Source organism: Peromyscus eremicus, chromosome 1 (genome assembly GCF_949786415.1).
Source record: "Peromyscus eremicus chromosome 1, PerEre_H2_v1, whole genome shotgun sequence".
Classification (NCBI taxonomy): Eukaryota; Metazoa; Chordata; class Mammalia; order Rodentia; family Cricetidae; genus Peromyscus; species Peromyscus eremicus.
Window position 1 is genome coordinate 62,643,132 of NC_081416.1, and position 68,647 is coordinate 62,711,778.

A 68,647-nucleotide genomic window follows, 5' to 3' on the forward strand; every position below is an offset into this window, starting at 1 on the left:
CGCTCCTGGTGGGCGGGGTCCCGCACCTTGAGATCGTTGGAATCCAAGAGGTATCAACTGTGCACCACCCCACCCAAGCCTTCACTGAAATGCCCACAATCCTGGGGAGTGGGGCTGCTTCGCCTTCCCTTCCCTTCGTAGTACCCCCTTATCCGCAGGGGTCCATTCTTACTTAGACGTGGAAGTGGAATCCGAATTCATTCACAGGCTCAAGTAGAAAACACAATCTTTATTTTAAGAACCTAGGTTTGGGGTTGGGGTGGGGACACTAACTGGGGTCGAGGTAGACTGGGGGAGGTGTCAGCTCTGGAGGGGAGAACTGACGACAAATAAGGCTTTATTGGCGCAGGTCCCCAAGGATGCCCCGCTCGGAGGCTGCATTGCCCAGAATGAAGCCCACAGCCAGGGAAACTGTTTGGTCGAAGGAACCTCGCAGCTGCTCCACGTGCTGGTTCAGGGTCGCCAGCTGGTCGCGCAGTGGGCCCAGAACTGTCGAGATGTCGCCCAAGTGCGTCAAGGCCTGCAGCAGAGCGGTGTTCAGAGACTGGGGCGCAGCCTGCGGGGAAGCACGGTCCTGGGGAAGGCCAGGAGGCTCATTCGGGCCCTCCATGTCGTAGTCGTGGGTTGGTGGCGGGGAGGATCCGAGGGCATGGCCAGGCTCAGGAGTCAGAGGGCCGAGGGCCGTAGGGGTAGGGGAACTGGTATTGCGGCGGGCATCTGCGGACCTCTTAGTGGAAGAGCTGAATCTGAGCGCAGAAGCGGGGTCGGCATCTCCCGTAGCCCCTAGGAGAGAAGCGCATGGTCCCGCTAGTGGTCGGTGCGGAATCCTACCTCCGGGTTCCGCCCCTCCCCCATTCCTGCCCGCACCGCAGCGCCTACCTGGCTCGACTGATGTGGGTGCAGAAGTTAACACCGCGAGGGTCCCGCGGCCGCGGCGATGGGGACGTCCAGGTCCCGTAGGGCGACGGCGGACCCGCCGGTGCCCATCGTCACCCAGCAGCCCCATGAGCTCGCGGATCTGGTCGTCGTAGGGCCCGGACGGCTGGCCCTGGGAGTCTCGAAGTTTGTCCTTGAGGAACTTGTAGCGGCGGCGGCACTGAGCCGGCGTACGCCGAACTTGCTGACGGGCCAGCGCGGCCGACACGCGGCGGTAGGTGGGTAGAGCCTGCCGGCGATCCAGCAGGAGTGAGCGCCACATGGCCGGCTGCAGCAGCGTGCCCAGAAGTAGCTCCGTCTCTCGGGCACTCCAGGGAGTGCGCTGCGCCGAGCCCGGGGACACGGGAGCCTTGGGCGAACCAGGCTCCGCCATCGCGCCCGGAGTGGGGGCGAAGGCATCAGACGTGGTCTCCCGGACGTCCCCCGCCGGCCGCAGCTCGGCGTCGAGGCTAGCTGGCGACGGTGGCGAGAATGGGGTCGGCCGCCGGGGACGAAGCAGCATCCCGGAGGAAAGTGGAGGTGCGTGTGTTCTGAGGCTATAGCCTCACCGGGAAAGAGGGCTCCTGCAGAGCCGCCCACACACGCTGTAAGGACCCCACGCCGCCGTCCTCTACGTCTGAGCTGGGTCGAGGAGACCCTCCCATCGTCCCGCCGCCCCGCCCCTCCTCGGCCCGCCCCTCTTGCCCACCTAGTTCCTCTTTGCAGGTGCTTGTATCTTGCATTTTCTCCCCCATCCCTTTTCTAGCCCTTTCTTTAGGGGCCCTAGCCCAGAGAACAGAGTTTTGCCCCATTACACAAATCAGAACGTGTAAAAAAAAAACCTTTTTTTTTAAATTAAAAAAACAACAACAAAAAACATTTAATCAGCCAGGTGTAGTGGCCCACGCCTTTAATCTCAGCATTGGGGAGGCAGAGGCAGGAGAATCTCTGTGAGTTCGAGGCTAGCCTGGTCTACAAAGCAAGTTCTAGGACAGCTAGGGCTACATAGAGAAACCCTGTCTCGAAAAACAAAATAAAACAAAACAAAAAAAGAATGGAGAAACCAAAAAATAGTAATAATTAAGGTACAGTAAGACTGAGTGAGGACAGCTTGTTTTTATATTTGTGTTATGCCCATTAATCACTACCCACAAATAGCCCATGAATACCTCCAAACACAAAACTCTGACACCCTTTCTGTCTAGTGCACCAGAATGTATTTTTGTTTTGTTTTGTTTTGTTTTTCCATGTAATTAGCATGGCTGTATTACTTCCCCTGCTTGCATCTGGCTGTGGGCTTTGGGAGGTGGACATGTTTCCTATCTAATTTACTGATCTAGCTAACAGTGGCGGGTTCCTGTAAGGAGGCCACTTGGATGCTAGATTCGATAGAAATCAATGGCGGGCTGTTGGGATTGGAGTCTTAGTTCATATACACTACAAGGAATCTCTTTAGTATAGTAAAATGTATCTGCTAATAAAGGTGACAATATCACCTCTTCCCCCAAAGTTAAGACCAAGAAAAGGGAGCTGGGCAGTGGTGGAGCATGGTTTTAATACCAGCACTCCCAGCACTCAGGAGCAGGAGTAAGACGATCCCTGAGTCTTCAGAGTGGTTGAGTTCCAGGACAGCTGGGGCTACACAGAGAAACCTTGTATCAAAAAAACCAAACCAAAACAAACAAGAAAAGGATGCTCAAAGTTAGTCTTAGTGTAGAATTCTTGGCCAGTGTAGTAAGACAAGAAAAAGAAACATTATATAAAGATGGAAATGAATTCCTAGTGACCTGTGTGCTAGCTTAGCTATACAAGCCCTAGTTTTACAGAGATCAGTGGAATCTTGTATCCTACCTACTACCTCTGGGATTTTAGTAGTCTACTGTGGGACGCACTGCTACAATGCATCAGCAAAGACTAGCTACTGTTTCATTATTTAGTGATTTGCAGCCAGGGGCTTGAGCAAAGACCAAGGCATGACTGGGACAGGCCAGAGTGGCTTCTAACTAGCCATACCAAGCCTAGCTGCCTGGGACAGTATTATGAGTTACAGCCAGTTGTCCTCAGGGTCTTCATCACCTGGCTCAAGCCCCACAGTGATGGTACCTAGTGGCTGTAGGGCAAGGCAGCTGGTAGGGGGATCATCTTTGCTCTTTAAACACACCGTATGTCAATTTGAGCTTGCTCTCAGTATTGTGGTTTTAGGGTAAACTCCCATCCGTGTTGGAGACTTCCCTCAACTTCCCTCAGTACTCAGGGGACCTGACTCCAGGCTCAGCACAGGGTAGGGACCAGAGAGGTGAGAATCCCTGAGCCTTGAAGGCCAATGGCTGTCATTTTTTTCCTCTGCATAACCACCAGGCAGATAGCTCTATGGTTGTTAAGCCCCTAAGGACCTGCTAGCTTTCATTAACAACAACAACAACAACAATCCAGTAAACACACTTAAGAGCCCCTGGCCCTAAGCCTGTCTCTCCACTGTGTCCTGAATGAGTACATTGAGATGCAAGTCACTCCCCACCCCCTTCATGTCTCAGACACCTTGGAAGCTCAGGAGAGGTCCCAATGGGTGGTCAAGTGAACCAGCCAGCTCTGTCCTGTCCATAGGCTGATCAGTAGAAACTGGTTGAGGTGGACAAGTTACAGCAGGGAACCCCTCCCCCACATTGGTGCTGTGGGCAAACAAGCTGTGGTCATCAGAAGTCTTGGCCTTGGAGAGGACAGCTGAATTAGAGGTGAGTCTCCCTGACCTGGTCACTCTGATAGTGAGGGTGTGAATGTCACCAAGAATGTGGTGTGATCTAGAAGTATGGCTTTCAGTTCTGGGCTGGGTATATTTCCTACTGAAGTCCTTTAGACCCTAGGTGAGGTGCCCCTGCTGAGCCAAGGACTTACTTTAGCCTCGAAGTGGGTGTTGCTTTTGAAACCTCAGAAAACGGACCATATGGCAGTAGCTTGGTAGAAATGACTTTATTTAGAAATCTGTACCTTGTGACATCAGGGCGCCATGCAAACAGCGCTGAAGCCAAAAGCCTGTTCACTTCCCCACGCAACAAGTCAGCACCATTGGAATGCTGGTCTGCGCTGGATAGCTCCTGCACTAGATACAAAATCTGAAAATGTAGGCGCTGATCAACAGAACGTAATCCTTATAGAAAAGTCCCGAAACAGTTAGTTGCGTGTGCATGGCCAGGACTCCCAGTCTCACTTACATCCAGTGTAAGCAGGGCCTGGTGTCTCCAGCAAATTCATGTGAGGAAACACATCTCAGCATTAAAAATCCCAGCATTTGGTCACAAGTTACAGCTTCCTAGAAATACCACTAGCTGCTTCACTACAAAATCCCTACTTCTAATATACAGAACAGTCTTGGTCTTGTGGCAGGCAGGGCTCCGTTGGTGACAGCTGCTTAAGTGTCTGAACAACAAGAGTTTTTCCCACCCGCTGCACTCCATCATATTCTCAGCCCTCCTGGCCAGCGGACCCCTTTCCACTGAGCCAAAAGCCCAGCACCAGCTGTTGAGGATCTAGAAATCCAGGTGTCTGATGCCACTGAGGCAGCAAGCTTGGCTCACACCTTTGTCTGTCTAACAAAGCGCAGAGCCGAGGGAACACAGTGGATGGGTGTGCGCATGCACAGCTGCTGAAGGCTGGTAGGCAGCCGTTCTCAGGGTCCACATGGCAGTAAAGGGACTTTGCTCCCAGAGGCCCCAGGAAGGTGAACCTGCGTTGTTGGTGCTGCTGTCGGTGTGCAGGGCCAAGAGCCTCGGCCCAGCATCCCTGTCAACTGCCACTGTTGTAAGCTGGGGGCAGGAGGCAACAGGCCGTGGGGAGGGTCAACTGCTGAGGCAGAAGGCCCAGCTGGGACAGAGAAGCAGCTTCTCCCACTCTCTGGAGGCTGAGAGGACCAGGGGGACTTGGCAGGATTGGCTGTAGATGGGGTGGAAGTATAAACCTGGCCAAGACTGATTGCTAGAAACCTTGGGCTCCAGTGGAAGGTTCCAGACCCTTTGGAGCTGCCGAGTGCAAAAGATAGTTTTGGTCCTTCTTGCTGAGTGGAAACAAAAACACCGGTCAGCAAGCAGCTATGTTTGGGCTCTTTTGGAGTCAGATGTGGGTGGGTGTTGGGTTTTGGAGAGGTCATTGAAAAATAGGTGGGAACCCCAGGTATAGGAGAAATCTGATGCTCTGGGAATGTTTTTAATCTATTCCCTTTTCATTTGTAAATTTGATTTTTTTTTTTGTTTCGAGACAGGGTTTCTCTGTGTAGCTTTGCGCCTTTCCTGGAACTTGCTTTGGAGACCAGGCTGGCCTCGAACTCACAGAGATCCACCTGCCTCTGCTTCCCGAGTGCTGGATTAAAAGCGTGTGCCGCCACCGCCCAGCGTAAATTTGATTTTTTAAATTCTAGCAGGAATAGGCCCACCAAACTGTGTCCACCCTGCCTTGGAGATAAGGCTAGGTTGGAGTTAGTTAGCTCAGTCCTCCCGGTGGATGGCCTCAGGCTAGTCCCTTGCCACTTCCAATTCTATTCTGAGAAGTAAAAACAGTTCTCCAGGGCATTCAGTGGGCCTGAGCCTCTATAAACAGCCCTGGGGGTTCCTTCCACCTGACCCATCTTCCCTGGTCTGGTCCCACTCGGAGGAGTCTACACCCAGATGGAGGCCTTGGCTACTGGAATGTGGCTTTCATTCTCCTCAGTTTGTCTTGGATCTTCCGGGAGTGCTTTTCGCCTGGGATCTGGTGGAAGTTGGCCCTGTTATCTGCTGCTAAGATGGACACATCCGCCCCGCTAAAACGGGCAATTCTTTGCTTGAGGTGCGCCTGTAGCTTGGGGTCAGGGCTGAATGTGTAGGGGTTCTCCTGGAATGCGTGCACCTGGCTTGCCACCTTGGCGATGTTTCTTTTGTGGGGAAAGAGAAGATTCGTTAGTTTGCACCTTGGCCAACCAATCCTAAGGTCTTCTCAGGATTGGCTCAAACCAAACCTTTCCCAAAGTGCAGCAGCAAAGGGTCCGTTTTCTGTACTTATTCACAAGGACACTCCTTATGGCTGTGCACCCCACCTCCACCCTCCCCATTCCCCACCCCCACTCCTGCTCACCCTTCATAAATATGCATTGAAAACCTCTGTGTCAGGTTGCTCCAGTTGAAGTCTTCAACACGAAAAAAACAAACAAAACCTCCCAAGCCTATGCTGATCGTTCTAGTTCTTTTTGGGCCTTCTGGCTCTGTGTACTGGTGGTGACCGGAACTCAGAAGCCCTTACTCCGGCTGGGGACTACAGACCTGCGGACATGCCTGTCCACCTCAGCTCATGAACAGTGTGTTCATTGCTTCTGTTCTTTAAAGGACAGTCATGTCTGCAGTATACCAAGTTGTGAGGAGCAGATAAGGGCTCTTCACCACTTTTGTGGCATTACCTCCAGCCTTTAATTTCCTTTTTGCTGACGTAGCTTTCTTTTCTGTTGCAATAAGCGGTACTTCTAGTGAGTTTTCATTTTGCTTTTTAAAAACTTGGTGACTCTCTAAAAAGGGGATCTTAGGGCTGGCTAGACAGCTCAGTTGGTAAAGTGCCTGCTGTACAAGCATGAGATCCTGAGTTGATCCCTAGTACTCATGTGAATAAAAAGGTCAGACGCAATGACAGGCACTTGTGATCTTAGTACTGGGAAGGTGGAACTCTTCTAAACCCTGGCTCTTGCTGGCCGGCCAGCCTAGTCTACAGCAAGCCTCAGGTCCCAATTAGAAACCCTGTCTCAAAAAACAAGGTGAACGGCTCCTAAGGAATCACACCTAAGGTTGACCTTGGGCCTCTACGTGCATACACACACACACACACACACACACACACACACACACACACACACGTACATATGCATACACATACACACACACACAAAGGGGATCTTGCACTAGGAAGGTTGTAGTCACTGTTCACCAGATCCCCTGGGCCTCATCTACCTAGCAAGGCCATTCTCTGAGAAGATACAAAACATTATTTACAGGCTGCAGCCATGTGGATGGCTCTGGGCAGAGGGGACCAAAAAAGATGTAAGGAGCAGACATCAGAGGCGCCTTGCACGCGAATGTGCTCACTGGTGGGACGCATTAGACTGGGTGCAGCCCCCTTACCTCTGCTGACTTTGTCTGTGTACCCCTTTGGTCACAACCCTCTCACCTCAGCTTGCTCCACCTGTGGGCTCCATTCGTCATGGTGAAGCCCCCTGTCTCTAGCTGCTGGATGTGCATGGCCAGCAGATGGGCAGAGGGCAGGGTAGGCTGGGCCCGGAAGCGCCGCCCTTCCATCAGACACAGGCTGTCGCTCTTCAGGAATACCTGGGGGGACCAGCCAGGGAAGTGAGCAGGGAAAATGGATAGTTATCATCTAGGAGGGCCAGTCCACCTGTCCCTGTTAATACCTGTCCTCCTGGGGCTAGAGAGCCCCCTAATACCTCACTGAACATTCAGTCCAGAATGAACCTGAGGTTTCTGGCTTGTACGTTGAAAGTTCAGATGTGGTAAGCTGGCTGCCATGGAAATGCTGACAGCCACTGAAAGCTTTTGCTACTCCAACAACCAATTCCTTACTTCTGATTCCAGAAAAGAGTCAGGTGACCACCCTTCCCAAACGGAGCTCCTGCAGGCCCTGAGCATATGTACATAGTGAGTATACATCCATTCTCTCCTGATCCCTTGGAGTTGAGGCTCGGCTTTGAGTTCAGGGACAATACAGGCTGGGGCTACTCTGGGGTGTCTGCCTCAGGCTAATGTCTATGAGGCTTCTGCTGCCTCTGTGGAAAATACACAGTCATTTAATTTGTGTTTCCTGCCTGTCAGTTCATGAGGCCACCTCTCTGCCACTGGAGCAGGCCTACTTGTCCTGGTCCAAGATCTGTTTGTAGACCTGCACTCTTGCACCTGTAGCCAGGGCTGGGACGTCAGACCGGTCAAGTAAATCAGCAGGCAGGCATCTTTGCTCTGCAGGCCTGAGACAAGGTCTTACTAGGTATCTCTGGCTGGCCTAGAACTTGCTATGTAGAGCAGGCTGGCCTTGAATTCACTGAGATCTGTTTGTCTCTGTTTTCTGAGTTCTGGAATTGTAGGTATGTGTCACCACACCCAGCCTGTGTGTTTGGGATTCTCTGATATGATCCTGCTATGAGATCCCTGAAATGTGTGGAGCAAGTCATTCCAGGGGAGCTCTGTAAAGAACTTGTACAAACCTCCACGGCTTTCAGCTCTTCCATGACCTCAGCAATCTTCGCAGGCAGGATTTTCCAGGCCTGAGATGGAAGCACAGATGAGACCCTTGTGGCCTTGTGTACGTGCCCATCCCCTCAGCCCCCTGAGTCCCATGTGACGCACAGGGGACTGCCTTACAGCCAGGTGCTCCAAACCTCCCAGGATCTGCATGGCTGTTGCAAAGTTCCTCTGTTCATAGCAAGATTTTGCAATCAGCAGGAATTTGGACAGCAAGTTCACTTGCAGCTGAAATGAGAAAAGGACGCTGAGCGTCTTTAAAGATGTGCAGCTCAGCAGTGGAGTGCTGGACAAGCATGCACAAGGCGGTAAACTTGGGCCCCAGCACCAACATAACAACACTAAACCAAACAGAGAAACAAAAAGAACAACAGACCTGTTGAAATAGCCCATCCTCCAGGCACAGAGCCTCATGACTGAGTTAGTTGTTCAAAAAGAAAGTGGGGCATGGATGTAGAGCTCTGAGTGTTGCCTGTGAGTAGCTTGGGGGTATCATGTGTAATAGCTTTGAGACAGCCCCCATGGGCTCCCAGGACATCTTCTGAATAGGTCAGACTATTTCTCCCCAATGCCTTTGGTTGTCTCCACTGTACTGTCTGGCCAAACTCCATGTTTCCACAATGTTCTGGGACCGAATGTTTATAGGTGTAAGACTCAGTCTTCGGAGTGTTTCGGCACCACAGTAAGTAAAACGTAAAACATCCATACAGCATGTATTTTAAAATGTGATAAGCTCACTGGCTGAAAGGATATGGTGCAGCCTTATTTCATTATGTCTCCCAGTGAGAGTTCCTGATCCACAGCTGAACCCTGCTCCTTCTACATGGTGGAAGGGACAGCAGTGGCAAAACTGTCATGTGGTCCTTTGTGTCCTTCTCATCTTTCTAAGTGATGCTCACAGCCCAGGATGTATGTCTTCATGTCCCGCCCTGCAGCCCCAGGAGGACTGTTCGTGCACCAGGATGTGTCGCTCAGGCTTTTACCCTTGGGTTGGGTGACTTCAGCCTGGGAGGGGCCCTGGGTACCTGGGGTTGGAACATGCCCAGGGACAATGAGGTCTGTGAAGTGAATCTCATCATCTTTCTTTGTACATCACAGTCACATGGACCTTGTTTAAGACTTGATACTTTTTTTTTTTTTTTAAGACATGGTCTTTCTATGTAGCCCTGGCTGTACTGGAACTTGCTATGTAGATCAGGCTAGCCTCAAGCTCATAGAGATCCACTTGCCTCTGCCTCCTGAGTGCTAGGATTAAAGGCATATGCCACCATACCCAGCCCCCATTTTAATGCCATACATGAAACTCATAGCATCATAGATTACAGCAAACTGAGAAGCCCAAGTCCTCTGTTCCTATGTTCTAGCAGAAGTGTGGATGGAGCACTGTGTAGCTAGTGTGGGTTTCATGCTGGGGGAGCCTTGATCACTGCAGTTGAGCTATCTTTTAGGGGAGCTGTGGTCCTGATGATGATGGGTGCCCACCATGGTCTGAGGTCTCCATCCTTTCTGCTGCAGAGGGAAAAAGCTTCATTGCACAGACAGCCTTTGCATCCTGGTGCTCAATCAGTCCTTCTGTCTGTCTGTGTGGGATGGAACCTACTTGGTCCCACCTTGTACTGACTAGGGGAAGAAATTAGAGCCGTGTGTAATAGAGTGTTCACTGGATGAAGGTACAGACCTTTAGGATTGGGAGGACTCTCTTTTGAGAAGCTGTGGACAATGGATCTTCCTGGGAAGGAACCTGGAAGGAGGTCCTGACCTGAGGCAGGTGATGGTCCCTGTGCTGGCTAGATTTATGTCAACTTGACACAAACTGTAGTCATCTGAGAGGAGAAAACCTTGATTGAGAAAATGGCTCCATAAGATTAGGCTGTGGGCCTGCCAGTAGAGCATTTTCTTAATTAGTGATTGATGAGGGGTGGGGTTCAGCCCATTGTGAGCAGTGCCACCCCTGAGCTGATTGTCCTCAGTTCTATAAGAAAGCAGGCTGAGCAAGCCATAGGGAGCAAACCAGTAAGCACCATCCCCTCCATGGCCTCTGCATCAGCTCCTGCCTCCAGGTTCGTGTTCTGTTTGAGTTCCTGTCCTGACTTCCTTCAATGATGAACAGTGATATGGAAGTGTAAGCCAAATAAACTCTTTCCTCCCCAACTTGCCTTTTGGTAAACTAAGGCAGTCCCTTTTAGGCTGCCAGGACATGCCTGTGAGCAGTCTAAATCATCCCCAGTCTAGCTCAAGGCCCATAGGACTTAAGGGTCCATAAGACTTAAGGGGGAACCCGAGTTTGGGCCCACAAAAGCTGGACCTTGACCTTGACCAGATACTGAGCAAAGTATTAGAATGCCACAAGCCTGGTGAGGTCCTGCAGTGTGGGGGTCTGTCAACGAGGAACAGTGGCCAGCAATTTAGCCAGGAAGATCACTGCCTTAGGGTGACAAGTCATCCGTGAATAGACTCAGGCAGAGATGGGACAAGATACCGTGGTGATAGCAGTGTGTTGTAACTGGGCTGGGGGCGAGAGAGCGTGAGAGAAACTGAGTGGAGGAATGGATGCACGTGGGGAACTGTGTGTCAGAAGAACTTTGTGTTTGGGAGTCTGTGGGTATGAAGGAGTATTATGAAGACTGATTGAGTGTAAGGGACTGTGGTGGACTACGATGGACTGTGTGTGAAGAACTAAGTGAGGAAATGAGTGTGAGGAGCTGTGTATGTGAACAACTGTGCATGAGGAAGTGTGAGGACTTTTTGTTCGAGATAAATTAAGGACTTTTTGTGCGAGACAGTATTAAGCTGGCTGTGACTACCATGCACTCAGGAGCTGATGGTGTTGGGTGTTTCTGCTGACATTAGTAAGCACTTCACTCTTTCTGTTTGCCTTGAGTAGACTATGGCACTGAGTCATGAAGTGTGGATGCTCTGCACCCGGAGAAGGGATTGATGGTCTCACAGGAGCACTGTGTGCTGAACCCCATAGGCCCTTCCGACCCCAGAGCCATGGAGGTGTCTACCTTGGAGGTATGACTGGTCACAATTTCAGCAGCCACCCAGGTGCTGACATCGTCTGCATTTCTTAAAAGCTGTAGCAGATACTTGTCCTGGACATAATTGGGGAGGAACAGACTGCAGGTTTTGGCAGAGAGAGACTCAGAAGAGCTGGCTCTGGAAGAAAAATATGGTGTATGTCACCTGGGGGTGTGAGAATGCGTCCTGCCAAGCCTTGGGGGTGTGGGGCCTCTGTGCGGAGTGGGAGGAGGTCAAGGCTTAGGATGAGAACCAAGTGTTCTTCAGCCAGGACCATCCAAGGAGACCTTAGGGGAATGCCCCTCCCCCCAGGCCCTCCCACCAAACTTCCAAATCAAGGATTCCCAGGGCCACCCTCAGGCGTGAATACTCACTTGGGAATGGCTGCACTTTTGTCCATGACACCCAGGGCCCGTGAATTTAGGAAGTGGACAGGGTGGCACTTTTGAAATAATTCCTGTCAGAGGCACGGAAGCAAATGGTTGGCCTACCACTCCACAAGGTCTGACGGCCAAGGCAGTATCCCAAAGAGGGCTTAGTACTTTGAAGCCATTTGTGCAGCCCTAGATTAACCTGCCAAGTGTCGGTTGGCTGGAAGAGTTTCCTGTGTGCAGCTCACCTCGGGGCTTGTGACATTGGCTAGGTCTGATGATAGTGACAAGGATCACTCAGCACTGTCACCTGCCTCAGGACATTGGGTTACAGGGTGGTGAAAACCTGGGTATGGCCTGCCTAGGCCTGGGCTCTGGGCTGAGTGCAGGAATACAGGGAGTAGCTGATCAGTGCCTGGGGCTGGACAAGGACATAAGGAACTATATTGGCAGAGAGATGCCCAGTGCACGGTGTTCTGTGTACCCTGTAAGCTGGAGAGGAGAATCCTGCTGGGCTGGGTCTTCCTGCTTTAAAGACAAAACGTGTGCATCCAGCAACCAGACCCCTCTACTGACCATCCAGCTGTCCCTCTACAAAGTGTCTGTTGAGGCTTCATAAACGCCAAGCTTATCCCCGAGCCTACCCCACGACACCAGCAAGCAGCTGGCCCAAATGTAGAGGTCTGTGTCCCCTTCTTGGTGGTGCCAGTTCCCACACACCTGCTGCAGGAGTGTCAGCTGAGTGAAGAGCTGGTTGGTGCTGTACTCCGTCAAGAAGTAAGGGCCCTTCTCACTGGCTTTGGCATAGGGGCCATAGAAGTCTTCGAAGAAGCAGGGCTTAGGCAGGGCCGATGCAATGGTGTACTGGCGTTCCTTATGGTGTGGCAGCGCTAGCCCGTTGGCCCGGGGAAGCCTCCAGGAGAAGCTCTGCAAATAAGACAGGTGTCGGGGGTGGGGATTTAGCTCAGTGGTAGAGCGCTTGCCTAGCAAGCACAAGGCCCTGGGTTCGATCCTCAGCTCCAAAACAAAACAAAAAGACAGGTGCTCCCCTCCAGGCTGAGTGGGTCAGGCCAGGATGGGGCAGAGTGAGGGTAGGCTGGTCCAATCTAGGACTCTTCGGACTGGCTCAAGTAAAGCCAGAGAGTAAATCCCTTCCGTGTAGGCTTGTTGGCAGGATTCCCATCCTGGTCACTTGGACAGACCACTCATGAACATTACTCAGATTTGGGCGCTGTCTCCATGTACTGGTGGGAAGACCATTCATTGGGCCCAGTCGATTCTTCCCCTCTCAGGCCTTTGCCCTGGGGATGGGGAAGGTGAGTTCAGGGAGTCACAGTAGGACCCTGGATAAGATAGAGTCAACCCTGCTAGTTCATGGCTTTTGCTCCACAGGGCAGGACTTGCCAGCCCAGCAGGGAAGAACCTGGGTAAGGAATAAGCAACACTTGTGTGTGTGTGTGTGTGTGTGTGTGTGTGTGTGTGTGTATACATATCTATATGTGTACTTGCCTGTGGGCATGTGTACATGCATGTCTTGTTTCTGCATGTGTATACATGCACATGCCATGTCTTCCAGGATGCATTCTTTTCTAGAGAAGCCCTCCCCAGGAAAGGTCCCCACCTTCCGGGAGATGCCATCCTCCGAGAACCTCTTGCAGAGGGCATTAAAGGGTCTGCTGTCCTCCTCTGCCTCCTTAGGATCCTCTAGGTCTGCACCTCGAGAGGTGCTGTCAGCCCGCCGCTCAGTGCCCACCTCCAGGAGGCCCAGCAGGTGCTTGGCAGTGCCATCTAGGGGCAGGATCTAGGCAGAGGCACGGGGTGTCAGTGTTGTTCCTGGGGCGTGGCAATGCTTTGCTCTGCCAGGTCCCGGAAGGCTGACCAGGCTGGCCAGCGCAGCAGTCACCTTGGAAGAGATGAAGTCCTCAAGCTGTTCCAGGAGTCCTGCATTCCTTATGAAGTCCACGGTGTAGCAGTCTTCCACCCAGGCCTGTAGGACACAGAGGCTCCGCCTGTAGATCTTGGTGAAGGTCGAGGTAGGATCCTGGTGAGCCCTGGAGGCAGATGGTAAAGCCTCAGCATAGGCCCCAGCTGGGCATGCGCAGGGTGAGGAATTCAGGGAGAGTCTAAGCGATGACAGTCCAGGTGAGGGTTAAGGACAGCCATATCCACTGCCCTTCTGGTCACCAATCTGGTGCCCCTCCCCCAGTCTGGTGGCCTGGGTACCCTGTGGCAGGAAGCTACTATTCACAGTTCTCTCCACTTGAACTATCCTTGTCAGGCTGGTGAGATTGGCTCTCTCTTGTCTTCCTGCTTGGGCCTCGGCTACCCGCCCCCGCCTCCCCTCATTCTTTTGGAAGCAGTAAGGCCCCTGCCAGTGTTCTTTCCCATCCTAGCACATAGACTCCAGCTGCCATCCCCAGCTGGGTTCCTTTACCCGTGATCCCTCCCTCCTGCCCTAATGTTTCCCAGGAACACTTCATCTATACCCTCATCCCTGTCAGGGTCCTTCACAGGCTAAACAAGGTGGCCCAGGATCCCACCCCATCAGCCAGGAGCCCATGCAGTGGTACCTGGATAGGGTGCTGCTGATGCGGTCGAGGAGGAAGTGCAGGAAGTCGTGCGGTGTGCAGAAGTACCGAAAAGTGTAGAGAAACTGCTGGACGTAGCCCTCAAGGAAGGCATCACTGAGGGTAGAATGTGGTATTGGGCCTTGGGCCTAGGCCAGCTGGGACCCTCCCTGCAACCCTGCCCTGCAGTAAGTGGGTGTGCCCATATGTTCTAAGTGCATATGTGAATATATGTGCAGCCTCTCAGGGTGTGTGTGTGTGTGTGTGTGTGTGTGTGTGTGTATGTGTATGTGTGTATGTATGTATGTATGTGTGTGTGTGTTGGGGGTTGTCACATCTCATTGACCATCCCTACTCAGAGCAGGTGCTTCCCAGAAAGCCTCATGCAAGGGCCACTAACAGGAGCCCTAAATGTGATTCTTTGACAATCTGGGCAGTCTGATGGCTAGTGACCATAAGAGTGAGGGGTCCTAGCAAGAGACTTCTTGCGCAGAGGAGTTTCAGGGTGGAAGACATCATATCCAAGATCAAGAAAGCTTGGTTACTGGTCTACCTCTCTGAGTTTCTTAAACTCAGACACTGATAGCCATATTTCAAGCCAGGGACTAAGCAGTCCCCTACCCAGCCTGTCTTGTAGAGACAGTGGCCACAGAGTATTTAGAGCTGAGAAAACCCCTCTTGTGAATGTTTATTTCAACAAGGAGGCTCTGCCTTCCACTGCTCTCTGCTCAAACATGCATCACAGACCATAAGCATACACGTACCAAACTGCACAGTATTGCCACCCACCATATACTCCCACACATGTGTTCACATCCACCAGAAAACACCTCCACCCACTCTAAAGGGAGGCTCTTTAAACTGAGGATGTTCTAAAGAGAGGCTCACTGTGAGCAAGTAAACAACTCAGAAGTCTCAGGAAGTCCCTGAAATTTACCAGATACACAAAAGCTTCTCCTTTCCTAAGTTATATAAGCAGTAAGGACTGCTGAGGAGACCCAGATCAACTGAGCTGCCTGGGGCTAAGACCCCCTGTATGGAAGAGACAGTCTCTGACCAACTGTGCTGCATGAGAAGAGGAGACCAACACATTGATTTGCCTGTAAGTTGTGCAGTGAGCTCAGGGGTTCTAGCTTTCATGACTCATGCTGGGGTGGGCTTTCAGTGATAGAGCGGCCCTTGAGTCATCCATGCTCTTGTAATCCCTCACCCACATCCCTGTATATAACCCCAATAAACTCTTTGGTTTACCAAAAAAGACTTTGATGATATTGTTACTTTTGTCTGTCATTGGTTCCCTATCTGGGGTGAGTAAATATTTATGTCTCCCTAAGAATAGTGTCACACACCACTAGCACACACACATCTACCCATGTATCAGATATACCATATTACACAGTACCCCCAGTACCTACCAGGCCTCATTTTTACATGTTCATCATGCATACATACTCACATATTATATACACCATATAATAATGACAACATACTCCATATATGTATATATAAACACATGACATGCATACAATATGCATTAAACTCACACTACACACACACAGTTATGCACACCATATATTCCACAGCATGTTACGTGCATGTACATCATATATGTAGTACATGTCATACTACATAATACCTCAAAACACCATGCATATGCATGTCTACTACACATGCACACATCAAGTGTATCTCAGGAGGCCTGGACTTCTATAAAGGGAGGTTTATTTCCTAATTGTTCTCCCAAGGCTACCTGCCAATCATATCTGAAGTTGATAGCCTCTTGCTCAAAGAGAACTCTAAAAGTTATGTCAGGACTATGGAGGTGTCAATGGCCTTTCTGGCTCCAGGCCTTGGCATAAGGCCAGCCATCAAGGTGAGGAGAACTGCAGGGAGCTTGAATTATCTAGACACAAGGCAAGGCTGGAGCTCAAGGCTGGGGCAGAGGGAAGCAGGTGAATGGTGCTGGAGGGGAAGGGGAAGGAAGGGATGAGATTCCAGTTCCAAGTCCCATGAACAGCCCTGTGACCCTGGACACAGGTGAGTAGATTTGAGGACTCTTCCTGACACAGGGGCAAGCATTCAGCATTTAGTTCTCAGGCTGTCACTGAAGCGATGCTCACACTCAGAGAGACAGAGGCCACAGCAATACCACAGATAGCACTCTGTGCCCGTTATGGTGCATTTGGATTAGTGATTTGGATCCAGATGGTGCCTTGGAGGCCCCCGGAGATGATCATGTTTGAGTTGTTTTGTTTTTAACCCTTCAGCCTGCCCCAGGCTCTCCCACAGTGCTGTCTGGCCACAACCCGTGACCCAGCACCAGGGCCAGAGGGGGTCTCATGGGGACTGGGACAGACTCCTCTGGCTAGCAGCTTGGCCTTGCCGTAGATGGAAGCTAACACATGCCAGACTAAATTCTGACAAGTCTAAATAATTGCACAACCCATGTCAGACAGAGCTTGTCTTGCTTTTCTCCTCTTTGTTCTCAAAATCTTGTGCCCCAGGGTGAGAAAGAAGATCCTTCTGGGGCACTTGACACACCTGGAGTAGAGGTAGGCCATGAGTCCCAGTGGTGTGCCAGCCTGCAGGATGCGGGCCTTCTTCTGCCGTCCGCTGCATGGGTGCTTGTTGACGTTGTAGAAGATGAGAGAAGAAGACTCGTCCAGGGGGCTGAAATCCAGCGTGTCACAGGGGGCCGCCGCTATGTTCACAATCACTGGCAGAGCACAGGGCTCCAGCCCCCAGCGCTCTGCATACATGACCTGTAGGGAAAGAAAATGAATTATGGCTGACCACTAGATGTTTGTCTATGGGTCACTTTGCTACTGACTCAGGGGTGGCAGGGCTTCTCAGTGCTTTGAGCCCTTGCACAGGGCCTGTGTGTGTGACCTAATGTGTCTTGATCCATAGAACAACTTAAGGAAACCTATTTGAGGGCCCAGGCTCATCCAAGAGGGGGTGGGCAGGATGAAAGGCTACTTGCCTGGAGGTACTTCTTGACCAGGCCCAGGAACTGCACCTTGGACTTCATTTCTTCCAGCTGTCCTCGAAGTTTGGACAACATGGTCCTTACCTCAGAGCCTGAGGGCAGAGCAGAGTTAGCACATAGTTTCCAGGAGCCACAGAGTAGCTCGTTTGTGGCAGGGAGCTGGTTGTCCAGTGTTACCTTTATTCCGTTTTTCCTTCTGTAAGAGTTTCTGGTAAAACTTTAGGGTCTTCCTGTAGTTTCTTTTCTCTATCATGAGCTGCTGCTCCAGCTCCTAAGAGGAAGCACAGCATGTGAAGCCAGAGCAACCGTGGGTTCGGGTACCACCTGTCCTTTATACAAGATGCAGACACAGAAGGCACATTGGCCTGGTGAGCTGTCTGAGCGGCCACGGGAAGAACAAGAGTGTCTTAGGGCTGGAGCCATTTGGTTGACGTGAGAAGGACAAAGGAAATAAATGAGGAAGCACCTTAAAAGTGGGCTCCAGGGGGTTCACTTGAAACCTGCACTTCGTGGATGATCTCTCAAGGATGCCCGACCCCACCAGTACCCATGGGTTGACTGCCCGAAGGGAAGGCACAATAAAGACCCTTATGCCCCATCATCCCCTAGGGCCTATTTTGATTCCTGAGACATGGTCCAGGCTTAGGATGTGTCTATCTCTTGAGGTATCCTCCTCACCCACCATGCTGGTCCCACCTGGCTGCTTCTAGAGAGTTCTCTAGACTCCAACTCAAAAGGGCCAGCGCCAAGCCTCTTTGTGGCTTCCCTGCTCTTGGGGGATCAGCTGCAGAGTCAGAATCTACAGAGACAGAGGCTGACTCAGTAAGCAAAGGCAGGCCCCATATGTGTAGCCCAGAATGCCCCTCTACTGTCTCCAGCCTGCCTGGCTCGTACTGGGCTCAGGGTAGGCTGCCTTCCTTCTGTGGCCACAGGAGCCTCCTCTCCAGGCCCTTCACTTTGTCAGGCTCTGGGGGACACACAGATGACAGTATGGACAGTGGGCTTGGGTGTGTGGTTGCCATGTCCCTGTACCTCATGGAAATGAGCTGCAGCTCTGACGTCTGCTCCCTGTGTGGATCCACAGGCTGCAGGACCTCTAACCTCCATGTGCCTGAAGGCACTGTGGGGAGAGAGGAGAATCTACCCCAGGGCTGGATACCTTCCTGGAATGGTTCCCTTCGGGCTTTTAGCCACATTCTCTTTTCTCTGCTCTTTGAGACAGGGTCTCATTATGTCTCTTAGGCTGGTGTAGAACTCACTCTATATAGTCCACCAACACTTTGCACTCACAATCTTCCTGTCTTAGCGTCCCTGTGCTGAAATTACAGGTGTGTACCACATGCTTGGCTGGTCCATAGCCTGCCTCCTTTCTTCCCTCCTTCCTCTCCTCCCTTCCTCCCTTCCTCCTTCCCCTTTCCTCCTTTTTGAAAGTTTATTTTGGTTTACTCTTCCAGGGTATATGTCCATCACGGTAGGGAAGGTTTGATGGTAAGGGTAGGATGTAACTGGTCACATTGCATCCACAGTCAGGAAGCAGACAAAGATGGTCACTGTGTCTTTCTTTTTAAGTTAGGCTTTAAGAAGCCTGGCCATGTAAATTTCTTTAATGTGCAGATGACTACCCCTCAGTCTTGCTTCAGGAACCCACTAGCTGGATTGTGGAGGTTGGCTGGGCCATGTGACAGGGTTTACCTCAGCTCTTCCTGGCGGCTGTGCTGTCCAGGCTCTGGGCAGCTTCAGCAGAATGTATATGCTTTGTGGTTTCACCGTGAAGCCAGGAAGCTTAGGACCTCTGGGTCCTGCTCCAGTGAACTGCTGACAGAGTGTGAATCTACTTAGCCAGGACTCACCCTTGCCTGGTGAATGGTGTGAATCCACAGAAAGAAACTGGAGAAAACTGGTTTGAACTACACAAGGTCTCCGTTTAAGGCCCGTTCTTGATAAGGAAGCCAGCTAAATGCTTTTCTAGCTGTCCCAAACTGCTGGGACACTAGTTTCGATGTCAGGTTCCAGAGAAGAATCTGGGCTCTGGCATCAGATATCTTGGCTTCAAATCTGGTTTCTACTGGATGGACAGCCAGCCAGTTTCTCCCGTGGGCATGGATCAGAGCCAGGTTTGGGATGCACTATGAGCTACCCACCCCGTGTACCTAGGCTCCCCACCTGGAGCCACTGGGTATCTGAGGATGTCCAGATTAGTAAATCTAAGATGACAATGTCACTTTCTCAGTCATGTGGGCCACTGTTTGAATAATCAGTAGCTACCAGTGGCTGGTGGACATCTAGGACATCTGGTCGATGAAGGACTATGAAGATTCAGAGCAGTGTAGGAGGGTGAGTTCCTGTTCCAAGTTGTAATCTGCTGTCTGTTGGTTTGAATGGGGCCTGAGGTCTGAGGGTCTCCACAGCTGTCCACCCATACACTGCTGTGCACCCCGTACCCTGCTAGGGATGGTTTGTGAGCACTGAGGCATTAGGGAACCAGAGGAGGCTCATATGAACTCACGGAAGTTGGTGTCAAGAACCTTGGATTGTAGTTCCTTTTGACATTTGTTAGTATCACTTTGCTTGATATTGACGGCAATCAGGTTCTCTGAGGACTGTTTTGAGTAATTTTTAGAGAAATATACATGACCTAAAAATCACGCAACATACAGGATGCTGGAGAAGACAATGAAAATGTTGGCTTCCCTGTGACACTCAGACCGTGATAGATGCACAGGCTGACCAGGTCACAAGATCGAAGTTAAGTAGTGAGGGCGGTATAAGCTCAGCTTCTGCCTATGACCAGATCCGACCCGGAATTTGTTACAAAATTTTAAAAAACTTTGGTTCCTTGTGTATGTATGTGTGTTGGGGCGGGCGGGGGGGGGATTTAAGGAATAATTTAAGCAGGAGGGCTACTGGGTTTAGTTGGGAAAAGGCTGATGAATATTGATTGGATATACATATAAAATAACAATCAGAAGAAGTGGAGTAACCAGAAATTGTAGAAAAAAAAAGATGAAGATGAACTGAACCACAGCACTCCCCTAAATGTCGAAAAGCAAGGCCTGTTTGATCAGCAGGAGAAGCAAGGCCTAGAACCAGGCCAGGATGCTGGGGGGCAGGGACTGCCTGTCTGAAGTGTGGAGATGCCTGTATTCATATCCACCGTCTAGATAACCATGCTCAGGCTGCGACACGCCCTCCCTCCTCGCAGCAACGGGCCTGCCTGCACATGCAGCACCTCCAGAGCCGTCAGAGTTCTTTTGTATACCGTGCTGGCCAGGCTGCTAACATCAGGATCCTTTCTCCCTGTTGGCCAGGCCTTTCCTGGTGCTACCTGCCAGAGAAACCCTGGCTCGTCCACCCCGACCCCAAGTCCAGCCTGAACTTGCTGCAGGCATGCTGCCTCTGATGTTTTCTCTCACCTAGGGTCAAGACCCCATACGGAAGAGATTCTTGTCCCTGCAACCATCTGCAGGAGACTTAACCCAACGTTTATCGTACTCACAAAGACCAAGTGACACCTCCCTGAGTAGTGTCATCCGGGAGCCACAGACACAGCTATTGAGAAAGAAAAGCCATTCTCTACTTCCCAGCTGTGGAAACATGTGTCCACAGTGTAGAACCTCTAATGTAGGCTAAAGGGAGTCAGGCCACCAGAGTGATAGAGTAGACACAGCCTGGAGAGGGTGTTCTCAGAGTCTTGTCATTGGGCGTAGGTGGCCTGGAAGCAAAAGCCTCCTTGCCCATGGTGCTCCTAAGGCCACAAATGCCCTCCCCATCAGCACTGGGTAAATTCCCTGGACTCACTGGACTCTGGGCTTCCAGTTCTGTGTGCCCATTGGCCTTCTGCCTCTCCAGATCCTTCACATAGTTGTAGACATCGGCTCCAAAGCAGTCAGCTTCATAGAAGGCACTGGACCAGCCAGGGCTGCAGTTCTGGAAATCGGCTGCCCCTGGGGACACAGCTGGACCACCGTCCTCAGACTTGGCCAGCCGGGCCACCATGTCGGAGGCATTGCTGGTTGGCTCCTGGCTTGGGCCTGGCTGCCCATCCACTTTAGCCTCTGGTTGTTGCTCTCGTGTGGCTTTTATTGACTTCTGAGACCGAAATCCAACTTCAAAGTTTCCCTGAGAGAGCGTGTCGGAGTCTATATCCGATAGTGCTGTGGGTGAGCAGGGCCCCCCACTGCCCACTTTCGCCTTGCCTTGAGAGAAAGATAATGGTTAGTGGGTAGTTCACTGGCACCTTCAACTGTGGAGGAAACCCAGACACCTTCATGAAGGACTCTGGCCACAACTATGTGCTAGGTGGAACCAGAGGGGGACCTGGGGAACACCGTAGTGCTTGTAGAGAAACAGGCTTGGCCAGGGCCAGCTCCCTCAGGTACTCACCCTGCTTCAAACTTCTCTGGACTTGGACTTTCTCCTTCCCCAGAACTGATCCCAACCAGACATGTTCCCTCTAGTCCTATCTGATCTTCTGGATCATTTAAAAATCAAACCTAGTTCAGCCACACACATATATTTCACATACAAACCTGTCAGGGCACTTGGAACTCTGCCAACTCCAGAAGCTTCTCTCTGTGTGAGCAGCCTTCTGGCTCCTTGGCCATGCAGGAGCAGGTAGACTTCGTGCCCAAGACACGATCACCACCTGCTCCTTGATTTACTTAAATAGGGATGAAGCCACCACCATGGTCTTTTCACGGTTAGTAGACAGACCCAGGTGATACCAGCCTTGCACTTGTCCCTAGGGACCCTAACATGGCTGGTTTGCCTTTCTTCCTCAGACTGATTATTGAGGTTTTTGTTTGTTTTTTTTTTGAGACAGGGTCTCTCTATGTAGTCCTAACTGTCCTGGACCTTGCTATATAGAGCAGGCTGGCCTTGAATTCACAGAGATCATCCTACCTCTGCCTCCCAAGTGCTGGGTTAAAGGCGCGTGCCCCTAGGCCCAGCTCTTTGAGTTTTAAGTTGATCTGGGTTCTGGCTAACACTCTAGAAGGCCAGCTCTGGTATTTAAGTGGCTTCTACTGTCAGAGGAGATGTGAACAGCCAGTATCATGCTGGCTAGTGCAAGGATGGGAAATTTCCCCCGACAGTCCAGGCCCCAAGGTCTGGGCTTCTTGGATGTTTCCCAGTCCAGGGCTGTCCTTGGCGGTAGATATGTTCCTGCAGCTGTGCAGGGGACCCTACTGAGAAGAGTTCTTGCCTGTCTTCCCGATGCAGGCCATGTCTCTTACCAAGTCCATGCAGTGAGGGCCTTTTGCTTGACACTGAGCATCTGCTGGGGGAATGTTCTGGCTGGGATCCAGGCTCCTCAGAAGTGCTAGTAATGAGAACAGCAGTCAGCCCCCTTTGGAATGAGGCCTGAGGCCTGTGCAGACAGGACCAGCATGCAAAGTCGTCTGAGCATACTGGAATAGAATGGGACCCTGTCCTCTCCTGGTGTTGGAACCCCTGGGCACTGGCTCCATAGTACTCCACTTGAAAGAGGTTGGGTATAGTCCAGAGAGCCTTCTCAGAGCTGTGGAAATACTAATGGGTTGGGTTCAGGATAGGGGAAGCTGTGTTGGCCTGTGGTTATTTGTTTGTTTGTTTATATATTTTTTGAAACAGGGTCTCACTATATAACCCTGGCTGACCTGGAACTCAATATGTAAACTCCATTGGCTCCAAACTACAGCAATGCTCACGCCTCTGTCTTCCAAGTACTAGAATTACAAATGTACACTGCCATGCCTGGCTATTTACTGCAATCTTACTGTTAAAAGGTAGAACTTCCAGTCACCAGTGGCTCCTTCCCTTCCTGCCCCTGTCCCCAACTATGAACACCAGCAACAATCACATGCAGCACCATAGAGTTGCTCTGGGCTCTTCTGGGGCAGCCAGAGTGAATGAGGTGGCCATAGGCACTGAGCCAACAGGGTTTGATGGCTTGGTCTGCCCAGAACTCTGGAAGGGGAAGGCTGGGTCCAGATACTGACCTTTCAGAGGGTGAGGCTGGCCCATTGACCACCTTGAAGAGGTTCTGCAGCAACTGCTCATCCCAGTACAGGTCACAGAACTTCTCAGATATGGCGCCACAGAAGGTGGCAAAGGTGAGGTCTTTCAAGGCATAAATATACTCCCCTGGTTTGCAAAGGATGGGTCAGGTTACACACGGGAAGCTTTCTGGTTCCCTTGCACTAGATCACTGGGAGGTGGTCTCAGGGCTTTGGGGTTGGAGGGGTACGGGCTCCAAGGCTCTCTTCCTACATGATAGAAGCTGGAAGCTGCCCTTGTTTGTCCTGACTGACCTCAGCAGGACAGATGTGTGGACCCCTGAGTCCCCGTCATACTGATGCTCTCTGGATTGGGTCTGCCTCCCTCAACCTCCCCCTTGTCTTGGGCTTCCAGAGTGGCTTTCATACCCATGATCAGGGCCTCTAGCCCGTTGTCCAGGTAGCCATCAAAGGCAAACTCCTCCTGGATGAGCCGCATGGCTTCCTGCAGTGAGGGGCTGGCTGTCATCTTAGGGGGTGATGAGGTATCCCCACTGGATGGACAGAGCTTGCGGTCTGCTGGCCGAGGCTTCTCAGGATGACCATCTGGGCCCCTAGGGCTGCCGGAACTGACGGCAGCCTTGCCTCTGGGTGGTTTACAAGGGTGTTGAGGGCCTTGGCTGGCTGAGGTGGACCCTGAGGGCAGAGTGGCTCCTAGTGGACCCTGACCATCTGGCCTGTGCTCAGGGGGCAGGGAAGAGGCAGGAGAGCTGGGTGTCCCTGATGTTCCTTTTTGCTGGGTGGCCAAAGAAGGGCCATGTGGGCAGGAGCACTCCTTGGCTGATCTGTGGGGCACTGAGTCACCAGCGGGGTCTGGAGTTGCTCCCTGCAGCTCCAGACCAGGTGGCAGCTGGTCAGTCGTTTTCAGGTCAGTGTCCTCATCATGTTCCTGGGATGCCTGCTTTCTTGTCCCCTCACTGTCCAGCTGACCATTTCCAACTTTGGGCTTCTCATTTGGCTCTGAGGACAAGGCAAACTGGTCTCTGTGGAGAGAGATGAGAACTCAGGAGGGGCCACCTATGCCTGGGACCACTGCTAGCAGGGAGTGGGGACACTCACCTGGCGACACCCGTGTCCTGAGCCAGGACTATGGGCTTAAAGTGAGTGGCCTCAGAGGTGAAGGCTGCTGGCAGCTCACGGGCTTCTTTGCAGCAGGGGGGTAGACTAGGCACAGGCCCTGGGACAGCGACAAGCTTGGTATCACTGCTGACCTGTAGGAAGCCTAGGGACAGCAGGTGGTTGGGGGACAGGAGAAGGAGCAGTGTGTGTGTGTGTGTGTGGGGGGGGATCAGCAGATACCTTTGAGTGACCCTACAGCCGGGTACCACAGATGTCCATAGGCTGTCCTATGTTAGGCTTAGCCCTGGAGCCTAAAGGTGTGTGTAACAGTGCCTGGGAAGAGCTATAGTGAGGAGACAGGGCCATAGCCAGGAGGCTGTGATGCTGCTAAGGTGGGGTCTCTTATCCACTGGCTTACAGATGATGATGTGGACTGCGGAAGGAAGGTTGGGTGGGGCTAGCTGCACAGAGAGCATCTGCAGGTGACAGAGTCTACAGTGAGGGAAGAAAAGGCTTAGGCCAAGGGTAGATAGCATGCTTTGACCTGATCTTCCTGCCTTATGGGTGAAATGTGTTGCAAGTGTCCACTCGGGGCAGGACTACGATGGAGGACAGGGGTCAGCTGTGCCTAAAGGATACAGGGGCCAATGAGTGGGAAGGCTTGGGCAGGCCCACCTGGACTACTCTCAGGAGCAGGCTCCATGGGAGGTTTCAGTTCAACCACTGAGAAGGCATTTTGGAGACTGATGGTCTCTTCCTCTGGGTGAACCTGGGGTGGAAGGTCATAAATGGTCAGTTGGGACCAACTGGGGCTGAGGAGGTATAGTATGAATATATGCTTTACAGGCACCAGACACGGCCTCCTGGCTAGTTCAAGGAGATTTCTGTGGCTTGGGGGAGCTGGCACAGGCAGAGGCAGAGCCACGGAGGCCCTTTCAGTGAAGCTGTGGTGGGTTTCTAGGTAACGTGAAGATGGTGAACCAACCCCCAAAGCCTGCCGGAGAGCCCAGTGTTCCTGCCCACTGCTCCCTGTAGTCCTCAGGACCGGACCCCTTCTGGATCTCCCTCCCAGTTAGGGGCTTACAGGTCCCTATGTAAAGGTTGTAGGGGGACCATAGAGGGGGCAGTCTTCCTGATAAAGTGCCTGCACTGTGCAGGGAACAGGTCTGCTGGGAAGGCTGCTGGCCGGTCACTGCCTCTTCCCTGGATTCCCTCTAAGTCTACAAGGCAGCTGGAGACAAGCAGGGAGGTCCCTGTGAGTGCAAGTGACGGCAGGAAGGAGTCCTTTGTGAGGTTTGGGAAGCATTGTCTTGCCTTGCAGGTGGATGCCCACAGGTGGGCTAGAATCTTGCTGCTGTCCATGCCTCGCTGAAGGAGGTAGCTGCTGCACACCTGAAATAAAGGAGACATCCCTCCAGGCTTATCCAGCAGGGCAGGCCTTGGCTCTGTGGCGCCTGCCCCATTTCTCCTGATTCTGTAGGGAACATTTGTGACCGAGACCTTCAGCGCTTTTCTGTGTAATCCTAGTCTTGGGCAGCCTGGTGTCCAGATTTCCTGTCACAGCTGTGAATAAAACTGAAGAGCTAGAGTCTCAGATAACAGGGACTCTGGGGGTGCCATGGGCTGCCTGATACTGGGGAGTTGAGTGGCAGGCACTGGGAAAGAGGGTGGGATGACAGAGTCACAGCAGGGCTGGATCAGGGTCACGTACAAGATGTGGCAATCCTTAGCATGCTGCCTATGCAGGTGAGAGGCATTCTGTCGACAATGGTGGTTATCAGCGTCAGCATCCCAGGCTGTGGCCGTGAACTCCCTACTGTCCCCCACCCTAACCCTTGAGACTGTGAAAAGGCCTGATCATAGCAGTTACCTTGATGGCCTCGGCTGCAGATGGCCGTTCCGAGGCATGGCGTCTGGCCATATCCAGAAGGAGTGTCTTGAGCCTGCGTGGCAGGGCCAGTTTATGGTCTCGGGGTACACTGAACTTGGCTGCTGTCCACAGAACTGCAGCCACACAGTATACAGAGGCCTGGATGATGGAGGGACAGAGGAGAAAGAGGTAGTAACAGTGGGGCTGGGGAGATCACCAGGCCTGGCTGCCCCCACCCCAGGACACAGTCCCTCAGATCAGTAGCCTGCTCAGTCAGTGCCTGGGGCCCCTCCTTGGCTAGTTACCTGGAGGCCAGGGTCACAGCCTGGGAGATCCACATGTTTAACAGAACCAGGCTTCCTCCCCCATTCTGTTTGGGTTTTAGACACTGCAAAAGACCCCAGTAGGACTTGCAGTCTCCTTCCTCATGAGGACAAAAACTCAATAGTTTGAGGACCGGTTGCTTACCTATCACCTAGAAACTGCCCAGCTGGGACTCCTTCCCAGTTAACAGTGTGCTGCCAAATGCTTAACAGTTCACAGAGCGGTCACTCACTCTGTCTCTCTGATAGAAGGGTGCATAGCACAGGGTTTAAGATGTTCTCTCTGGTAGGTCAGTGGCTCATACTGGATGCTCTCCTTAGTTTTTACTCTCCTGAATCATCTGTGGCAGCCTTTGGCAAACGCATGCTCCTCACATGTGCCTGGGATATTTTCTTTCCTCTTTTCTTTTTTTGTTTTGAGTCAGGGTTTCTCTGTGTAGCCCTGGCTTTACTGGAACTCTCTCTGTAGACCAGGTTGGCCTTGAACTCACAGAGTCCTTATCTCTGCCTCCTGAGTGCTGGGATTAAGGGCATACACCACTCCAGCCCTTTTCTTGATAAGTAACATCAGAGCGAAGCAAAACAGTGGATAGTGACATACACCTTTAATTCTAGCACTTTGGAGGCTGAGGCAGGTAGATTTCAGAGAGTTGAAGGCCAGCCTGGGCGACCCAATTTCAAAACAATCAGATAAACTAAAACTCTTGAGTGGAGGAAGATTATTTTTTTTCTAGCTCCTAGGCCACACAGTGCAGTAAGTTTTGCTAACCGATTAGCCATTTTTTATCATTGCTGTGATCAACACCTGAGAAAAACAAGATAAAGGGACAGTATACATGTCTGACGTCACCGACATCCCAGCGTTTCCTCTGCAGTTCAGGCTTTACTCTCACAGCTTTAAGCGTCCATCCTGTCCGGGACCTGCCTGACTTTGTTTGCCTTGCTTTCCCTTGATCCTCCAGGGCCCTTGTAACTGCGCTCTCTGCGGGGTGGGGGTTGGGCGGGAACCAGCATTCTGTGGATGACGCCAGACTTCCTGTCCGCTGGAGCAGTAGCCGAACTCACTTGGACCATGCGAGTCTGGAAGGTTGAGCTCCTCCAAAGGAGTACCAGGGAAACGCTTTGTCCTTGCAGGAGAGGTCTTACAAAAGCCTTTACAATTGGTCCGAGTGGGAGGAGTCCCGCCATTCCTGAGATTCCCTCCAGGCATGTCCCCATTGTCCCAGCTTCAGTGTTTGTCTTCTTTTTAATGGTTGTAATTTGTTCGGCAATCTCTTTCCTTGGCCCCATCTTTCCAGAAGCTTCTACTAGGGGCAAATTGCAAGTGTCTCAATCCTTTCCACTGTACTTTTTGATCCCAATTCTCACTGTAAATTCTAGGTAAAATCAGTCAGCAAGAGTCATTGCCACAATCTAAGCTAGTGGTGTCTTGAAATTTCCCCCACAGAAGTAATTAGTCCATTACTTTTCAATTCACTCTCTTGCCGAAGTGATTTGCCAGAATGGAACACAAGTGGCTTCCAGTCCAATTCCCTGTAAAGTCTTCTTCCCCCTTGAAACCATATGCACCCAGCCTTTTCTGGTTGCATTTCATCAGCATTTTAAACTAACTTCCTTCTCCCCGCCACCTCCCCCTTCCTTCTCTCTCTCTCTTTTTTTTTTTTGCTTTTTCCATACAGGGTTTCTCTGTGTAGCTCTGGATGTCCTGGAACGCGCTCTGTAGACCAGGCTGGCCTGGAACTCAGAGATCCACCTGCCTCTGCCTCCAGAATGCTGGGATAAAAGGCACACTACCTCTGTCCTGCTAGGGTGTGGAGCTTTCACCAGAATTACCCTTTGAGCTCTGCTTACAGCTTTCTAGGGCTTCTCTAGTCTGCTTCATTCAATGTTTCCAAATGTCCACAAACCATTCCCAAGGCATTAGAACGACTTTCCCAGACAGTCAGAGCCACACTTCTCACATTCTCTGGCACCAGTGTTATGTTAACTTTCAAAACTTTATGTGAATGGATTTTGTTGTTGTTTTTGTTTTTGTTTTTGTTTTTGTTTTTTTTTTTTTTTGGTTTTTCGAGACAGGGTTTCTCTGTGTAGCTTTGCGCCTTTCCTGGAACTCACTTGGTAGCCCAGGCTGACCTCGAACCCACAGAGATCCGCCTGGCTCTGCCTCCCGAGTGCTGGGATTACAGGCGTGCGCCACCACCGCCCGGCGGATTTTGTTGTTTTTGCCTGTGCACCATGAGAGTGCAGGGCCCCCAGAGGCCAGAAGGAGATGTCAGATCTCCTGGGACTAGAGTTACAGATGGCTGTGGACTGCCATGTGGGTGCTGGGAATTGAACCTAGGGCGCTAGAAGAGTAGCCGGTGCTCTTAACCTGAGGCATCTCTCCAGCCTGCACCAGTTTTTCGTTTGTTTGTTTTGTTTTTTAAAGTTACTATGATAAAATAAGTACTTGACATACACAACTTAAAGGAGAAGGTGTTTATTTAAGCTCACGCCTGCAGAGGTGTTAGTCCGCCATGGCTGAGGTGGTAATGTGGGACAAAACAGTCGTATTATAGTGGCCAGGAAAAAGTATGGACAGCCCTGAGGACCTGTCTCCAGCGACTTACTTCCTCCCGCTAGCCTCCACCCCTGACTTACTTCCCCTAGCCAGACTCCACCCCTGACTTACTTCCCCCAGCCAGACTCCACCCCTGAAAGTTTCAAGGACCTCTCCAAACAGCACCACCTGGGACAAGTGTTTTAACACACCAGTTTGTGGAAGACACTTCACATTCAAACCATAATAGTCTGGCTAATAAACCAAACAGTAGTTGAGCCACAATGTATGACATTTATAGTTCCCATGATTCAAATACTCTTACACAGCCAACCTCTAGCTTCCATGGGCTCACTAATGAATAGTTGGGATATTCCAGACACTCAGGTTACAGACAGCCCAAGAGCCAAGTCCACAGCCAACTGAAGCCATGTGATTGGGAAATTGCCAGTTCAGTGTTTACAAAAGTTAAAAAATTAAGCCTTTTTTGACATTTAAAATATTTATTTTTAATTTGATGTGTATGAGTGTTTTGCCTGCATGTATGTATGTATGTATGTATACCACATGAATGTCTAATACCTCCTAAGGCCAGAAGAGAGCACTGGATTCCCTGGAATTGGAGTTACAGGTGGTTGTGAGCTGCCATTTGAATGCTGGGAATTAAGTCTGGGTCTTTTGCAAGGACTGCTAGTGCTCTCAACTGCTGAGCCATTTTTCCACCCCTATAACTACCTTTGAATATTTATCTTGTATCCTGTGACCTTGCAAAACTCACTTCTAAGTTTTAGGAGGGCTTTTTGTTTTAATAGTAGATTCCTTAGGATTCTACATAAACAGTGCCGTCTACAGTCTTATTTCTTCAGCTATAGTTTTTGTGCTTTTATTTTAATATTGTGTGTGTGTGTGTGTGTGTGTGTGTGTGTGTGTGTGTGTGAAGGTGTGTTTGCCCACATAAATACAGTGCCTGATGAAGCCAGAAGAGGTTATCAAATGCCCTGGAACTGGAGTTAAAGGACAAGCCACTTCTGGGGCTGCTGGGAATAGAACTCTGATACTCTCTCTGCAAGAGCAGCACACTCTCTGAACCACTGAGCCATCTCGTCAACCCAGTCTTTATACTTACAAACAAACAAAAACCCACTTTATTATTATTGTGTGTGTTGATGGCGTGTGTGGACGAGTGCCTGCCACAGTGTGTGGATGGAAGTCAGAGGACAACTCTGCTGTCAGTTTTCTCCAGAGTCCCTGAGTTCTGGGGCTTGAATTGGCACTGTTAGGCTTGTTCAGCAAGTGCTGAACCATCTTGCCAGCCCAGTCTTTATGCTGCTTAGAAGTACAGCACGAGCCCAGCAGTGGTGGCACATACCTTTAATCCCAGCACTCAGTAGGCAGAGGCAGGTAGATCTCTGTGAGTTCGAGGCAAGCCTAGTCTACAGAGCGAGTTCCAGGACAGGCACCAAAGTTACACTGAGAAACCCTGTCTTGAAAAACCTGAAAAAAGAAGTACAGCACGATTACTACCTATGATACATTTTTAGTTTTTTTTTTTTTTCCTGAGAGCATCTTGATACAAAGGTCTTTTGAGCCGGGTGGTGGTGGTGCACCCCTTTAATTCCAGCACTCGGGAGCCAGAGGCAGGTGGATCTCTGTGAGTTCAAGGCCAGCCTGGTCTACAGAGTGAGTTCCAGGACAGGCACCAAAAACCAAAAAAAAAAAAAAGGTCTTTTGCAAAACAGAAGACTCCAGGTGAAAGGTCATCCAGAAAGAACTCGCTGCCATTTGAACCGTTTCCCCTGCACATAGATAAACTGTTTCTCTTTCCTCTTTTGATTGCAGCTTTCAGAGGTTTTACTATAACCTGGCGTTTGGTTCCTTCAAGTTTATCTCCTTTTTCTTTCCCGTTTCTTGAATGTGTAGGCTTACGTGTTTTGCCATAATTGGATGTTTTTCATTCATTACATGATTACTCTTCTGCCTCACCCACCGCTTTCTTTCCTTCCAGAATTCTGATGACACGAATGCTTGATTTTCTAGGGCAAGCTCCTCAGGCATGTTCAATTTTTTGGTCTCATTTCTTTTTCTTGTCCAAATGTCTATGGTTCTGGCTCCCCTGCAGCTGTCGTGGGTGGATCCTCAGCATCAGCAGTCAAGGCCAACGCACCTCTGTAGCTCTCGGTCTCAGCCGGCCAGAGGGCTCCTTGTGCATTGCATAAGCAGAAGGCACAGGCAGGCAGGGCGTCTCTTTCCGGGCCCTCTGGCTAGAAAGCCTGGTCTCGAGAAGGCTCTCTCTGTTTGCCTCTGCAGAGTTTCCCAGGGCCTATTTCTCTAGCAGCAGGGTCCAACACGTGAGGTTGAAAACCACTGTGCTTGCTCTGTCCTCTCCGGTACCACCCTGCTCCCTCACTCGTTCCCCAAAACCTTTCCGCCCTGCCTCCTCAAGGCTCCGCCCTCTACATTGTCCTTCCCCGCGTCTCCTCAAGAGACCTGGTCCCTGCCTGGCCCAGTACCAGCTGAGCCAAAGCCAGGAGGATCAGCTAATCTGGTCTCCAGGGTGGCGGTTTGCACCAGGTTCTGAGCGTAATTTAATTTCATTCAAAGTTTATAAAAGCCTATTAGCCTGTTAGTGGCAGCGGGGTCTAGGCCCTAGGGATAGGAGTGTGTCCCGCCCAGGGTCCCAGGGCATTCCTTGGACCCATCCCAGAGGACTGCAGTGAATGTCGCCACAGCAGCCCCAGACGTGAGGTGGGTGCCGCGTTTGGGCCAACTGAGCAAAGGGCGCCGATGGTGCGAGAGGTGATTCGCTTACCTTCTCTGTCACCAATTTCTCTTCAGACACCTCGGGAGCCAGGAAGAGTGAGTTGTAGGAGCCTAGAAGAGCAACCACAGTTTGGTTTTCCTTCCCACCTTGGCAGGCAGCTCTAGTCCCCCCCCTCCCCCCCAACCCAATGACTCGTGTGTACCATTGGCAGGGGGTGGCCCGAAGAACACAGTCCCGTCCTCAGCCACCAGCACGTTGTCCAGGCACAGGCGGGCTGCAACAGAGCAGATCTAGGATGCAATTGCATGTGGGCAGCTCCCTCACCAGCATCAGGGGACTCGGGCACACAGAGCTCTCAGAGAGACCTGCCAAGACTGGGCAGGCACTGGAGGGCCTTCCATCCTAACAGGCTTCCTGAGAACACTGTTGGGGCATATCATCCTTAACAAGTTAAGAATAAACAGGAGGATGACTGGGGACACGGTCCACACCGCTCTGCCCCTGGGAATGCCTGGGTGAAGGAGGTTGGGCTCTTCAAATTCTTCAGACTCATGGCTTAACAGCATATTATCTCTGGACAGTATTTCTCTGAGGGTGGCAGCCTGGTCCCCTCAGATGCTACCTCCATTACTGCCCATGGCATTTTGAGAGCACAGATGAACTGTCCATTTTTATATTCAGCAGGGTTGAACATGCAGGGTCACAAACTAGTGTAACATCCTGAGCCCTTCCCTCACTCCTGGGGGAGGGAGTTATTAGCTTTAGAACTACATTTTAGGCAATTGTCTCCACGGTCCCCTTTTGTGCTAACAGGTGCTTCCCCTAGGGTATGTTGCTGGATTAAACTGAGCCACCACCTCTAGGTCACAGCACTGATTTTGCTACTCCCCTCTCTCCCTCCCCAGCCTTTGGGCCCAGGGCTCAGGCAGAGCAGGGTGACTCATCACCTGGGTGCTCCGTATGTGTCTGCAGAGTGCTAAGGCAGGAGAGGCACAGGGCCCACAGCTCGTACTCCCTGAAGGGCCGGCCTAGTTTAGACAGAAGGTCCTGCAGGGAGAGGCTCTGTGGAAGAGACGGTCACATAAGAACACTCAGTCCACTTGGTGCCACGGAAGGGTTTCCACGGAGGGTGACAGGTGAGTAGTGATTCAGTTTCCACATGCAGCATCCCCTATGCAAGGAACTGGAGAAGTTCTCCAAATTCAAAACGAGTGTGGGTGAGTGCCGGGAGAAACTGGAGCCCTCAGCCATGGAATAGTTCAGCTGCCGTGGGAAAAGATGGCAGTTCCTTAGCCAGAGTACAGGGAATCACTCTAAGGTCCAACAGTTCCACTTTGGGGTTATCCCTGAGACCTGAAAGGAAACTGGAGTGGACAGTTGTCTACCCAGGTTCAAGGCAGCACCATTCACCAGATCCAAAAAGGGGAAAGCAGCTCAAATATCCATGGATGGATGAATGGATGAAGACATGTGGTCCAGGAGCTGGAGAGGTGGCTCAGTGGTTAAGATCACTTGATGCTCTTGTAGAGGACCTTTCAATTCCCAGCACCTACACAATAGCTCATAGTCATACATGCAGGCAAAATGTCCATACCCATCAATTACAATAAATGTTAAAAAAAAAAAAGAAAGAAAAGAAAGAAGAGCCGGGCGGTGGTGGCACATGCCTTTAATCTCAGCACTAGGGAGGCAGAGCCAGGCGGATCTATGTGAGTCTGAGGCCAGCCTGGTCTACAGAGTGAGTTCCAGGACAGGCACAAAGCTACACAGAGAAACCCTATCTGAAAAAACCAAAGGGGGAAAAAAAGAAAGAAGAAATGTGGTCCATTCATGGGACAGAATATTATAGTATTGCTCAAGCTTTAAAAGGAAGAGTTTTACTTCCCAGTGTGTGTGTGTGTGTGTGTGTTTTAAAATACATAGCATAAAACTTAATGTTTTAACTATTTCTAAGGTCTTGTATAATATTAGAGGGACCAGCCTTAACATTATACATCCCAGGGGCTCAGGAGAGAGAACTACGAACAGCGAGGACTATTTTTGGGAAATAGAATCTCAGCACACGGAGCTCTATAGTCCACTTGCTTTAATTCCTCTGGCATAACATCCTTATTTACACAGCTTCAGTTCTGTTCTCGTGCCTAGCTCCTTTCTTGCCTGATTTCTCTCTGTATTTATCTACTGCTCCCTCTAAGTTCTATCTTAATTCTCTGGTCTTAATTCTGCCTCATCTAAGTCCTTTTCATCTTGTTCTTACCCAGCTAGTACATCCCCATCTGACTCTTCCTCATCTTCCATCTCGTCTACAGGTTCTCTCTGGTCAAAATCCTCCTTATTCCTTTCCGTTCTAGGTCTCTACATTCCTCCCAAGTCTCTCAGGAATCCAGTTATAAACCCACACAATAGCAATCAATCCTCTGGTCAAGCAAGGTCACCAGGCTTGAATTCTATGGGGTCATAAAGGCAGGTAAGAATTTCCCTCAGGCAGTGACCACCAGGTTTCCAGGGTCAACAGAGAGGGGTGATAAGAATCACATAGAGGGGCAGTAATTGTTAATTATCATTTGCAACCCAAAAGGGAAGTGACTAATGAATTAACTAAAGGCTAAATTTGGATAATATCTAAGAAGAGGGATCTTATGTGCTCAACTATAATCTTAAATGTGATTGGTAGAAAATGTTAAGAATCTATAAGTTGCTAGGTCAATGGGAAAAAATAAAACTGTCTTCTTTTTTCCTGTGGCTCCTATCTGTCCAAGCTATCTGCTGCTTTTCTGCAGGGTGGGGGAAGGTGTGCTCGGTTGCTAGGCAACTCGTGTACAGCTAGATGCCTCTGGTGATAGTTAAAGGGAGATCTGGAACTAGAGGTAAGATTTGGGATAGGAGGAAGTTAAGCTTAATTGGCACATCCGCCAGGTCTTCTCAAACAGGTAGTCTGGATGCTTAAGTCTGTTCTTAGAGAGTAGAGAGGTGTCTCTGATAAGGTATTTTCCTCCATCTGGGGATGGACCTGGCCGGATGTTGCCAATGACGATAATTACAGGGAGGCTTGAACTGGGGTTCTGGCTGAACATAGCTGTCAGCGCACAAGGTTATCTAAATATTCCTTCAGTAGAGGGGAAGTGGTGCCCAATAAATGATGGAAAAGCTACAATAGCACACAAGAAACTCGTAGCAGAAAACAACTGATAATCAAAAGCCAATATCGCCAAGGCTCCTTGAGCCTCAGCTTGACATCTGGAAGGCCCTTGGCTTCTTCCAGGTATTAGCTTTGTCATAATCAGCTGAGATCCTGCTTTGTATATTTTTGCGGCTTGCAGCACTAAGGGCACGGCCCAGAGCAGTAGAACGTTCAGGAGCTGGGTGTGGTGGCACATGTAATCCCAGCATTTGAGAAGTGGAGGCAGGGGGACCAAGAATCCAAGCTCATTCTTGGCTCCATGGTGAGTTCCAGGACCGTTTGAGCACCATAAGACAAGAAGAAAAAAGAGGAGGAGGAAGGAAGGAGGAAGAAGAAGGAAGGAGGAGGAGGAGGAAATGCTGCAGTTTGAGTATTGATGGATCTTGAGGACATTATGGGGAATGACAACAGAACAGAAGCATTTGATTTCACACATGAGGTTGTATGTGTAAAGTATAGAAAGTGGTGAGGCTGTGGAGAGGGATGGAGGGGAGTCAGTGTTTGCTGAAGGCAGAGCTCAGGTGTAGAAAATGAAAAACCTCGAGAGCAGTGGTTCTCAACCCTCCTAATGCTGCAAGCCTTTCATGAAGTTCCTCAGGTTGTGGTGACCCCCAACCATAAAGTTATTTTACTTGTTACTGCATAACTGTAATTTTGCTACTGTTATGAATCGTAATGTAAAATCTGTGTTTTCTGATGGTCTTAGGTGACCCCTGTGAAAGGGTCATTTGACTCCCCCAAGGGGTCACGACACACAGGTTGAGAAAGGCTTCTCTGGAGATAGTGACATGTGAGTGTCCTTAATACACTGGGCCATGCACTTAGAGGTGGTTAAGATGGTAAATTTTGTGATTATGTGTCTATTAACACATCTTCAAGTGAAAAGAACTAATGGAGCCTACAAGACAGCTCCTGCCTGTGGAGACCACCTGAAGGTCTGGGAACAAGGTCATCATAGAAGTACACACATTAGCCGTCGCCTTCACCTGAGATGCTATCCACTGGCTCTTTGCACAGGAAGGGTTGATATATTAGACAGTTGAGTCTTGTGGCTCTCTGCTTACCAGCTCATTTGTTCTGCTTTTGGTGGTGCCCTATATCCTGGGGAACAAGCCTTGAAACTAAGGTGGAGGGCTCCAGCTCTGGGCCATCCCTATAAAGGAGTCTGAGGTTTGGAGGGTCCTGGGCCTACTCTCTCTGAGGCAGGGGGACCAGATGGCCAAGGTGAAAGCCAGGCTTACTGGTCTGCTCTGTTCTGTTGCAAGCCAGAGACTTCAACTCTTCCCCTTAGCAGTGCTACCACAGGCTACCCAGCTACCCAAGTCTCGGTTTATCCATCTAGAAGATGATGTTGTAAGGCGGCTGTACCCTGTGGAGAAATCCTGAGATGGTGGCTGAGTATATGCGAGTATCACAGGCCCAGACAACATAGATCATCCACATCACCATGCCTACCCCAGACATCTCTTTAAGTGACCACACTTGCAGGGGAATTCTTCAAGCTCTTGTCAGTGTACACGTGATAACGTACACCACAGAATTACCTGCCTTACACTCTATCCTTTAGGGCAACAAAGCCTGGTGGGAAATAGGGCTGATGGTTCTTGATAGACAAATGTGTACTGGGCCACTGGCTCAGGTGTCCTCACTCTGAGAAACACATGGGTACACAGAGCTTTGAGGAACCCATTGAATAGCCAAGGGGGAAACACACTCAGTGCTGTGGTCCGGATCCGGCCTGCAGACCCATGCACTAGGATTTCATCCATTGTGAAGTATGAAGCTCATACATGGAACCTAGTCTGAGGTAAGACTTGGGAAGTGATTGGGCTCCTGAAGCAGCATCACTAGGAGCTGTCTACTTCAGTTGGGGAAGATAATGAACCATGGGGATGCACCTATACCTGGGTGGATGCGGGCTGAGGAAGCTGGTGCTTTCTAGGCTGTCCAGAGGTAAACTGGCACATCTGGAAAGGCCACAGGGAGGGTTCTGACCTGGGGACCCATGCCTGGGGGTGACATCCAGACCTTCCCCCAATTTGCATTTGGAGTTCTCTTCAAAAATATGGAGTCCAAAAGACACAATTGTTGGTCAAGAGTGAAGGCAGGGCAGGGCGGGGCAGGTCCCCTGTGAGCTGCACATTAAGGCTAAGGAGAAGCAGCCTTTGACCCCCTCCTACTTCACATACCTGTGCTTTGGCTGCACTTTCCAGCTGTCCAGATCCTCCTGGAATCCCCTCTTCACTCCGAGATATTTGGCCTTCCTGGTCTGAATCTCCAGGGTCTACAGGGCAGGGCAAAGGTGTGTACTCTACAGGTCCCTGGCTAGGAGATGAAGCCTCCCATGGTCCTGAGGCTCCTGGACTCCTGTGCGGACTGCGGCCTGCACCTGGTGCCTTACCCAGCTGGACTCCAGGCTCCTGCTCTGGCCAAAGTCTGCTTTTGGACTGTGCCTTGAAGCCAGAAAGGCCATTTTTCCCCTCCAGGAAGAGCTTCCTGGGGTCTGGGGGGAAGAACTCCGATATGGTCAGCTGGTTTCTTGAGCTGGTCAGTGACAGGCAGAGGGTGCTGGCCTCGGTGCTTTCCTGAAGTAGCCTGGGAAATGTCTGAGCTTTTTTCAGCCGGCTTCGCCTGAGGATGTCTCTGTCCAGCTCGCCCAGGGGGCACCTGGCATCCAGGACAAGGTTGGCCAGCCCTTCCTGTCCTGGCCTCTCACCATTTCTCATGGGGGCTGATAGCAGTGGTTTGGGAGAGGGGGCTCTGGGACCATGACCAGCCTCCTGCTCTGCGTCTTTGGAGGCAGGAGGCTGGAGTAGGCCCCTTGGTGAAGACAGTGCCTCTGGATCAGTGCTGAGGTCTCCTGGCACCTTCTTGGGTCCCACATTTCTTGGAGCAGGTTTTCCTCTCCATGTGTTCTCGCTGAGGTCTGAACAGAGGCAGGATGTGGTTACTGCAGGTCAGTTTGGATCAGGAGTCTGTGCTGGAGTGGTACTCCAAGAGCCACCCCTGACTCTGTCCCACTCATTACCACAGAACCCTCTCCAGAGTCTCACAGGGCAGGCTTACCTGTCCTGTATCCCCCAGATTCCCACTCCTCCCCTTAGCATAGGCTCCAGAGGTTCTCAGGATCTACAGTCACATAACTCAGCCAATTAGAGCCTCTGGATGGAGGCTTCTGGGTCTCCCTCTTGGCTGAGCTTCCCAGGGGATCAGCCCTTGCCTGTCTAATTGCTTTATCCCAAAGTTCTCATTTTTCTATTGTGATTACACAAGCCACTCCCTAAGGGGAGAAATGGAATCTGGTGGCAGGCATGGGGCACACAGTCTTCCATACACACAGCGTGCAGCATGGTCTTGCACACATGCTATAGCACACAGTCTTGTGTGCGCGCGCGCGTGCGCACACACGCACGCACGCCCGCGCACACACACACTGAGGCACAAAGTTTTGCATACCTGCCACAGCGACTCTGCTGCCTGTTTGACTCGCTATTTTGTCTGTGACTCTGTACTCAGAAGTTACCCTCTGCTGTTGCTGGGGTGATGCTGGCAGTCACTTGGGCTGCGGTATTATAAAAAAACACTGCTGCTTCCTTGTCAGGGGGGACCCTCTGGTTGTGGAGGCCAGCATGGTCCTGAGACTATGTGTGATAAGTTCCAGATACACAGCAACAGCTTTGCATGTGGTGAGGTAAGTGCACCAGACAAGGCTGGCTGGAGTCACTAAGGCTGAAATTGAAAATGCCAGTGTGTGCACAGCATGCACATGTGTACATGTATGTGGTGTGTACTTGAATGTGGATGTGTAGACTAGTGGGCACACTTACAATGTAGTATGTAGTATAAATAGGCATTTATGTATGTTTATGTATGTATGTATGTATGTATGTATACAGTGTTCTGTCTGCCTGTATGTCTGCAGGCCAGAAGAGGGCACCAGATCTCATTAAAGATGGTTGTGAGCCACCATGTGGTTGCTGGGAATTGAACTCAGGACCTCTGGAGGAGCAGTCAGTGCTCTTAACCTCTGAGCCATCTCTCCAGCCCATAAATAGGCATTTGTATATTTATGTATGCAATGGTATAAACATGTGAGCCTGTTTGCATGGGATACACATGTGCTGGATTTGAACAAGTGTGTGACTGTGAGTGTGGTGTTTATATGGTGTATGAGAACATGTGAACATGAGGAAGAGTTCGTGTTTCTGTATGTGCATACTTCTGTGGGTGGTTGTGTTGATGTATATGTGTTCCTGTGCACATGTATGAATGTATACGTATCCATGTATCCATGTGTAGCATGCATAGGTGGTGGCACTTACCCTGGAATGCTCCGAAGGACTCAATGGAGAGCACCCTTCTTCCGATGGCTGAGAGACTACGGCACAGGCGGCATGAGGATGCAGGCTGCATCTTCTCCTCGCACAGGGCTATGATGCTCTGCAGGTGCCAGGGTGCCTCTCAGGTGTGCAGCTCACCAAGAAGGAGGCCTCTCCTCCTGAGACCCACCCAACTGCCCAGTTCTGGGATGGAACCCATCACTCCTAGCTCAGGCCACCTGTTCCCACATGCACTTTCTGGTACATTTGGAAAAAAAAAAAAAAAAAAAAAAGCAAGGCATACATCCTGGCAGAAAAAAGAAGACTGTTTTGTCCCCAAAAGCTTTTATTACAAAACGTAAAGCAGAAACCGGCCTCTGTTTCAACAGAATACAGTGCCTCCGTATTCTAGCCAAGGAACCCCAGTGTGGTTACAGGGTCTGTGCTGTCTGTGTGTCCATGCAGTGTGCATGTTTAGTTGGGAGCTTACCTCCAGGTCTGGCCGGTCCCTGGGGTCCTCTGCCTGCATCTGGCTCAGCAGTCCCTCCAGGTCTGGGCTCAGCCTGGGTTCCAGCTCTGGTTCTGCCACGTACTCCAGGGCAGCCTTCAGTGTGGCCCCCAGGGAGTAGATGTGAGCCTGTGGTACGAAGGAGTGTTAGTACCTGCCCTGCATGTGACCGCTTTCCCAGCAGGTCTGCCGTTCCTGTGGTCAGCATGCTGCCTGGGCCTGCTGCCCAAGGTATAGAAATCCTGCTCTCACAAACAGGAAGTGAGCAGGAGGAAAGAAGAGTTTTCTTTGGTTTGAAAGTTGGCATTGCTCTATCTGTGCACAGGAGAGTGAGGGCGGGCTCTGTACAAGACTGGGATACCAGGAGTGTGGAAGGTCTCCCCTGGGTGTGTGTGTGTGTGTGTGTGTGTGTGTGTGTGTGTGTGTGTGTGTGTAGAAGTCAATGCTATTCAGGAAGGACTAGCTCCCCTTTTAATCTGTGCACAAAATGAAATCATGATGTGTAGTCAGAATATTTATTTATTCATTTATTTTTTAACTTTTAATTCACAAATAACCATCTATATTTAAGGGGACAATGAGATGTCTCAATGTATGTTCATTATGTTGATTTACTTTATTTTTCTATTTCTTAGAAATCCTGCTGTCGTAATTGCTGGGTTCCTGTGGTTTTGTTGCTATTACAAATGACACACTTAAGTTACATTTCTACCTTGAAACTGTTGATACAAAGGACTTCATTTATTTTGGGCTGTATGCTGGTTTCCTACATTGGGAGTCTTTTGTTCTTTCAGGCCCAGGTCTCATGTGCTCCTGCTCTGGATTCAGCCCATGCTGTGTGCACTCTGCTCAGGGCCATTGTCTGCTGCACTCTCAGCCAGTGCTGGGAGCCTGAGTGCCCTGACCAACATTGCCTTTCCAGCCCTTATCGGTCCGTCCGTTCCATTCTGTGAAGGGAATACGGGTGAGGAGAGGGGACTGTAGACCTGCCTCTCCTGTCCAGTGAGTATCGGCTTTCTTATCTTTCAAACGGGTGCTCACTCGCCACCCTGCCACCTCCCCAGCTCCTTGTTCCCCTTGAACTCATCCTGAAGTCTGTAGCCTGAAGTCTACCTGCTTGCAGAGGCCTCCAGCCTCTTGATGAAAACCAGGATTCCTGTTTCATCTCAGCTTCGATCACAGGTCCCCGACTCATAGTCTCCCATCATCATGGGCCTCCATGTGGATTGTGGTCTCAAGCAAGTGACAGGTGACAGGACTGAGCCATCCTGGCTGGTACCACAGGAGCCCATCAGAGTGACAAGGGCAAAAAAAGGGCCTTTGAATGTGGAGAAGGAGACAGCGCAGAGGCTGGGCGATTGTTAACTTTTGGAAGCTAGGCAGCCTGTGGGGGTATTGGACAAGGGGGTTGACCATACTCAGTTCTGAGAAGACTGGTCAAAACAAGCCCGGGAGATTCTAGAGCATGTGTTGGGGAGTTGGTCTCAGTAGCAGAAAAGGAGAGGATCAAAAGGGGTGGCTAGATGGTGTTTGGAACACAGAGGGTCCAAGGTGGATACCTGGATGTGGGGGGGGCATTGGGGGAGATGCTCCCTAATGTCTGTCCTTTGTCGGGAGATCGTGGAGAATGGCAAGTGGGACAGTTCTGTAGTGAAAAGAAGCCCAGGTCAGGTGGAGAAAGGAGGAGGGTCTGGGTGGATTAAACAATACTGAAGGTGGGGTGGAGCTATTGTTGCTGGGGCAGCAGGTGGCATGGGTGATCAGGTGACCAGCCTGGTCACAACATCCAACCTCTGTCCAAAGTGAGACCATTCAGGAAATAGTCCAAAGACCCAAGGCTGTCCATAGTGGCAGATCTCAAAAAGCCAGAGAGGAAGAGCACAGGGAGCAGCTGGTGCTAGAAGGTTCCAGAGAGGGTGTACCTAAGCCAGAGTGAGGCTGTCTAGGACACACACTTGGGCCCTGTGTTTCTGTCACTGTATCACCTAAAACTGCTTAGGACTTCTGGCAGGCTCCAGCAAAAGGTTCCAGAGTAAAGCTAATCTGAGGCAGAATAGAAACCCTGGACATCTTGACTCATGCTAGGGCCATATGTCCCAGGGTGGACATGGGAACACTTCCCAGTACATGCAGAGCCTCTCCATAATAAGGGTAAGGTAGGAAGGGCCAACTGTTCCGTGTGTAGAACATTAGGAAGTCACTGGTCATCCAGGGAACTGAAGAAGCTCAGAGACCTGGGGCCCCTCTCTGACATACATCCTCCAGGCTCTTGTTTCCACCCTGGCTAACCACACTGGTGTTCTATAGGAACCCATAGGAAATCCCCTCCCCACAAGGCTAAGCCCCCAGGGGAACCCCTCTTCGGGGTCCTCTCAGGTTCAGTGGTCACTTGCTCTGTAACCATGGGAACACACCGCCCTTACAGGAAGAGCCCCATCCACCTGTCCTGAGAAGCAGATTTCAATGCATTTTGATGATTACTGGGGTAACTAAGTAAGTCAATAAATAAAATCAGAATGGGTGCCACAGAAGACCCAGACAGATGGATGAATGAGCCTGAGCTACATGGAAATGGCTGCATCCCAACCAAGGAACACAAGGATTCACAGAACAAAGGAAGCCTGTACACACTCTCAAGTAGGTGTGCCGGGACCATTGCTTCAGCCACAGCCTGTCTGAGCCAGAAAGTCAAAGGCAAAAGACAAAGATGCATTAAAAAGTGTGTTCAGAAATAAGAAAGGATTATAGAGAAAGGATGCTTTCCAGTGGCTACACTCTGCTGACAGTTCTCACCAGCCCTGCTGAGTCTAGCCACAGGAAGCAGGAGACCAGGATGAGATCAACATCTCTGTTCCGTGTGGTTGGACAGTCACCGTGGGGGTGTTAGTTTCTCATTGTGATGACTCTGGATACCGGTTGCAGAGATCTCAGCTTTTGAAAAGTCGTGGGTTACATGTGTGCCTTCTGTGTATATGTCTTCCTAAAAAGGAAACCCAACCCGAATAACTCTTGTACTGAAGTAGAAAGAAAAAAAAAAAAGCAAACATGATATGACAAAGCTCACATGCTGAGGGAGAGTCACAGCCAGAAATAAAGAAGATGAACGTGGACGAGCCGAGTTTCCCTCTGAAGTGAAGAAACAGCCACTGAACTCAAAGCAAACAAAAGAAAAGAGAGAACCAGAACCAGGGGATGCAGAGGGCACTCTGAAAGAACTAACAAGGTAAACAGCCTCTGGTTAGACCGACAGCAGAAAGAAAGAGAAATTGAAGAATGGTCCAGCAGCACATGGAAACAGGAAATTTGCAGACAGCACAAAGATGCAAAAGGGCATCACCAGCAGTTCATTAGGAATGTGTTCTCTTTTGCTGTAGTTTAAAAACCAACCCCCGCCCCCCAAAAACAAAACAAAACAAAACAAAAAAAACTTTTGTAGCACAAACAAAGCCAATGCTATAACCATTAAAAATTGATGATCGTTAGAAATCATTCACAAAGGAAGCCAATGTCCTTTTCAATGAGACTTCTCAGACTTCCAAGGCATAGATAATACCATTCTCGTACAAACAGAGCGAAGAGGCAAGCCCAGAGCAATCCTGAAACCCGTGCTGGTCAGAAACATTTGTAGGCTGGAAAAGTACCAGCTGCCCATCAAAATCCCAGAAGACCCATAAGACGCATATTCAGAATCAACAGTGCCTAGGAGAGATAGCCAGACTGGGCTTTCCTAAGTGGGAAAGGATGATACTATTCGGACACAAAAATGTACACATAACGTCTCAATGAAGGAAATTACATGATCATTTCAAGGGGACAAAAGAAATATTTCACAATATGAAATATGCATTCATGGTAAACCTTGATAAGCTCAGAACAGATAGGAACTCATGTGGCTAAGGCCAGTGCCATCTATATGGTTAGATCAGGGTAACCAGTTCCCCAAGACAGGATGGGTGATCTGTGCACATCCACCATAGACTAGAGTCTAATCACTAGATGCTGCACTTGCGGAGGATTGGACCGGAAATAAGCTTTGTCCCTGGAGGAAACAGTAAGAAACACTGATTTGATCAAGAGGAAAAAAATGAAAAGAACCTCGAAGTTGCTAGGAATAGTAGCAAGATGTTTCGATATTAAAGTGGATAAAATTAACCAAGGAACCGAAAACTGAAAGTAAAAACCCAGTGGATGGCAGCTGCATGTGTACCACAGCTAGCCAACAAACAGAGTTGGGAAAATGGCCATCCATCCACAGAAAAAGATGAAATGCTTTCTATCTCATACTGGGTGAAAAAAACCCGAACGCCACGTTAACTAGTCTGATGGGTCATTCTAAGCATCAACGTATATTGGAATATCACCTTGTACACTGAAAACACACACGTTTGGTTTGTCAATCACAATTTAGTGAAGCTGAGGAAACCAGCTCCTGATGGACTCAATGTGAAGACTAGAACTTTGAAATTTCTGGTGGAGAATGTCAGTGAACTTCTGTTTGAGTTCCAGGTCAGGAAGTCTGTTAAGGATGCAGAATACATCAACAATGGAAGGAGCGCTGGTCACTGTGACTGTGTTGTTGCTGAGAAACTGGGCCGGTGTGGTGCCGCATCTGTCACTCCTGCATTTGAAAGGCTGAGGCAGAAGGATCACTTGAATCTAGGAGTTATAAACTAGCCTGGTGTGCTGGTTAGTTTTATATCAACTTGAGGCAAGCTAGTGTTATCTGAAAGAAGGGAACCTTAATTGAGAAAATGCCTCCATAAGTTCCCACTGTAGGGCAGTTTCTTCATTAGTGGTTGATGGGGAAGAGCCCAGCCCATTGTGGGTGGTGCCACTTTGGGATGATGGGCCTCGGTTCTGTAAGAAAGCAGGCTGAGCAAGCCATGATATACAAGCCAGTAAGTAGTACCCCTCCATGGTCTCTGCATCAGCTTCTGTCTCCAGGTTCCTGCCTCATTTGCATTCCTGTCCTGACTTCTTTCAACGATGGACTATGATGTGGACGTGTAAGCTAAATAAGCCCTTTCCTTCTCAAGTTGCTTTGGTCATGGTGTTTCATCACAGCAATAGCAATCCTAACTAAGACATCTGAGCAATATAGCCAGACCCCATCTCAAACAAAATAAAGCAAACTCTTTCCCACAGTGAACATCTGCAGGCATCTGATCCCCTGGGACTGGAGTTAAAGAGGGTGTTAGCCACTATGTGGGTGCTGGGAACCAAACTTGGGTCCTCTGCAAGAGCAGCAAGTGCTTTTAACCATTGAGCCATCTCTCCAGCCCCCAGAGGCATTTCTTAAAGGTGGTGAACACCCATAGCCTTTTCTGGCTCCTCCCACAAGTCACTGGTAAGACTCAGAGGCCATCTGATTTGACACTGCAATAAGTGAACTCAGTACCAACCCTGACATAGATGTCTGAGGTCACGGCTCCCGAACACCCACATGTCTTCCAGTAGCCACTAAGGATGAAAGAAGGGGCCCCAAAGGCAGCACCTCACTGGGGTAACCTACTACACTAAGGCCACAGGACTACCGTAATAAAGGTCACCCCAAAGATGAAGAGGGCAAAGCTTGGAGAGTCACCACTTACTAGTGCTTACCTCAAAAGTGTTTCCTGTCAGGTCAAACTCTGGGGGTACAAAGGCACCCTCGGGGTCATCTTGGAGAAGAAAAGAGAAGGCATTCTGATTTTATCCTTTGTTGAAGAGAGAACCCCACCTACTGGAGCTCAGACCTTGGAGGCCTCCTGGGACAGCCAGGAGAAGGCTGCATCCCCTGGAGCCTCTTCCCCTTTGCTCAGGCTGATGCCCCTAAGGAAGGGCATCCAAGGCAATAATACACTATGCTTGAGCCATAAAAGGTCCAAAGTGGAAGGAGAAAAGGAATTTGTTTGGATTCCTGAAAAAGGAACACCGGCCTCCTAATTTGAGAGAACCAAACTTACCCTGGAAGGGGCCTCAGGGGTGGCCAGTCTACCTGGCCAGAAAAGTCTCATCTTCAGGCCCCTGCATCATCTTCCTGCAGGCCAGGAGTGCCAGCCTAAGGCAGGCAGTGACCCAGGCATCCTCTTCTGAGGAAGGCCTGAATAGAGCTCAGAATAATGGCTTAGCACTTCTCTGGCTCCCTGAGGGAGTGTATGGCAATCTTAGGCTGGTGGGGCTTACAGGGGCCACCCAAACTCAACATCTAGCCTGCCTTTCCTCCTCTGTGCTGCCTGGAACAGAGGATCCTATCAGATTCCCAAGAAAACCCAGGGCTTGGTCCCTCCCTTAGGGCCTCAGCTGCTTGGTGCTCACACCCAGCCTCAAGGTACCTCCTCTGTGTTGCACTGGGTATCCCCCACCCCTACCATGTTCCCCTCTTCTCCTCACCACTGAGCTGCTCCATGAAGCACACGTTTCCACTGGTGTTGAATGCCAGGGTGTCAGGTGTGATGCACAGGGTCTGGAAGATGGCTGCGTGGGCGACACTCCGCATGGACAGGCTGCATTCTAGGCATACAGCCCAGGCCTCCTGCTCACTGAGACCTCTGTCCCGCAGGGAGAGGATGTCAGCCAGAGACACGTTTTCCTGCCAAGACAGGCTTGGTGTAAGTCCACAGAGGGCTGCCCCAGGAAGGACCTAGTACTCCATGCTGAGCATAATGCTTTAGGGAAGCAGATGAGTCATGGTGGTACTTCACTTAGTCAGGAAAAGGGTTTTAAGCCAGGCCCTTTTCAGACACAGTCATTCTGCTGTTCCTTGACTGTCACAGCCATGGAGCATTTGGTGAAACCACCAGTGTGCTGCCCAGAACAGGCACACACATTCACTAATACTTGTCTTCACATATGCACACTCACACTTAGCAAAAACACTTCCATATAATGATACACGCTGCTATACACACGGACAAGCACAGCCACAGTTGCCCACGCATGCTCACACACACCTGAACTCTTTTATATCAAACATCTTAGACTGCAAGCCTCCTGCCTGGCTGCTGTCAAGTCCCTGTCATCTCCTGAGTTCATGCGTCTGTGTACTACCCACTTCCGAGAGTGGGTGGGAGTTTCTTCAGGAGCTGGGCTGGGGGCTGGTGTGGGCAAAGGATGTGGATACCCCTTATCAGGGGGGAGTGGGGTGGTGAAGAAGAGGCAGAGCCTTGCCTTCTCCAGCTGTGGCCGTGACCCCAGGACACGGGCTGCTCAAGTACAGGCAAATGATAGTTCTTACGGGTGTCTGCCTGTAGCTGACATTGTAAGGCATCCCCATGATCACAGATCACAGATCACAGATGAGACGGCAGAGTGATTCAAACAACCAAACAACCAAGCAACCAGGCAAATGGATGAAATCAAGAGCAGGAGTCTCAAGCTGCTGGCCTGAGCCTTTAGGTTCTGTGTGGGTGTTAGACCCTGCATATCCACAGGCCCTTTCATTCTTGGAGCTCAAGGTGGGGCTTGGTGAGGTCTCATCCCTGGGGTCATTCTTGGAGCTCAAGGTGGGGCTTGGTGAGGTCTCATCCCCAGACCTTCTACTCCTGTGACAGAAGCTCCCTGACGGTTAAGCTGATTTTCTAACCAGGGCTCAAGCCTGTGGTTTCTTTGTAGTACCAAGGACCCCTTAGCCCTCAGGAGAACCCAAGCTCCCAGGGATGCCCACTGGACATGGCTGGAGAGGCACACACATACACTGCATACACGTGTGTACACCACCCCTCCACACCTTCACCCAGGAATGTGCCTGCACAGTGTACAATACAGGGCAACATGCTTATCCATACATATTCATGCAAGCCTACACAGACACATGTGTGAGGTAGTACACAACCTTGTAGACCCCGTGGGGCTGAGCCATGTAGGAGAAACGAAGCCAGCTCACGATATGAGTCTGAGTCAGTCTCAGTCCCACGGCAGGGCCTGCCGGCACCCCACTGCTGCTGCTCATGCTGGCCAGCAGGCCTGCCTGCTCACAGCCATGACAGGATGTGCCGCCAGCAGAAGGCAACCCTGCCAGACATGCTGCTTGGCCATCCTGCAGCCTACATCACTGCCTCCTACTTAGGTCTGTTAGGAAGATGCTCCTGAAAGTGGGAAGGGCGGGGGAGGGGGGGCGGGGGGAGCCTTGGTCAGACCTGAGAGCAGCTGAAGACCTGCGTCCCTCAGGGTCCATTTGTGGTAGGGGTAGATAACTTGGGAAAGCAGGAACCCAGGGTCATTTGTATGATTCTGGGATGAACCCCCTGGGCCCTGAGTCATTGCTTCCGGCTGTGGCCGAGGCCTTCTTCAATGCCAGGATTATCGTCCTTTCACACATGCCACCCTCCGGTCAGAGTCTATTTACATGGCTGCAGATCCTGTCTGTGCTGCTCCACACTAAGAGCTGAGGGACCCCAGGCCTGAATTCTAGACCCCAGAGTCACCTGCCTTTAGGACCTACAGCTGCTCCAGCCTTGCCAGGCATGAGAAAGGACTATCTTTTGCCCAAATCTATGCCACTGGAGAGGGGCAGGGGAAAGTTTTGGCTAACGGGCCAGGGACAAGGATGACAGACCAGGAGGGACTCAGATGTCACTCACCAGCCACCCAACCTCAGTCTATGCCCCCCTCTATTCCAATTCCAATAATTCCTCTTGGTTCCTCTCCCTCCCCCTGCTCGCCCCGTGGAAAGGAGTCTGCCTTGTGTGTCTTCATTAGCGTCTTTAAGGTGCTGCCTGGAGATATGGTAGCCAGTCTCTGCCACACAGCTCAGTCCCCAGTGAAATATGCTCAGCCTGCTGCAGGGCTCTGACTTTGGCTCCACAAAGTATCATGTCCAGGGGCCATCGCGGAGGCGATCTGCTGTGAGCGTGGTGAGCTGACTCGTGTAGATGTGGGTCTGTATGGCGTTCCCATGCCAAGCACACGAAGGGTCTCATGCAGACCTGGGCATTGCAAGCTCCAGGCCTCACAGGCTCCTACAGCTCTTGCCATGGAGATCAGCTGATGGCCTGATCTCCAGCCAACTCAGTGGCTCTATTTGCCCTATATAGGCCCAGGTCCTCGGTGGGTGAGAAGTTCCTTCACAGTCCAGCCTGCCCCTCACCATCTTTATCAGGGTGGCACTTAATAGTGTGGGGTGGGGGTCACCTATGTAATTTCCCTGCAGGCAGGAAGCTCAATCCTCTGCTTGCAGTATGCTGATGTAGACTTAACCTCATCTTGACCGGAAGGGATGAGACCCTGGGGGTTGGGGAATATGCTCCAGGAAGAGACACTTTAGCTGATCCCTGAGCTCCAGAGCTCTTATCTGGTTACCTCAGAGTGCCCTGCTTAAGGGCGTATATGCACTCATGAGCTCCCCTTCCCCTAGACAGACTCGGAGCTGGGTTACAGGGACTTCAGGGGTCATTGTGCACATTTCAAGTACATTTATAACCAATTAACTTTTCAGCTTATCATAACAGGACCTGCCAACATAAAACTCGAATTGATGCTGGCAGCGTTTGTTGGCAGCCTCAGCTTGTGAGCAGCCAAACCTCAACAGGGAGGCAGGAGCTTGCAAGGTGTTCTGTGGGCTGTGTCTGCCCCCAAGTGCCCACCCTGCTGGCTCAGGGTTCTTTTCTGGTTTTAGGCTGCCTTCTGCTCAGAGCCTGTTTGGAAACATATTCTATGGGCTCTAATGGCATGGTGGGGAAAACCCCTTTCTAATAGTAGAATTTTTGCTGTGGGTCCCTGTTCATTTTCAGTCCCCAAGGCCAGCCCAGCACCAGAAGGTTCTGGGAGGCATTTGGTTGGCTTGGAAACAGTGAGAACTCTCCGCTGACACTCAATGTTGTCATCTTCATCGCCAAACCTGTACTGTTCTGCATTCCTGAAGACCAATGATATCACCTACCTCTTGACCAGCACTACTGGGCCCTCAACCACAGCCACTTAGTGTATGCCTGCCTTTCTGGCAGCTATGGTTCTGCCTAGATCCTGTCTTACTGGTTTGTTTCTGATTCCACTTTCCATGTCCAGAAAGGCTGAAGTTCCGTGTTGAATCCTAGGAAGGCCATCTCTTCCACCTTGCATAGCTCTTGGTCAGAACAACTTTAGTGTGCAGCCAGGGTCTTCTATGAAGCCAGGGACAGAGCATGGCTTCAGCCTCCACAACGTAGTGGGACATGTTGGTCCATTCACAGTGAGCTCTAAGTGTTCAGTAGGTTTTTCTCATAGGCAAATGACTTGTTCCTATGCCATGTTTCTCTGGAGAAATTGCTGGGATGTAGGCACTGGTCTCTTCATTACAAGAAAATGCCAAGATGATCTTGGACAGGCATTTCCCACTTTCACCACGGAGGGAGGGGCCTGCACATACATACCACTGTCCAGCGTATCATCTCTGGGAGTCATGGTAAGGCTTTCAGTGAGCATGTTTAGCACTCTAACAGTTATCAAGAGGTTAGACAGCATGTTCCCAAGTCATTTGGATTTTCTTTGGGTCATGGCAGGGCAGAGATATTCAGGGGCCCCTGGAGGCTCTACTGGATTCAGTTTCTTAGCGGTAGTAGAGAGAATCTGATGTCCTATATAGTCTGTATTGTATGTGTCCTGGATCTGGCCTCACCTCACCTGCAAGGCTGGCTTGGGTCACACATGACCCCAAGGGATTCTCTAGCCCTGAGTGAGCTTCAGGATGAGTGGCAGCCTAACTCTTTGCTTCCCTCTGGACAGCTTTCAAATGCAACCAGATAAAGAGGGCCGTGCCAGGTAGAGTCATGTGACCTCGATGTGAATTTAAAAACCTTAATGGGGACTGAGCTGACTGCAGGAAGCATGAAATCTAGATCTCAGCTGTATTCTTAGACGAAGGACTGTGTTGGCTCAAGGCCAGTCCCCGAAGACTCTTCTCCTATTTTAAAGAATAAGTTTTTGTTATTCAGTTTTCTTACGGCACTGGGTGTTGAATCCCAAGCCTCGTTCGTATATGCTAGGTAAGCATGCTACAACTGAGCTCCATTACCAGCCCTCTCCTGTGTTATAGGAAGAAAAGTAGCACTCTCTTCCTCAGGTAAGGGACTCACCTGAACTTCCTATTGAATGCCACTGAAAGGGGGGAATTCCAGTTCACACAAAGGACTCCCCGAGGTCAGAGGATAGAGATCTCACACACTGTGTATATGGAAACTCTCCAACACAGAGGGACTGAGGACATTCCTAGTACAGAAGGTGTCAGGGCATGGTAGACAGATCACACTCTGGGTGCAAGGCTCACCTTCAACCTGTGGACCTAGGTGCTGTTAATACCTAGGTGTTGTTAGTATCACTGCTTCAGATGCCAGGCACAGAATAAGCCCTCCAAGCTCAGTGGCTGATACAAAAAGGTACAGGAGGGGTTGTCAGATCTGCTTCTGGTGCTGACCGAGAGCTGAGGCTCCCACAGATACCCTAGAACACGTCCTGTCCTCCAGCAGTTTCTGAAGGCTGTGGTGCTGAGGGCACCCTTTTTTTTCCCATCAAAGCCAGGGAGATGTCCAAAGGTTTATTTATTCCCGGGCCTCTCCTCTCTGCAGCCTTCAATTGCACCAAATCCAGGCCACTTCAGGGGGGGGGGGGCAGCACTACTCGGAGGGCCCTGGAGGTGGGGCAGGCAGGAGCAATGGCTTTTTATCCTTCCAGAGCTCACTCCTCCAGGAAGGGGAATGAATGGAAGAGCTGCCAGGGCCTGGTGCTGCAGACCCCAGGCTTATGCTTCAGGAGGGTTCTAGCCAACTTTCACTCATCAGATGGCTAGGCCAGCTGCAAAGACAGATGGAGGGTCTCTAGCACCAGTGTCTTCAAGGGGCTAAAGAATGGTGGATTCTTCCACGGGGACTCCAGATTCCAGAGCCTGGCTTGGAAAGGTCTTCCCAAAGGTCCTGGCTTGGAAGGATCTCCCCCAAAGGTTCTTGAGGGAGGTCAAGGTGCCCCTGGGAGCGTCTTGGGGGGCTGCTTGCCATGTCTTTCCAAGACATGGAGTTTGTGCATGACCATCATCTGGGAACCTGGGGGCGGGGCACCTAGGTTCTCCCAACCAGGAGGGGATCTGTGTAGCCCAAGCCAGTTTTGGACTAGAAGCTCTCAGGGGACTTGGGGGATGGAGGTTCCCCAGAGCAGGAAACCCTCGGAAGGGGGTCTCCTTCCTCATTCCCAAGCTCATTTGCTTTAGCTCTAGGCCAGCTGAGGAGGTCAGGAGTGTACCTATTGTCCCAAACTGCCAGGATCCCCAGCCCCCAATTTGTCCAAGGATTAAAACCAGAAACCCACCCTTGCAGCAGCCAACTTTTGCAGGGACAGTCCCATTGCTGTCCCGTACAGCATTCCAGCTGTTCTGTGGCGGGTGGGGCTGAGGACAGGAACCCTTAGCAGTCGGGTGCTACCCGAGGGGCCAGAATCTATGTAGGGGCCAGAATCTACGCTGCTGGAGAGCTGTGTTCTCCCCACTCCTCTTCCCCACCCCTCCTCAGGGGCAGGCGGGCTTCTGGGACCATCTCACCTCATCCTCCGGCAGGGTGGGGAGCGGCTCGAAATCGTAGAAGTCCAGGTCCTTGCCATCTTCCTCGTAGAAGCCCCGAGAGGTTGGGTCCATGGCCTGCATCTTGGCGCTCAGCAGGGCCTGCGCGCAGGTTGGAACTCCGGCCCTGGACCACGCTCCGGTCAGGGATCCCCTCCCCAGCAGGCTTCCTCTGGATCAGATCCCCTCTCCGGCGGGTCCTTTCTCCGGTAGATCCCCTCCAAGCTGGCCGCCGCTTCTGTGCCTGACGGGTTGAGCTGGGCACCGCCAGCTACGCGCGCCTGGCCGCCATGGCAACGCGCCCGCCGCCTGCCGCAGTGTCGCCAAACGGTGGCGCGGGGACGCCTGGGGCGGGGCCGGGGGTGGCGCCCTGAGGGCCGTGGTCACTGGCGGGCCAGGGCCGACTTTGGGCTCCGCAGATGTCTTCGACTACGTCAGCCTCCGGGGTGCACCCTCCGCCTGCCTGCGCTGTCCGTGACAGTTCGGGGCGGAGCCACTCAGCGCAGCGGCTGCCCGGGGGGTCTGCACCCACCTAGGCGCACAGAGGGTACCTGGGCTGAGCCCACCTGGACCACACCAGGCCCCAGGACTTTCGCAGTTCCCGCCCCACCTAGCCCAGGGGCGGGGTTGCTGCAGTCACCTCTAGTGGCCGCTGGCGGGAGGGAGTCTGGGGCAGGTACTGGGTTCCTCAGCTCCTGGAGCCTTTCCCTTGGTCAGGCCTTGTGATGTGCAGGGAGTCAGGTGTTCACCCCCAAGCACAGCAAAGGGCTAGACGGTTCTCCCAAACTTGGCAAAGGGCAGGCATGGATCCCCTTCCACAGGCGAGTGTTTTAGTTTCCGACAGTCTCCCCAACCTTAGGGAGCAGAACTATGGGCCACAGCTCCTGAAGAACTGCAGGTCAGCCTGGCCCCTTGCATTGCCGGCCCTATCCCCAGAGCCTAGCCTGGCTAGGTACAATGGTAGACACTTTAATATGTGCTCCTTGAATGAAGGAGGGTGGGCTTGCAATTGGTCACGCCAAGTCCAAGAGTACAGTGCAGGTCGGGACACATTCTCAAGGCTTCCAGTTATTGGCCATTCATGAGCTTGTAGCCAGAGTAGGTGACAGAGGGTGCTGGAAGCTTGAGTGGGAGAAAAGACATCTCGCAGGTGTGCTGCCCTGGCCTGCTCACTCCTCCGACACTGGATGGGGTTAGAAGGAGGGCAGATGTGGCCAGCAGACCCTGCTCCCACCCCTGGGTGCTAGCTGCAGCCTGTCCCAGGAGTCTAGATAAATGAGCCCTGTGCCTCTGTCCTCTGCTTTGGGGGCTGAGAAGCTGCCACCTTCCTTTGTCCAAGCTTTGATGCTTCTCACCTACCCTTCCCCCAGCTTGTGTTGCCCTGGCCTGTGCTCTCCCCAAATCTGTGAGGCCACAGCTTATGCTTTCCAGCCTGTGCTCTCTCCAGTCAGTGCTCCCTGTAGCTTAGTGCATCCCTCTTGTCCATGTTCTTCCTATCTGTGCTCCTTAAGCTGGTGCACCCCTCACTTGGACCCCTCACCCCAAACTTGTGCTCTCCCTCCCCCTGAGTCCATGCTTTCTTGGAGAACCTAGGTAAATATGACCACAAAGAGGAGGCTCCAGGGCCTGGTGGTGGCCGAGGTGGGACTTTATCAGGTGGCTTCACCGGTGCCCTTGAGCTCTGGGTTTAAGGGAAAAGACCTAACATTGACTTGATGGGGGCAGAGATAACCCCAAACTCAGGGAGTGGTCACACTGTACAACTCCTGGCTCTAATGACACACGGTTTAGTTCAGGAAAAAGTATATCTAACTTGGGTGAAGTTTGAATACAGCACCAACTCAGCTTTGGATACAGCGGTTGAACTTGCTCATCAGGCCCTTGCCTTCCAGTGAGTAACCCCATGGCTCCTTTGTAGGACTGGAGAATGAACGTTGTGAGAGGTGAGGAGGAGGCTTTGGAGGGCTCAGACTTACTGTTGCTCTTTAAACTACCAGCTACTTTCCTGAAAGTTTGTGGTGTTTGGCCCTTATCAGCTGGATGTTTTGTTACTCACACTGAACATCTGCCCTCATATGTGCACTTGTAGTGAGCTTCCTGTAGGAGAAGGCTATGGTACTGGTCCTGGTTCTCAGTGCTCTGCACGTTGTAGGTGTTTACTAAGGTTGTGTGAGGACATGATGCTGGAGGTCAGAGCGAGCTTAGAATGGGCAGTCCACATTATCAGCTGATGAGCAGCACAGATGGTACCTGAATGTCCAAGGGGCCTCTGGAGGTTCACTCCAGGAATAGACCATGGAAATGGCTTCCCCTCGTCCCTCCCTGCTTATACAGTGTGCCTAACATATGCTTGGCATTTTCCTCCTAGAGCCTATCCCAGGCAGTCAGAACTCTGTAAAAGTGATGACTGTAACTTCAGGTCCCTGGTCCAAGCTGTGACTTGATGCACTCTGGCTTTCTGACAGCCAGTTTCTTCCAGTTTTGGCTGGTCTACTCATTCTTCATCTGTTCTAACATTCTTTCCTGCAAGACTGTCTGCTGCATGGAGAACTCTGCCTCCTGCTGTTCTTGGCCTGAGCCGTTTTCCTGGCAGCCTGGGGGTTTGCCTCCTTTGGCCTCCTCCTGTTCTACACTCCACCCCCCCCCCCCCCCCCCCCCCCCGGGACTCAGGACCCTGACCTCTTCTTCAGAGAGCTTGCTCCAGATTAGTCATATTCAGACCAATCAGGATTTATCTTGTCCCATGACCCCGTCTCTCCACTTGACAAAGGCTGCCTTTACTTCATGGCATTGGTCAGCACTCAGCTTGATCAGCTACTTGTGGTGGCAGGTGGGATGGGAATTTCAAAGTTTGGCTCACATTTTTTTTTTTTCTGATAAGAATTTTGACAAGTTGTCAAATCACGTGTACATTTTGAAGCCAATATTTTTTTTAAAATAAAAATGCAAAGAATATAATCTCTGGTGTGGGGTAAATATTGATATTCTGAAAACAAAACTGTTATAAACATATTATAAAACAAAACATTCTTATAAACATATTCCAAGATTCTAAATTCCAAAGAGGCTTGGATGCCCACCATCAATCATTTGGAGACCCTGCAAGCACACGCTTCTCTCGTCAGAACTCCCGCGACACTTTCTCTCCAGGCTCATTGCAAGCATCTAGTTTTGCCCAAACTTAATCTTACTATCATGTTTCTATTCCTAAATTTTTGTTATAGATACCTTATAATTTTCTGACCCCCCCAGCATTTTCACTTTGGTTTCCAGTGACCATAGATCCATTTTATGGGAATGCACTGCTTACTGGCTTTGTAGCCTTGATGGAAATGATGACACACACAAGGACAGAAGTCTCCAGCTCAGCTGCTCACCCTTGAAGCAAGCCTTAAGGAGGACATTCCTAAGAACCTGGTGTGATTCTCACACCAAGAGGCTTTATTAAGCCTAGGTCCCTATGTGGACCTGTGGTAAGAAACTACTGGCGGGAAAGCAGAGGCAAGAAGGACAGGAAGATGCACTCCCACCTAGACACACCCAGGTACACACACCTGTGCTCCATACTCCCATCTAGACATACTCAGGTACACACACCTGTGCTCCATATTCCCATCTAGACACACCCAGGTACACACACCTGTGCTCTGTACTTTCACCTAGACACACCCAGGTACACACACCTGTGCTCCGTGTTTCTGTTTCTCTTTGTGTTTTCTCCACCATGAGCTGATGTCATCACTCACAGTGTTTTCATCTGCCCATTTTACTACCAACATAAGTAACTGGGACTTATGTTGGTAACGTGGACACGTTGGTGAGGGGCCTTTCTTATATTACGTTTTTGAGGTTCAGTCGTTTGTCAATGACTTGTTCATTACAGTTGCTGAATTGGATTCAGGGACATGAACACATGAGGGTCTGAGGGTGCATGAACAGGATCTGGGAGCTCTCTTTTGCTGATTTCTCTTTGCACATATGCACTGGCTTGGGATAAAACTATATTTATGGGGGTTGGGGATTTAGCTCAGTGGTAGAGCGTTTGCCTAGCAAGCACAAGACCCTGGGTTCAATCCTCAGCTCTGGAAAAAACAAAAACAAAACAAACAAACAAACAACAAAAAACCCAAAAAACCAACCAAACAAAAACAAACAAACAAACTATATTTATGAACTGGCAAGTCATCGTGATGCATGTGTTAAATTTCGTATTTTTCCTCCGATGGATTGGGCATAATTTATTGAGAATAGTTCTTTGTTGTCAGCTCTCCCATTTTGATTTTGTTGAATCAAGTGTGTTTTATTTTGTCTGTCAAACAGCGCCATTCTGTCCCCACAATGGCAGAAATCTCAATACACAAAACTCTCCCTTCCTCCTTATGTTTCTTTTTTTTTTTTTTTTTTTGGTTTTTCGAGACAGGGTTTCTCTGTGTAGCTTTGCGCCTTTCCTGGAACTCACTTGGTAGCCCAGGCTGGCCTCGAACTCACAGAGATCCGCCTGGCTCTGCCTCCGGAGTGCTGGGATTAAAGGCGTGTGCCACCACCACCCGGCTCCTTATGTTTCTTAAAAGAACGTCTTGGCCACAGGTTGGGTAGGTGGCTCAGCAGTTAAGAGAACTTTTGCAGAGAACCAGGGTTTCATTCCCAGGAAATTTGTCTGTCAAACAGTGCCATTCTGTCCCCACAATGGCAGAAATCTCAATACACAAAACTCACCCTTCCTCCTTATGTTTTCTTTTTTTACAGAGCAAGCATCTGTAATCCAGTTCCAGGGGACTCTGATGCCCTCTTCTGGCTTCTACAGGCACTGCATACATGTGGTACATTTAAAGACATACAATAGAGTACACAAAACAAACAAACAAACAAACAAACAGGAATTCCTTGGCCACATTTGATAATTCAGAATTAGCTATGTGATTCAGAAACATGAGATTTGATTGGTTTGCATTGGGTCTGATTACATACAAATATTTCTAAAAAAAAAAAATCACCATTGTGTTGTGTGTGAAAGCTCGCATGCTATGACAATGTGGAAGTCAGAACAACGTTGTAGAGTTGGTTCTCTCCTTCCACCTTTATGTGGGTTCCAGAGGTCAAACTTCAGTTTCCAACCTTGTGCAGTGGGTGCTTTTTTTTTTGAGACAGGAACTCACTATGCAGACTGGGCTGTCCTGGAACTCACTGTGTAGATCAGACTGCCTTTGAACTCATGGAGATCCACCTGCCTCTCCCTTTATAGTGCTGGGATTAAAGTCATGCGATGCCATAACTGACTATAAATTTTTACTAGTCTTCTGCCTTAGGAACATGCACATTTCTCTGAGTATTCAGAGTCTCCTTATGTCCTTTTGACTACATTTTGTAGATTCCTGTGAAGGGATTTGTGCATTTTTGACTATATTTATTGCTGGTATTTGATATTTTTGTGGTCTTATTGCAAAAAAAAAAAAATCTTTAAGTGGGTGCCTAACACATGCAAAGCCTTGGGTTTGATCCACAGTACTACAGAAAAGAAAAAAAATGTTTTTACATTTTTGAATAATGACCTTGGTGGTTTTTTTTTTGTTTGTTTTAGATATCATTTCTTTGTGTGTCCCTGGCTGTCCTGGAACTTGCTCTGTAGTCCAGGCTGGCCTCAAACTCAGAGCTCTGCCTTCCTATGCCTCCCCAATGCTGGGACTAAAGGTGTGTGCCACCACACCTGGCTGCTAAGCCTACTTAGTAATTTTGATTTGTAGATTGCCCTGAGTTTCTATGCAAGTGATTGTATTCTCTGAGAATAGGGAGTTTTGGGTTCTTCACTAGTAATTCTCATCATGTGTCTCTTTCTCTACAGTTCCTGCCAAGACCTCCTGTGCAATAATTGAGGAGAAGTGGTAATAACAGTCTTTGTTGAGCTCCCAGAGTGAAAGCAGACAAGATTTCTATTTTGCCAGGAAGTATAATTTTATTGTGGGTTTCTGTAACTCTGCTTAACAGTTTAAGTTCCTGTCTACCACTGATTTGCCTAGTACATTATGAAAGGGTTTTATTTATTTTTATTTTCTGTATATGAGCGCTTCATCTGCATGTGTTTCTATGCACCACATGCATGCCTGGTTCTTACAGAGGCCAGAAGAGGTTGTCAGATTCCCAAAAACTGGAGTTAGGAACAGTGTGAGCTGCTATGTGGGTGCTGGGAATTGAACCTGGGTCCTCTGGGAGAGCAGCTAGTGCTCTTAATTCCTGAGCTCTCTCTCCAGCCCCCACTAATGTGTTTTTAAAAAATCATAAATGGGCATTGAATTTCACCAAATATGTGTTTTGTGCCTATTAAAATGATTATGTTTTTGCGTTTGTTCTGTTAATGTTTTGGGTTATACTGACAAATGCTTACTGTTAAACTAATTATATATTTCTGGAATAAATCCATATGATTAGGATATGCTATCTTTCCCAATATTGCTGGACTTGGTTGAATAATATTTTGTGTAGGCTTTTTGTACTTGTTTTTATTGGCCTATATTTTGTATTTTTATAATGTCCTTGTCAGATTTAATTAGAAGATTATGCTTACTCATGAGTGGTTGGATAGATTCCTTCTTTTTCTGTTCTTTGGAAAAGTTCTTGTAAACTCATATTATTTTCATCTTAAATGGTTGGTAGAATTCTCTGATGAAGCCATCTGGACACTTGGACCAAGACACTATTTTCCTTAATGTGAAAGTTTCAAATTACAGAGTCATTTCTTTAATAGTTATAAACTGTTCTTATATTTTCTTTTTTTGTTTTTTTGAGACAGGGTTTCTCTGTGTAGCATTGCGCCTTTCCTGAGACTCACTCTATAGCCCAGGCTGGCCTCGAACTCATATTTTCTTAAGACAATTTTGTTATATTCCTTCCTAGGAATTCTTCTGTTTTACTCAACTGTTTAAACTTGCTGATGTATGATTATGTGTTCTATGCATTCTCTGTGTCTCCACCCCATTCTCTTTCATCTGTAGGATCTGTAGTGACAGCCCCCTGTGACTCCTGGTGTCTATAGCTTGTGCTTCTTTTTGCTGTTGTTTTTTGAGATAGGGTTTCTCTGTGTAGCCCTGGCTGTTCTGGAACTCACTCTATAGACAAGGCTGGCCTTGAACTCACAGAAATCTGCTTGCCCCCGCCTCCCAAGTGCTGAGATTAAAGGCATGTGCCATCACACCCAGCTTTACTAATATTTTAAAGACTATATAACATATATTTAGTTTTCCATTTTATATTCTTCTTTATTATTTAATTTCTCCTAATTTGGGTTAATTTTTATTTTAGAAATTCTTTATAAATTAAAGAATTATTTTTATTTGTGTATATGTGTGTGACTGATTATATGTGGACCATGTGTACACAGGTGCCCATGGAAGCCCACCTGTGGAAGCCTGGAAAACAGGGAACTGGAGTGATAGGCAGTGTTGTGAGCTACCCAGCATGGGATCCAAACCCTGTCCTCTGCAAGAACAGCAAATGCTCTTAATCACTCTAGCTTCTCTTGAGGTGGGTACATAACTTACATATTTACAGCTTCTTTTCCTTCTCCTCCTCTCCATTCCCCATCCCTTCCTTCCTTCTCTCTCCCATTGCTCATTGCCTCTGAGTTTCACCATGATAAGTTTTGATGTATTACATTGTCATTGTTATTCTAGTCAAAATATGTTCCAAAATTTCCAAACATATGTTTTCTGCTTACCTCAGTGTTAATGACATCTAGCTGAAATGCATTGTGTTAAGAGACTATTTGAAGCTAGGCATGGTTGTGCATGCCTATAATCTCAGCAAGTGGGAGTTAGAGGCAGGAGGATCAGGAGTTCAAGGCCAGTCTTGGCTATATAGTGGGTTCAAGGACAGTCTGAGACATATAAGACCCTATTTCTTTTTTTTTTTTTTTCTTCCGAGACAAGGTTTCTCTGTATAGTTTTGATGCCTGTCCTGGGTCTCGCTTTGTAGACCAGGCTGGTCTTGAATTCACAGAGATCCTCCTGGCTCTGCCTCCCGAGTGCTGGGATTAAAGGCATGTGCCACCTCTGCCCGGCCTATAAGACCCTATTTTAAAGAAATTCTCCAAAATTAAAAAAAATTCTTTTAGTTTTGTTTAGGTGTATGTTTGTGTGCCTGATTGTATGTGAACCATGCGTATGCAAGTATAAGAGAGGAAAAGCCAGAGGGAGAGTGAGAACCAGAGACTATTTGAGACTTTGTTTACAGCTCAAAATATGCTCTACTGTGGTATGTGGTCTGAGCGGTTTTTGTATGCCAGTAGTTCAAACTTAGCTGATCACAGTTTTGAGTTTCTATATCCTGACTTCAATCTTTCTCTCCTCTTTCCTCCTCCCCTCTCTCTTTCTTTTAAAAAATGATTAATTTTAAAAATTTCATATGTATGAGTGTTTGCTTGCCTTCACCTATGTCTGTGTCCCATGTGTGTGCCTAGTGCCATGGAGGCCAGAAGAGGGTGTCTGAGCCTCTGCAACAGGAGTTACACATGGTTGTAACCCACTGTGCTGGTGCTGGGATTGAGCTCAGGTCCTCTGTAAAAGCAGCCAGTGCTCTTAACAGCTGAGCTCTCTCTCCAGCCCCCTCTCTCCGTCTTCTCTTTTGTGAGGTGAGATCAGTTTATATAGTCCAGACTGGATTCAATCCCACAATCTTCTTGCCTTAATCTTTCAAGTGCTGGGATTACAAGCACGCACCACCACGAATGGTTAGTCTGCTTGTCTTTTAGAGCTGAGAAGGGTATGCAAACACCACGAATGGTTAGTCTGCTTGTCTTTTAGAGCTGAGAAGGGTATGCAAAAACCATTTACTGTGACTAGAATTGGTCAGTTCCTATTCTGAGTCTACCATGATCCATTAGTTATAAATGTACAATTTTCTTTTTCTTTTTTTTTTTTTTTTTTTTCTGAGACAGGATTTCTCTATATAGCCTTGGCTGTCCTAGAGCTCACTCTGTAGATCAGACTGGCCTTGAACTCACAGAGATTCACCTGCCTCTGCCTCCCAAGTGCTGGGATTAAAGGCGCGCACCACCACAGCCTGGCTCAATTTTCTTTTTAAAAAATTTTATTTATTTATGTACTTTTTTAGTATGCATGCTCTGTGTGCATGTAAGCCAGAGAGGGCTTCAGATCCTATTATAGAGGGTTGAGAGCCACCATGTGATTGCTGGGAATTGAACTCAGCACCTCTGGAAGAACATCCAGTGCTCTTAATTGCTGAGCCATTTCTCCAGCCCCCACAATTTTCAATTATAGTATTTCCCTATTGAAATTATCTTCTATCTTTATGAAATACATTTCTTCATGAATTTGGGGGAACACTTCATGTTTTTAATATTAATACTACATTTTTTTAATAAAACACTTGTTTTCTAGGCAAGCTTTTTCACTTTAAAAAACATTGTTTATTTTATGTTTATGAGCATTTTGCCTGCATGTATCTACGTGTGTAACATGTGTGCCTGGTGCCTATGGAGGTCAGAGGGAGGTGTCAGATCTCCTGGAACTGGAGTTACACAATTGTGAATTGCCATATGGGTGCCGGGAATTGAGCCTGGGTCCTCTGCAAGAGCAGCAAATGCTCTTAACCATTGAGCCATGTCTCCAGCCCCATCATGTTTTTGTTTTTAATTCTTCTACATCCTTCTATTTACATTTCTTATTAATAGATGAGGTGATTTAAATAAGAATGGCCCCTATAGGCTCATATATTTGAATGCTTGGTCATCAGGCAGTGCCATTGCTTGAGAGGGATTAGTAGGTGTAGGCCGACTGGAGTAGATGTGGCCTTAGTGGAGGAAGTGTGCCATTGGGGGTGGGATTTGAGGTATCAAAAGCCCAAGTCAGTCCCAGTGTCTCTCTCTTCCTGCTGCCTGTGGATCCAGATGTAGAACTCTCCGCTACTTCTCCAGTACCAGGCCTGTCTGCACGCCACCATGCTTCCTGCCATGATGATAACGGACTAAACCTCTGAAACTGTAAGCCAGCCTCAAGCAAATGCTTTCCTTTACAAGAGTTGCCTTGGTCATGGTGTCTCTTCACAGCAATAGAACACTGAGTAAGACAACAGGGTATGTAGATATTGATAAAGATGTAAGTACAACTCTCCATGACCAATTCTGTGCTTCAGCTGCAGCGTTTTCTCCATCTATATTAAATATGAATTCTAATTATGAATACATTTGCTCTGATGCTTAACAGTCCCGGTGCCACCCCTGACCAACTCTGGGGCTCAAGTCTAGTGGCTTCCACTGAACACTGGGGGTGGGGAGCTAGAATATACTCTGGAAAAGCATGGGTCACTTGGTCCATTTCCCCACTCAAGTTGACATTGTCCTCTGTAGATGTCCCCAGATGTCACAGTGGGTAGCTCCCAGACCAGGCTTGAGAAAGACCAGACAGGACAATGCATCCTTGTCCCAGCCGACCACAGGGACATGCTGTCTCCCCCTGAGACCTATGTCTCAGTTGATTCTTTTTGCCACAAGGGACATTCTCTGGCAGCTAGCCCATAGTGCCTGCAAGTTGGGGTCAGAGTCATTCTCTGACTCTGTGGCTTTTTTGGGTATCTCCCTGGCCTTCTGGTGAGAAATTCATGGCTAGGTGGCCTTGGGCTCCCTCTGGATGATGTGTACGTGTGTGAACTCTGACATGTCATCTGTTTCCAGGAGAAGCTGGGCTGACTCCAGGGTGGGCTGTTTCCTCCATGGTGTCCCCAGGTAAAACCTTGGCCTTTACCAGCACCTACCTCCAACGCCTTGCTTTCTAGAACTGGGGTGTCCACATGGTGTCCACACAGTCTCTCAGCCTCTCCCAGGAGAGGGCATTAGTTAGTGTCCAGGTGACCAGCTTCATGTCAGATCCTAGGAACTTACGTGGAGTCTTACTGCCCTCTCCCTCTCTTCTCATTCCGTGAATCTGTGTGTATGTGGACGTCCCTGCCATGCAGGGCAGGAGATGCTGTGTCTAAGGACAAGTAGGGTGAGTGGCTTGTTAGCCAGTGCAGCAGTGGGTTCAGCAGGCCTAGAGGCTTAGGTGTCATTATGAGACCAGGCACCCTGAGCATGCCCGAGGCTTAGGTCTCAAAAAATACTCCTACGCCAGGCCCCAGGTGGAGCTCCTGGAGTCCAATTGGCCAGAAAGAGGAGGGATTGTATGAGTGAGAATTGTTGAGACCAAGACTGGGAAAAGCACAGGGACGAATAGCCAAACTAATGGAAACACATGAACTATGAACCAATAGCTGAGGAGCCCCCAACTGGATCAGGCCCTCTGGATAAGTGAGACAGTTGATCAGCTTGAACTGTTTGGGAGGCACCCAGGCAATGGGCCTGGGACCTGTCCTCAGTGCATGAGCTGGCTGTTTGGAACCTGGGGCTTATGCAGGGACACTTGGCTCAGCCTGGGAGGAGGGGACTGGACCTGCCTGGACTGAATCTACCAGGTTGAGCTGAATCCCCAGGCGAGTCCTTGCCCTGGAGGAGATGGGAATAGGGGGTGGGCTAGGGGGAGGGCGAGGGGGGGCAGGAGGAGGGAGGACAGGGGAATCTGTGGCTGATATGTAATATTAAATTAAATTATATAAAAAATACTCTTGGTCTTGATTCTGCTTCCAGGGTGATCATTAGGCCAAGACATACCCATAGTCCTGTGGTTACCCCCAGTATCTCAGGTAGGTTTTGAAGGCTTACTCTGAATGCCTGAGCCAAGGTGTGGTCCTTTGCTGCTCATTCCTCTCTTTCTTCTTCTTCTTCTTCTTCTTCTTCTTCTTCTTCTTCTTCTTCTTCTTCTTCTTCTTCTTCTCCTCCTCCTCCTCCTCCTCCTCCTCCTCCTCCTCCTCCTCCTCCTCCTCTTCTTCCTCTTTTTTCTATACAAAAGCTTTTTATTTCCCATCCCCTGTTTTTTTTTGATGCCATGTGCCGGATAGTTTTTATAGGGGTAAGTGACACACATGAACTGAATGTGGAAAACTGTTCAATGTGATGGGTTTGATGTGTGGCTGCACCACCATAAAAAGGGATGGGTTAATTCCCAGATTCCCAGTGTCTTGGCAGCCTAGATCAGCCCTCTTTGTACCCCCTCCTCCCAGTTCTCCCGGAGGAGTGGGATTCTGTGGGGGACATGAGTGGGGTTGGAGAGGTATGGAGTGCAAGCAGAATGGATGTGGGATGGTGGGCATCAGTGAGACCAGAAGATAGGGTGAGTTTGAACACCTGTCTTCGCTGGTTTCACCTGCCCCCAAGAGGGCTTTTCTCGTTAGCCTCATCTTCTGCATCCCATGTCTCCTCCCAGCACAGGGGAGCTGCTGAGGGTACCTGCGGTCATGTACCACCAAATGACTCAAGTCAACAAGACACTCTTGCCACAGAACCCGACTTCCGGCAACCTTGCTGGAGGAAGTTTGACTTGGCTAAGTCTGAGCCTCCCCACTTCTAATCCTGGTGACCCGCATAGAGGGTACATTCTGGTGACTCTGGGCTCCTGCTCTGGGGCCTCACTTTCTCCTCACCCGGAGTGTTCAGAGCTGAATTGCTGCTTTCCATCGCTGTGGTAGTCCTGACTGCCATCTTTCCTCCCCGGCTGTGATAAAGTGACACTGGGTAGATTTTGAACAAGACTGTCTGATGCAGGTGACTGGCCTTGCATGATTGAATCACCCAAACTGTAATGGTATCATGTCCTTGTCTGGAAGCCCTCTCCCTCATCCGCCTCCCACCCTGGGTCACCTACCTGAAGTAGCCTCTGTCCCGGGTCCCCTCCCAAAACATCGTTCATGATGATGCAGATGATGACGATTTAGAGACTCCAGGCTCAGCTCCCCCAAGCCCTGGCTGGACTCCCTCTTTCCCACAATACAGAGACCACACGGTATTTACCTATCCAGTAGTTCTTAGGTGCTTCCTGAGTGCACTGGAGGAGATCCTCACCATTCCAGGGTACAGAGAGGTGAATTCTGATGGTGACACTCATCCTGCCACGTGCAGGCCATGTCCCCTTGTCCTGCTGGCATCATCTCCGAACACTTCCCCACAACAACCCACTAGACTGCCTCTCTTTCTGGGAGTCTTGGTACACAGGGCTGTGTGTTTGGGCCAGGGCCAGGAATCCTCTCTAAACCAAGCCACAGGCATGAGGCCTCCTCCCGTTCTCCCTGGTGAGTCAGCTCTTCTCACCCTCGTTCTCCCAGGCAGGTGGATCTGGACTAAGGACAGGCCAAGGACACCGACTCTCAGGGAAGGGCCTGCCTTCTGGGTGTCTTGCTGCTGTGTTCTTGCTGGGGTTTGGATAGGTCTGCCTTAAACTCCACGTGTCAAGGCTTATTTCCTAAGGTGTGCTGGTGGGGGGCTGCTATGCACCTTTAGGAGGGGTCCTTGTGGGATGAGAAGCCTTTAAGTCCTTGGACAGGCTTTTAAGAGGGATTGTGGGTCTCTGGTCCTTCTTCCTGGTGTGATTTATACTGTTGGCTCTTCCACGTGTTCCCCAACATGTCTATTGATGCTGTGTGGTACCCCTACCAAGGACCCAAATCCACGGTCTCCTGGTCTTCCTGCAAAGAAACCCAGTGCTCAGGGCTATGAATGCACTAATTATTTGTGGGTGCATACGAACACCAGTATGTCTATATGTGGGCATTGCAGTATGTATGTGTGGTGGTGTGCAGGCATGTGCACATACATGTATGTGGTGAGCAGGTGTGTGGATGCACATGTCTGTGGTGTGCATGGTGTAACTGTAACATGTCAAACCAAGCCTTTTCTGTCTGAGTCAGTTGTCTTACAAGCAATGGAGACTGGTTCATAGGCCTGACTGCAGTGTCTGCCTCCCTGCCCCATGGCTGGTGATGGCTGGAGTTTGAATTGTGGGGACAGGAATGTGATATCACAGTTGAATTGATATTTATGCAGCATCAAATCTTGTAGACCATGTTTCAAAGGAACTTAATGTCGCTGCTCTAAGCACCCACATCAGTAGTGGGTGAGTAGTCAACCAGGGGCCCGTGGTCCCAGATGATCCACAGGAACACCCCAGGATGGAGGCACGCAGTGCCTGTCTGGGCCTTGGTGAATGGAAAGGATGTGGTTTACAGCCGTAGGAGGCCTGGACAGTAATCCCAGAGTAGTGGGAATTGGCTGTCTGGGTGCTAACTCTGTTTAAACTCCATCTGGGACCACAGACATCAAACCAAGGAGGCATGAAATGAAGACTGGTCCTTACTGTAGCCTCGCTGACCCACTGGGAAAACATCATTTATCAGTGGTGGCTCCAGGGATTTGCTTCTCTCTCATGTCTGGATCTCAGGACCTTCCTGTTCTATCCATCCTCCGGCTAACTGACACACTCAGGTGATCATTCATTCGTCCCAGAGATCATTTCACTTGGTTTCTCTATCTTTTACCCCAGAAGCCTCACTGGGCCCAGGCTCTGACTAAGTCACGTGTCCAGTGTTCTTTCTATCTCTTTTCTCTCTAGCCTCCGTCCTTACCTTACTGGGCACACCCTGGGCTGTGGATGCAGAGCTGGGCTCTGTTGTGGATTCCAAACACTCTGCTTTACTGCCTGCAGTTTTTGGTCCCAGTGGTAACAGCAACAGGTGACATTTTGGTGGAAAGTAAATTACACAATGAAGGTGTTTCCCAGGCCACTGACCTCAACTGTAAATTCTACCAACACCATGGAGGAGTAAATGTGATGGGGGGCTACCTTGGGGGTTGTGGTCCTTGCAGAGGGCTCCGCTGATCTCAGAGCCTGCTGTAGGCTGTGGCCTATGCTGCTGGTCCTGACAGCATCTACCCAGAAACACTGAGAGCCAGGGGGCAGGTGGGTAGGACTTGGAAGACTGCCTATAGTGCAGCCACTAGTAGGAACACCTCTGCCAGGCACTACTACTAAGAAATACCAGTAGAACGAAGGATCCATCCACAGGTCCCCAGCCAAGGCTCCCAGACCCACACCCACGGCAGCCTCATTGCATCCTCTGAGCTGACTTTCCTTTGAAGACAGGGCCCAGAGCCTCTCCTGTTTTCCCATGTTTCAGTCTCGTCTGACCGTTTCAGACAGCTGGAATGTGGATCCCATCTCATCTTCTTTCTGGGAGCTTCAGGGGCCTCTCAGCTGCTCAAAGCCCCTGCAGAGGTGACTCATTCCTAGATCTGAGAGGTGTCCTTGATCTGCCTAGGCAGTGCTGATACCTCAGCAGGCAGATGGGAGATTGTCTGGCTGTGGAGTACCCCCGTGGGAGACACAGCAAACACTGCTGGCCTGCAGGCATGCAGAGCCTCCATAGCTAGAATCACTGCAGCAGTGATTTAAGTTGTCATAACAGCTCCGTGTGGTGAGGTTCTAACCTCATGAAATATTTAGCAGTGCAGGGAGGCTGGAGGGAGAGGTTGGGGGATGTCTCACGCTACCTCTGTGAAAAGCACACACACAGATACATACACACATGCACATTCCATACAGATGGACATGCAACGTGACTCTGGCAAACACCCACTCCCAACTCACACAATACACACACGCACATGCATTCGCACACTAATGTGCACACTCACAGCACGGCCACCTACACGTTGGCCATGTGTATTCTCATGAAAGGAGGAAGGGTCATGGCAAAGGAAGCCTGCGAAGCTGGCATAGAAAAGTTTCATGGTCTAAGGGAGGTTGGTTAGGAGTCGAGGGCTCTAAAAAGCAGGTTTGCTGCAGATCGCCATACACCCCCAGCAGGACATGACTGGAGTCTGTTGCAGTATTGGTCCAAGTGGACTCACGACTCTGAAGCAATGCTGAAGCATAGCAAGGTTCAATATTTAATGCTGAAGGCTGCATTTCTTTGGTTGAATGAAGAGGTGTCTCTGTTCTTGCAGAGGCACCATGGAAGAAAAGATGTGAGGGGCAGGCCCAGGGGAGCAGCCTGGATGGTGCCCCAGCCTCTCCTGCACCATTCTTCCTTGTTAAGACCGAGAAACACACACGAATGCTATTGACCAGCCTGACGAAGGACAAACAATGTAAAACACTGTATTTTCCTCTGGATGGTCTGAATCTACAGTACACACACAGCATGGTGGGTTCTGCACACATCAGCTACGCAAGCAGATAAAGAAGTCTGGTAGTGAAAGGGGCTGAAACAGCCTGGTGGTCCCTGGCTACCCACCTGGAGGATGGGTGCAGAATGCTGCTTTAAGGGACATCATCACAGAGGAGCTTGTAAATGTCAGATCTGCCTGCCAGTCTCCTTACTCAGATACTGAGTGTCTGCCTCTAGATGGCACTGCCCACCACAGGCTGCAGAATGTGCTGCCTCCAATGCCCTGTTCGTTATCAGCAAGGCTATGCTCTGTGAAGCAAGTCACAGAGACTCATTCACATATGCCAAGGAACCCAGTGCTCAGGGCTATGAATGCACTAATTATTTGTG

The 68,647-nt window shown here is 50.0% G+C and overlaps 2 protein-coding genes across 2 annotated transcripts; both read right to left on the reverse strand.

The window, feature by feature from the left end:
• Positions 1-211: 211 nt before the first annotated feature.
• Positions 212-1,497, reverse strand: Utf1 (undifferentiated embryonic cell transcription factor 1). Its single transcript, XM_059250190.1, has 2 exons — positions 880-1,497; positions 212-783 (listed from the first exon to the last, which is right to left on the reverse strand). The coding sequence occupies exons 1-2, from the start codon at positions 1,436-1,438 to the stop codon at positions 338-340; spliced, it is 1,005 nt and encodes a 334-aa protein (XP_059106173.1). The 5' UTR covers positions 1,439-1,497; the 3' UTR covers positions 212-337.
• A 3,988-nt stretch (positions 1,498-5,485) lies between these two features.
• Positions 5,486-52,300, reverse strand: Kndc1 (kinase non-catalytic C-lobe domain containing 1). The gene is made up of 30 exons (XM_059250202.1): positions 52,199-52,300; positions 46,090-46,288; positions 45,319-45,377; positions 39,700-39,846; positions 39,213-39,330; positions 37,080-37,816; positions 32,657-32,771; positions 31,912-31,983; positions 31,758-31,819; positions 26,087-26,245; positions 25,531-25,608; positions 24,892-24,985; positions 24,217-24,379; positions 23,527-24,140; positions 23,101-23,245; positions 22,357-22,442; positions 20,921-21,318; positions 17,300-17,393; positions 17,117-17,214; positions 16,675-16,895; positions 14,137-14,250; positions 13,470-13,617; positions 13,188-13,367; positions 12,287-12,493; positions 11,570-11,652; positions 11,183-11,333; positions 8,280-8,402; positions 8,138-8,197; positions 7,093-7,250; positions 5,486-5,815 (listed from the first exon to the last, which is right to left on the reverse strand). Exons 1-30 carry the CDS (start codon positions 52,298-52,300, stop codon positions 5,584-5,586), a joined length of 5,217 nt encoding a protein of 1,738 aa, XP_059106185.1. The 3' UTR covers positions 5,486-5,583.
• Between the last annotated feature and the right edge of the window lie 16,347 nt (positions 52,301-68,647).

Bases quoted from the DNA above. Each gene is read 5' to 3' on its own strand.
- Kndc1 (XM_059250202.1), bottom strand. From the start codon at position 52,300: ATGCAGGCCATGGACCCAACCTCTCGGGGCTTCTACGAGGAAGATGGC. The intron at 32,772-37,079 runs GTATGTGAAGTA...TCTCTTCCACAG, and splicing joins AAAGTGCAGCCAAAGCACAG to AGCCTCTCCCTGCAGGACCT. The intron at 23,246-23,526 runs GTATGAAAGCCA...TTTGCAAACCAG, and splicing joins GCTAGAGGCCCTGATCATGG to GGGAGTATATTTATGCCTTG.
- Utf1 (XM_059250190.1), bottom strand. From the start codon at position 1,438: ATGCTGCTTCGTCCCCGGCGGCCGACCCCATTCTCGCCACCGTCGCCA. The intron at 784-879 runs GTAGGCGCTGCG...CTTCTCTCCTAG, and splicing joins ACCCACATCAGTCGAGCCAG to GGGCTACGGGAGATGCCGAC.